The 72,089-nt window shown below is 41.3% G+C and overlaps 1 long non-coding RNA gene across 1 annotated transcript; it reads left to right on the forward strand.

Moving 5' to 3' along the window:
• The first annotated feature begins 3,783 nt into the window (after window positions 1-3,783).
• On the forward strand, window positions 3,784-43,217 carry LOC121033833 (uncharacterized). Its single transcript, XR_005792142.1, has 3 exons — window positions 3,784-3,949; window positions 5,413-5,586; window positions 42,813-43,217. It is a non-coding gene; the product is annotated as an uncharacterized LOC121033833 (long non-coding RNA).
• Window positions 43,218-72,089: the final 28,872 nt, after the last annotated feature.

A 72,089-nucleotide genomic window follows, 5' to 3' on the forward strand; every position in this document is an offset into this window, starting at 1 on the left:
CACAGGCTGAAAACTTTAAGAAACAACCGAGGGTTTACTTTGGACCTTGAAGGATGCGTGGGATGTAGGGTTTAGCTAAGAGAAATGCGGAGAAGCAGGGCCTGGATTTGGAGAACATTGGAAGAGGTGACGGATGCTGCCAGTGACCGAAACTGAGCCATTTGAGTGGTCTGGGAGAGCCGGAGAAGGTGGACCATTAACATGGCTAGGCAAGTCAGGGTCCTATCATGAAAAAACAGGCATTGTGCCTGCCCTCAAGGAATTCTCTATTAATTGGAAATTCCAGAAGGAAAAAATAATTCTCCTTAATAACTCCTCGTGCCCAGGCACAATTTGGGGCACAGCATAGTTTCCAAAGTTCAATACCAGACTGACTGGCTGAAATTCTTTTGAACTCAGTTGAGAACCGACTCCAAACCTTTCCATCTGCTGACTCCTCCTTTGTACACGAAGACCACATTTTCCATTTGCCTTAAAACAGCTGAACATTTTTGCTGCATTACTGAGGCCACTTTAATTTATCACTTTGTTTTAAAGAACCACACCATCCAAAAATAGCACAAAATTACTCCTGTTTGAGGGTGGACGGTACTGCAGCTTTACATGAGACCTGTAATCTTCCATTGATGGGGCCAGCGTGAATATAGTCGCGATTTTCTGCACGTTCTAACGGTTACAATTGGGAGCAGCTCAGTTTTTGTGCAGCAAGTTATATGTTGGTTTTTGTTTTGTTTTTTGTTTTTTGTTTTGTTTCGTGTTTTGGGGTTTTTTGTTTGTTTGTTTGTTTTTGTTTTGTTTGTTTTGCCACCAGAGCCACCAAAGGATGTCTGAGCAGCCACAGGGAGAAGCTGGGCAGCTGGGGTCCAAATTCCTCCCTTGTCCAGGCCCAGGCAGGCTCGGATATTTTAAAGAGTCGACTTACCAAACCTTCTTTCTCCCAGCTTTCCACAATGTCATTTTGCGTCTCTACTTCTAAAACATTTGGTTTTACATTGGATTTCGTATTTTAAGTATATGAGAACATAGTTTAGGATTTCACTGAAACCTGGCAGATAAGTTAAAGGGGCAGTGTTTTGAGAAATAGAAGTCAGTGCTGGTCTCTCCAGAAATTTGGTTGGGATTAATTGTGATTTTTCTTATTTTTATGATTATAGTTTCTCCTCCCTCACCCCTTGCCTTGCACCACCCCTCCGCCCCCTGCCATGTACATAAGAGGGACTCATTTTAGTGTCTGTCTTGAAAATCACCATAATGGAATATATATGAGGATTAGGCATAGAAATGTCAGGCCTTATTAAGTCTCAGTAGTCAAACTCGCTCTTGTGTTTCCCATTACCGCTCCAGTCTTTGAGACTTTCCAGAGAGGAAGAATTCTGTGAGTCCCATAGGAAATGCAGCCCCTCCCCCAGATTTAGCAGAACCTCGCCTGGGGTCAGTCATTATTGGAAGACTGTAATGTTTTCCACTTTTGTTGACTTTTAGAAAATTCTATTTCAGAGGAGACCTTTGGGAGATTCATGTAATCAAATTCTGCCAAGGAGGGGAAAGTCTAGCTGTTAGTGTATTATTAAATGCCCTGTATAACCACGGAATCTGGGCATTCGTAATCCCTCTCCCCAAGGAGCTCAGAGAGCTTTGGATACATTACTTTCTTTTATTCATCCTCACAAGGGACACGAAGAAAATGAGGGGGCCAGACTCTAAACAGTCTTCCCGACATGCTCAGCTATCATAGTACCATGTTTATTTTCCATTCTGGACTTCTCTTAGGAGATGTGTGGAGACTTGACAAAGCTTAGAAGCAACCTAAAATAACCATTAAAGGTAGAGCCACCAGAATGTGAGCACTTGCCAGGGTTTAGAGAGACCCCTTTGGAGCAAAGCAATGACCTTGTAAGTCCACCTATGAGGAAGGAAAGGGGGCTCCTTACTTCATGGGAACAAGCACATGACTTCAGGAGCCCGAAACGAGCTCTTGGCCCAGGATGCACCTTGCTCGAAAGGGAGGCTCTCCCACCTTCTGCTGCCAAAGACAGTGGCTGACACATCTCCCTGGCTGTCTTCCACTTTAAAGAACGAATCAGCTGATCAGCATAGACTCACCTTCCTGTGCACTGCCAAGAAGTATGTGGGTCAGTGGGAGGTTCTAGTCATAGGAGAGCTAGCCCAGGATGTGAACTATGGTGACTCCATATTGCACTTTGTGGCCAGAGTGACCATGCACACACTGTCTCCGGGGAAGAGTCAGATACTCTCTAGGCAAGAAGTAAACCTTGAAACCTCTCTTTCCTTTGGGCATCTGTATTCCCTCAGAGTGTTGGAAACCTTAACACACACACACACACACACACACACACACACACAGCTTCCCCAGGCCTTTATTAGTCTACACCTTAGCTTTGCTCAAATCTGCTTTACAGAAAAGATTTATTTATAATTTTTTAATATTTCTTTATTTTTTACAGAGAGCAGGGGAGGTACAGAGGGAGAGAGGGAGACAGAATCCGAAGCAGGCTCCAGGCTCTGAGCTGTCAGCACAGAGTTCAATGCAGAGCTCAAACCTGCAGACCGCAGGATCGTGACTTGAGCCGAAGTTGGACACTTAACCGACTGAGCCACCCAGGTGCCCCTGTACAGAAAAGATTTAATGAAATGATTCCTGATGAGATTGTGTTGCTTCTCCCCAGGGTGTCTGCATTTGTAAAAGAACCAAACGTGAGATCAGAGAGTAAAACTCTCTGATATATGAGACTCTATATATGAGGAATTGCAAAACTCTGTATATGAGGAATTGCAAGGCTGGCGGAAGAGGCATTTTAGCCATACTACACCCCTCCCCGAGACCTAGATTATCCCAGAAGTGTGGCTGATGCCTGTTCTACCTTCTCAGAAATGTGGGACACGGAAAAGAGCAGAGACCAGTGTGGAGGTTTATCACGGGTTTAGCATCCGAGTGACTTGGGCGGGTGTTCACCTTTCTAGGTGTCAGTTCGAGTCTGCAGAATGAAGGCTAGGAGGAAGCCCCAGTCCACACCATTTCTTCCACCGTCTCCTCTCTTCCTCCTCCTCCTCCACCCTCCTCTCCCTCCTCCCTCACTGTTGGGGCCACTGTATAGATAAGAGTTTCCTCCTGGCCAGCTGTGTAAGCCAGAGTGGGAAATTGTGGCCTACTCCCAAGTCACCCCAGAATTTCTACGCAGGTTGAATTAGGAAGCAACAGTCTGGTGGAAGGGGTGGAGTTGGAATGCGTTGTGCTTTACGTAGGACAGTGTCCTCCCTGCCCGCACCCAAGCTGTGCGTTGGCTCCAATACTTACCAGCTGATCCCCAGGATACCTTATAGTCTGGAGTTTCAGGATTCAAAATGTCAGCCTCAACTCTGGGGTCTGACCCACCAGCTGCTTCAGGTTGCCTCTCTCTCCAGCCCTTCTGTGCTCTCTGCCTTCCCTCCTCTCCTGCTCTGCTTTCCCAGGTCAAGCAGGCTACAGAAATGCAGTCCCCTTCGGGCCCCAGCCGTTTGCCTGCCGGCCGTCTCTGTGTCACAGAGTTGGGAGCGGGAAGCCCTTCACATCCCAGCAGCCCTGACAGAGGCGTGAGGATGGGCAGGGCTGCTGCTGGGAAGGGAATAACTGAACCGGTTGTGTGGGAGCAACGTGCCTGAGAGATAGCAGGCAGGGCATGGGTGAAAATGCTAATAAAAATTTAAAATAGAACCTGCAGAACAGGTACTGCTCTTCTTGAGTCTGTTGGAGCCTATTGCCGAGATCAGAATGATCCCCATGGATGTCATGAGAGTGAGGAAGGCCACAGAGGGGACTGACCGATGCTGGCAACCGTGTGTGTTATCATAACCTTTTTGCAATGTTATTCTTCGTCTGGACACCTGGTTCCATCTCAGATGCTATCCAGATGATTCGTAATCTAATGTCGGCTTCAACACACATTTAAAGGTAACTAGACCAAGCGTACATTATGTCAGGAGCTGCTCACCTGGAGGCCCTGCAGTTCAGGTCACCTGTACTGTCTCTGGGCAACATGCTCATCATGCTACTAGAAGCTGAAGACACACGGTGACCACAGTGAGTTCCTTCCCTCCCCTCAGGGGCTGGGTGTACAGGCAGGCGATTTTAAAATGATCTGGGATGGAGCCGGAGCCAAGAGAGCGGGGAGGAGGGGCCCACTTACCAGAGCGGTGGGGCCTGGCCTTGGAAGATGAAATTCGAGGCCGGGCTTGCAGGATGAAAGGAGTTACCCAGGTGAGAGGGAGGCAGCGAAGGGCATTCCCAGCAGGGGGAGCTCTCCTTTTGTGCATTGGACCGAACTCAGGTGGGAGATGGAAAGGGGAAAGGAAGCGATCAGCGAGCGGGAAGAAAAGGGATTGATTGCATCCTCTGACTTCTCTATTCATCTCACTCAGCCCTGATTCCTGCAGAGGGCAAGAGCACACCGAAGGAGGGTTTTTAGCAGCTTAAAAGAGGTAGAATAATATTGGAATACAGTTTCTAAATAGCAACTAAACCAACAAAAATGCAACCTGCAAACAACATGAATGTCCATGCATGGAAAACTAGTTACACAAATACGGTATACCCAGCTACCTTATGGACCGCATGTAGTCATTAAAAAGAATAAGATCTAAGGGCGCCTGGGTGACTCAGTCACTTAAGTGTCTGACTTTGACTCACGTCATGACCTCATGGTTCATGGATTCGAGCCCTGTGTTGGGCTCTGTGCTGACAGCTCAGAGCCTGGAGCCTGCTTCAGATTCTGTGTCTCCCTCTCTCTCTGCCCCTCCCCCATTCACGCTCTGTCTTTCTCTCTCTCTCTCTCTCAAAAATGAATACAAACGTTAAAAAATCTAAAAGAAGGGGCGCCTGGGTGGCGCAGTCCGTTAAGCGTCCGACTTCAGCCAGGTCACGATCTCGCGGTCCGGGAGTTCGAGCCCCGCGTCAGGCTCTGGGCTGATGGCTCAGAGCCTGGAGCCTGTTTCCGATTCTGTGTCTCCCTCTCTCTCTGCCCCTCCCTCGTTCATGCTCTGTCTCTCTCTGTCCCAAAAATAAATAAAAAACGTTGGAAAAAAAATTAAAAAAAAAAATCTAAAAGAATAAGATAGCTCTCTGTGTGCAAACACAGAGATCTAAGAAACACTGTTAATAAAAAAGGAACATAAAAATATGCATAATTCTGACAGGTTCCCATTTATGTAAAGAGATATGTGTTTTATTTACATTTATGTGTTTTCTGTGTACTTACCTATATATAGAAAAAGGTTCTAGAAATATACTCGACTTCTGGGGAGGGGAGTGGGGTTGGAAGATGGCAAAAGAAAAAGGACTTTAACTTTTTATTTAATTCACTTCTGTATTATTTATATTTTTACATGAGCATGTATTGGGTAACTTTTTCTTTCCAGTGGGAGAAAAAGCAACTGAATCAAAAGCCCAAGTTCTTCCAAGAAGTCCCAGAGAGTGGTCTTTACTCCTTCCCATCACTCCCCAACATCACCTAAATCCAGGAGAAACTGAGATGCCCCAGAAGCTCACCTCGGCAAGTGCCATCATGAATAATGCCAACACCAAGAATCTGAGTAAGCAGTGTCCTAGGAGTACTGGACTTGTTTGCAGGCATCCTTATTGCTGAAGGGAGAGGGTTTATTTGATTTACTCTCAGGAGTTATTTTCCTAGTATTAAGTCACTCTAGGGAGACTTTTTGTGATTACCTATGAGTAAATAAAAAAGTGAAATTGCAATGAAAATAAATCATTAATCAACTTTAATGCTGACCTAAAAAATATAACCTAAATTCTAACATGAATGTAAATTATGTGTCAGAGGCTACTGGACCCAAGGATAATATTTTCTTAAATGTCTCCTCTTAAAAAGAAGAAAAAAAAAAGCACCTGGGTGGCTCAGTTTGTTAAGCATCTGACTTTGGCTAAGGTCACGATCTCATGATTCGTGGGTTTGAGCCCCGCTTTGGGCTCTGTGCTGTCAGCTCAGAGCCTGGAGCCTGCTTCGGGTTCTGTGTCTCTCCCTCTTTTCTCTCTGCCACTCCCCTTCTCACATTCTGTCCCTCTCTCTCTCAAAAATAAACATTAAAAAAAAAAATTTTTTTTAATGTCTCCTCTTACCCAGTTCCCACCCCTACCCATATACCCCATGATTTCATTTGACCTAGTATAAAACCAACCACAAAACAGAAGTATCTACCACTGACAATGCTTCAATAATATACTGTTAGAGTACTTCCACCAACACCTGGTGGGTGTAGGGGGTCATTTACCTCTTTGAAATCTCCCTGCAGAAGCCTGTAGAAAATTTCAAGGGTAGGTGCTGTGTCAAATAAACCCAACCAGACTGTGAGGAGTCCCTGATTATCTGCGAGATTCTTTTCCTGGACCTCTGGTTCAAGTCAGATCTAGAAAGAGCCTCTGGCCTTCTTAACCCTCAATTTGCCAGGGATAGAAAATGGCCGTCAGTAACAGAACTTCCTCCTGACTCTAGAAACAGGAGGCTGCAGGGTATGATGGCTTTGCCATTGTTTAGTTCTGTAGGTCAGGTCACTTAACCTGCTTAAGCCCCCACTTCCGCACATCCACACAGTTTCTATGCCAGAGAATGTGTTTAAGCTGTGTGTGACCCTCGAGGGAAACACTCTGAAAGTAGAAGAGATTCTCTACTGGCGGCAGAGAGCCTGGCAGTCACACACCAGAGCAAAGCAATCTGTGTAGAACTGTTTTCTTTTGCATAAAGTGTTCTCTAAATGAAGCACTAGGGGTAAGAATGTTGCCCCTCCTAAGCCTGGAGATCCCTAAGTCCAAAGTTGTTGAAGTCGGAGGTTTGTAACTGGGATCCGAGGACGTAATTCAGAGGGCTCTTCAATTAGTTGGATGCGGGGCACAAAAATCCGTCTTCATTTTTACTAACCTCTTTCTGAAACTTTGTAACTCTTTTTGTATGTGCTCACAAACCACAGCAGTGTTAGCGGTCGGTACCTGTGACTTAGCCACCAATAGAAATTACAGATAATTTTAGGGCGCCTGGCTGGCTCAGTCGGTTGAGCTTCCGACTTCGGCTCAGGTCATGATCTCATGGTCCGTGAGTTCGAGCCGCGTCAGGCTCTGCTGACAGCTCAGAGCCTGGAGCCTGCTTCACATTCTGTGTCTCCCCCTCTCTCTGACCCTCCCCCATTCATGCTCTCTCTCTGTCTCAAAAAAAAACATTAAAAAAAATTAAAGAAATTACAGATAATTTTATAGAACATGACAATTGTCCCAAACCTCTCAGAATATTTGCTCTCTTCTCTAGTCCAGAATTATGGTAGTTATTCAACCTGCAGTTAGGTCTTGTTGACTGCTTAATAAAGCACAAATGGGGCACCTGGGTGGCTCAGTCGGTTAAGTGTCCAACTCTTGATTTCAGCTCAGGTCATGATCTCCTGATTTGTGGGTTCGAGCCCTGCATTGGGCTCTGTGCTGATGGCACAGAGCCTGCTTGGGATTCTGTCTCCCTCTCGCTCTGCCCCTACCCTGTTCGTGCTCGCTCTTGCTGTCTCTCAAAAAATAAACATTAAGAAAATTTTCTAAAACGCACATATGTTATTATATCACCGATTTTAAAAAATATTCCAATAATGATTTCAGTGCAACCAGATTCCTGTATGACCCATGTGTTTTCTTTTACTGTTTTATTTAAAGACCATACTCTGAGAGGGCTCTCCATTAACTTCACCAGACTGCCAAAGTGGTCCATGCCCAATAAAGATTAAGAACCTCTGCTCTAAGTGGGGTTAGAATGGGGCTTGTAAATGTTCCTAAAGGTCTGTGTCAATGTCACTTTATTTACACATTCCTGAGATTCAGCCTCGAGCTCATTGAGCTCTTCCTAACCAAATATGCTGAGGAAGAAGCTGCATCTGTATAAACATCATCCAACTAAAGTGTCAGGTTTCCTCCTCTTCTTCGCAGTTGTTTGAAGCCAACAGCTAATGGCATCAGAAGGATCAAATATCCTGGATAGCTGCATGAAGAGAGAGGAACGTCTATGGAATTACAACCCAGGCATTTCGTTTTGACTCTGCTAACTTGTTTGCTTCGCCTAGAATTAAGCACAACCAATAAGTGTTCGGAAAATGAAAGAATAAGTCACAAACTCATAAGTTGCTGGTTTAATTTCCTCCACGGGGAATTAAGGCATAACCTAATACCTGCTTAACACTTTGATTATGAAGAGTCACGCTTCGGCTCTAGACCAGGCATGACAAATGGATTTTACCCTGACCTGATCGAGTTACCGTTGAGTTAGGAAGGGTTCTGAGGCCATCTCCAGGCTTAAGGAGGGAAAAGGTGCTGTGGTTGATTGCCGATGTCTGCTATGGTAAGAGGATGTAGCTACGTGCGTGTCATGTGGTTATCCTGAGTCGGGTTTTGACTGCTACCAATGTCCACCTCTACTTTAGACCCAGATAGAAATACATTCTTGAACATTCCTTTGGTGTCCCCTCTCTGAAGAGAGCGGGGAACCTCCATTCCTACAACTATTTTGCCAACTGATTTAAGTTGATGAACAAAAACGGGGCTCCTGGGTGGCTCAGTCGATTGGCTGTCTGATTTCAGCTCAGGCTATGATCTCACATTGCGTGGGTTCCAGCCCTGCATCAGGCTCTGTGCTGACAGCTCAGAGCCTGGAGCCTGCTTCGGATTCTGTGTCTCTCTCTCTCTCTCTGGTCCTACCCCACTCGTGCTCTGTCTCTCTCTCTCTCTCTCCCAAAAATGAATAAATGTTAAAAAAATTTTTTAATTAAAAAATAATAAAAACGATGAACAAAAGAGCATTAAATACAACATGACATTGCATAAAACCGTCTGGGATGCCCCAAAGCAATAGACCACAATTGATAAAGGGAATTTATTTAAAATAATTAATTTGAAAGCAAATGTGATTTCTGTGCTTCCCTCCTACTTATGGCTATCGTAAAGTTTGATCCTCTCACTTTTGTTCAGAAACACTTCCCCAAATCTAATGCATACTGACTCCATTTCCTTGCCTTTGTTTCTTCTGTAGGCCATGATGGGTAAGGTTAAAGCCACCTTGCATTTACAGAGGCCTCTGGTTTTTGCAAAGCTGTTTTAAAACACTCTCTCCTGAGGCATCTCTCAGCAGGTAGGAAAGCTCGGTTGTCATCATTATTCCCATTTTACAGATAAAGAAACTGGGGCTCCAAGAATTCAGGTGACTTTCCCAGAATCTTTTTATCAGCTCGGTGCTCTCTGAACAAGCTGTTACCTTCCAGTGTCTGTTTGCTTCTATCAGGATCTCCTAAAGAAAGGGAATCTTTTAAAAGGAGAAAGAAAACAAACCAACATTCCTATCTGATGAAAATCTACTGTCCTCTACTTATCAACTCTTCCCATGTTGGCCAGGCTAGAGGTGACAGTTCTGGTTTTCTTTATCTTTCCTCCTATTTTAACAGATTTAAGGAATCTGTTTAACAATTTCCACTTCCTGCTGCCACCAGTCCAATTTCAACTAATGGGCTCCCAAGCCAGGATTTTAGTACAGCTCATCAGGCATCCTAGTTTGTGATTTTTGTTACTTTTTTGGTTTGTTTGGCTTTGTTTTTTATTAGAAATGATGAGATCGGCAATTTGTCCGCCATGGAAGTATTGACTGGCTGGGAAGGGCTGTTAGTTTCTGCCAGTTAAAATACTCAAGGAAAGAAGATGGGTTGGGTTTGCCGGATTGCCTTAAATGAAACTGATTGGGGTGGTAGTTCGCCAAGTAATTCATGGTTCCTAGTAATCTTATTAGACCAGTGGTTGGGACCCCTGGCCCACATTTTGTCCCAGCAGCTAGCACAGCCCTCTGGTCTCCTTTTACCCTCTCCATAGCCTTGGGCTCCAGCTGCAGGAGAGAAGCGTTCCATGTTTCTTCTGATCTCATACCTGCACTTGTGCACCAAACATGAGCCAGTCACCCTCAAGGAACTTACAAGAGACAGACGAGTTAAAGGGTTCTCCTAATTTAAAACGAAGAACTCTACGGATGCGTTCAATGCCCCAGTCTTTGGGGCTCAGGGAAAAATCTCCTGGAGGAAGGGTCATTAAGCTAAAACCTTTAAAGAAGTGAGGAAAGTTGCATAAAAGGTGAGAAAGGCAAAAGAGTGAGTTCAGCGAAGAGGGTGAGGCTCTGGAACAGAGAATGTAAGCTATGGGGTGGAGGTGGGGAAGTGGGAGCAAGACTGGGGAAGTAAAAGTAAGCAAGGACCAAGATTAAAAATGTATCAAAATCATGCTAAGAATTTCAGGCCATATCCTGAGAGCAATGGGAAGCTGCTTTAATATTACTTTATAATGTCTGCTTCGGTTGCTCTATGGAGTTGAGGGGAAGCAGACTGCAAGCAGGGAGAGCAGCCTTAATCCAGATGAAGTGTTCTAATAGCCTGAAACACAGTCGAGAGCGTGGAGATGAAGAAAAAAGAACTCAGGACTCATCAGGTCAATATCCCAATGTTGTAGGCAGTTCTCTCAGCTCCCCTTCATTAGGTTACCATTTTGATGTTGTTGACTTTGAGCTGTTTTCCCTCATCAGGGACTGAGCCTAGAGAAGTTCCCTAGTTCGTAAGAACAGTGGTTGGTTAAGCCCTGTGAGTCTGCAGAAGGGTTCTTTTAAGGGTCTCAAGTGAGATGACCAAGTCCAGGGTTTGTAACTGTTTTTCATTACAGCCACGAGTTCTGATGGTAGAGGCTGAGACAGGTGTTGGAAGTTGACTTGAGGACATGCCAGGAAGTAAGGAAGCAGAGGAAACCATCTTGACAGACAAAGGCGAGCTTCATGGAACACTAAATGTTCCTCTAGACCCCACAGTAACCCAAGAGGCTCAAAGCAGTCTGGTAGCTGGCATTTCTCTGCCTCTGCTTTTATGCCATAACCAACTACCAGATCCCTGAGTACCTCACAGCTTCTGCTTATGGCTTCTGCTTACCGCCTATTATGTGTTGACCTTAATCTCCACAACTTGGCGATCCTAAACCTATATCTTTCCAGGATCTCCAAAGATAAGAGATCAACTTCCCTGATAGTTCAAACAGAAAACTTCTAGAGAGAATTATTATTGGTTCTTTTAGGTCACATGCCTATCCCTGCACCAATCATTGAGGTTAGGGGGATAGGATACACATGTTGCCAGAGATTTAGAGCCCTATCTCAGCCACATGTTGGGGGGGGGGGGGTAGTCTCCAAGAAAGTGGCAACCCATTAGCAACCTGAAGTAATATTTCCAAAAAGAAAAAAAGTACCCTTGGCAGGTACTTTGGGCTTCATACCCTGTCCTGAAGATGATATTTTCCTAAATATAAGTAAATGCTTTCACAATTTCAAGTTTTAATTTCTTCTGCTAGAAGATAAGAATGTGTCCGATTGAATGTTAGCTGGTTTTTAGTCTCAAATCTGTAGAACCTTCATAGGACTTTGGGGTGTGTGCAGAAAGGAACAGAAAAGAAAACCTATTATACACTTTCTCCATCAAGTGTCTTTTAGTAACAAACAGTACCGGTTGTGTTTCTTTGGTTGCAAGCAACAGAAATCAATACCAGCAAATCTAAGCAAAGTAAAATTATTGGGAGAATACTGAAAGGGAACAGGTTATCTTTGGGGGCTTTGAAACCGGAATCGTGGGACTGGCAAGCCTTTACAGAAGGAGCAGTATGTCAGAGCATGCCACTGGGATGAAAGAGTTCTAGATGCTCAGGTAGATGGTGAAATTATAAAGCAAAGCAAGAAAATCATTTTCATGAAAGTTGGGATAATAGTTACCTCGAGAAGTAAAAATAGGATTAGCCTATTTAGAAGTAAAAATAGGATAGGGCCCAGTGCAAAATGCAGAATCATTTCTTCAAAGATTATAGAGTTTCAAGATGGCAACCGCAGAGCATTAAACGAAGCCCCGGACGATTCTGAGCATGAAGTCCTGTGTGGCTGCACAGGTTGCCACACCCATGGAGCCATCCCTGAGCAAGGAAGAGGGTTTCAATTGGTGAGGGGCGCATAGAAGGCTTCAGGAGGCAAAAAATCCTGACAGTGGTGCTACATGACACTTGCTTTCAATTATTTGTAAACCTTTCATATGGTTTTATGCACTCTTCCCGGAGTGTTGTTAATCTTTCACAATTAAAAAAAAAAATAAGACCCTACCTCCTGTCCTGTGTCAATCCTACAACATTCAATACACTAGGGGAAAGAGTCTGAGTGGCCAAGTTCGGACTGCTGGCTGCCATAGAGGAATAGTCATCAAATAATAGGAACAAAAAGAGAAGGCAAGCAAGATCAAGATGAAGAAGAATGACAAGTATTTAGCAGTTACTCCATGTTTTAGATGCTATTCTGAATTCTCTCCTTACACATTTGTTATTACCCTAGGAGACAGGGACCTCCCCTTTCAGCTTCCAGAGTGGACAGTGGCTGCTTGAACTTACAGACTGCTAAAGTCTCATGCTGTGTGAGAGAGAGAATTCCCTAAAAGGGAAGTTGGGATACAGCATTGTCATGGGTAGCTGAGAAATGCCAAAATCCACCACGCACATCAAATAAGAAAAGAGGGCTTTACTACGGGCTGTTCTTTTTTGCGTGTAACAACCATTTGTTGGTTTCCAAAGTTGAATGCCCTCTGCTAGCTAACAGAGAAAAAAGTTGAACAAGACCGTGACCTTCAAGTGACTATAATATATCACTAAGAAAAGAGGAGGGTGGGGGGAGGGAAAAACACCTCTAAGGAAAATTCACTTACACAGAAAGAATGTATGAGTGTTAGGCGTGTCCGGGGCCATCAGTATCACACACGTTGCATTCCCAAGGTAGCTTCAGCCCTGCAGAGATGGACCAGAGACCTAACCCCTGTAAGATGCCAGCTCTTCCACAATGCATCTGCCCTCAGAGTTAACCTGGCCACAGACATCACTGCTTTCTTGCCAAGACTGGAACAGCTGAGGAGCACGACTATACATGTTAGATTCACGGACATGCAAGGCTGCCAAGCGGGGGGCTCACGAAGAGGGAGAAATCTGGAAATGCCATTAGCAACAGATGCAGCCCAGCATGCATGTCTGGGGAGGCTGGCTACGGCCCTTGGGACCAAGGCAGATTCATCTTGGATCATGACAGCCACTCCAGACCAACCTGAAAATAGCGTGAGGGGGAGACGTGTCACACAGAAGGAGCCGGCAAAGCCGGGCAGCCAGCAGCCATCCACGTGCCCCAGAGCAGAGCAAAGAGGCCAGTTGTTGGACACAAGGGTTCAAGGCCTTGGAGGCTCTCTGACCTAATGTTTGAATTAGGAACCTGAGATCCTCCCTCTACCATTTCGCCTTGGGCAAGTTACTTCACCTCTCTCTGCCTTGTTTCCCTTCTGCAAAATGGGGATGACCCATTCTAGGGTGGTTAGGACCAAATGAGGGGATACATATACGATGGCCATGGTGACTATTGTTAATTTTGTCCTACATAAAATGGGGGAATGAATGAAAAGATCTCTAAGTTCCTTTCTAATTGTAATATTCTGTGACAATCTTAAAGCAAAAGTACTCATGACTTTGAATTTCTATTAACAGAAATAATGTTCGATTGAAGGCACTGTCTCTGTGTGTATTTTCACTTCTGTTTTCCTGCCTATTAAAAATCTCTGATGATATTCACGTCCTGGCTCATGCAAAAGACAACTATTTTAACCTAACCGCTGTGACATTTATAATTGGTGCAGCCAAATGTTGAATAGGAAGGAAAACTTGGAAACTTAATCTGTCTATTTTTAATCAGTCCTACCTTTGACAGAGAGTTCATTCAAGAAGGGCTGAATTGAGGCTGAAAGGGGCGCACATAAATGTGAAGATGGTCACATGACAGGAGAATTCTAGATTTAGAAGTTCAACGTGGAGGATTATACTTGCTGAAAATATTCTTAATGTATATTTTAGTGGTACATTGCTAACATTCTTTCCATATTTCCTAACCTCAGCTATTCCCTTTCCTCCACTGTGGTTAAGGGTAAAATTCAGGAACGGATAACTTTGAGAGAACTGAGGAGACAGGACTTTGCCTGTGGTCAGAAAAAAAAAAAATCAAAAAGGGAAATTTCAGTTGCTTCGAAGCTGGTTTGTGAGAAGTCGGCGCAGGGGAAGGCAGAGGGAGGAGGCCTCTCTGGGGGCCCAGCTGAGGCTCCAGCTCCCCATTTGTCTTAATTTGGCTTGTGGTTCTACAGGCCCAGGGAAAACACAGACTTGCACTAATGTAGCCCAGGCAAAATATTGGAAGGGAAAAAGCTTAGACATTTTGTACAAACTACAGAAAATAAAAGCATTAAAGCACAAAAGCAAATGAGGCTTTCCTGATGGAGGTGCTGTGATTCCTCAAAGCCAATAAAAGAGTGCTCAAATATCCTCAAAGAAACTTGACTGTTTATTGTGGTGTCACATTTATGACCCACATAAGTAGCAGTCAACTAATATTATAAAACTCTGATTTATAGGCACTTATATTGGATTTTTCCTCCTACTGGGACCTCAAATTTGACAGGACCACGTCCCTATTTGCATGAGGAATTCCTGTTGTGACTGGGGACTGTGGATATCCAGTGGCCAAGATGGTTACTGTTGATGACAGTTTTACATATCCCATTTTTTTCAGGGGGCAAAAGTCACATGCATATGGTCGGATTCTTGGTAGGGGGTTCTTTCAATTTCCATTATGTTGATACAAAGAATTTCCCTGGAAAAGGATCTCTAATAAAATTATGAATAAATCACTTGGGCTGATCCCAGATGCAGAAACCGATGGGATGAATTTTTAGAAGTTGAAACCTCTAGATTTTTCAGCAAGATTTTGGTCAATTCGTTTCTTAAAAAGAGCAAACCGCAAATTGGTCTTGGGAATCGTGTAGATCGGGATCTGTGAGGCAGGGGACTAGGAAAAGATGACGACAACAATCCAGCAAATGGTTGAGTTCTACCCCCTACCCCACCCCCACCCCCACCCCCACCCGCCAAAGGAACAACCACTCTTTCAGAGCCAACTCCTGACTTCAGGGCTCCCACAGTCCCGCTCTCTGAAAGCCCTGTAAAAAAGCTAGGGGGGCGGAAGGCAATCATTTTAAAGAGATCACATTCAGTTTTATTAAAAAACCAAAACAGCTGGGGCATTGATTTGCAAGCTCTGTAATGCCATTGGTATGCCTGACCTGGCCAAGATATTAAAAAGATATTTAAGGAAATGTCAGTAAGTGTCTCAGGCACAAGCCTTGGCATATTCAAACAGCATTATGGTGCTTGGGGTAATTCATCTTCCTTTATGTTTCGCTATGCAGAGAGAAGGGAGGGAACATTTTACAAAATGATTTACTGTGACACATCCATCCTAATGAAAGCATGTGCCGCTCGCCAGCACTCCTGGCTAATCTGCCCCCTCCCAGATGCTCGGCCATATGTCCCGTGCTTGGCGTGAGCAACAATTGTGTCGGTGGGGAACGATTCCTGGGATCTGGGTGTTTTTAACAGAAATCCCAGAAAGCTCTGAGGTTGCTGGCTCAGGTAGAAAAGCAGCAGGAAAGGGCTCATCAGCTTGGGGCTAAGTATTTTTAAAGATGCTCCAGTGGCATAACCACAGGATGGAGTGAGATTTACTGTCTCCTCAGACCCGGGAGGACTGCTGAGAGAGGAGTCGGGGCTTCATTTGAGCAACTTCCCACTGTGGCCGAGCTCCCTGCTCAGGTTCTTTCTTGCCGAGCCCCTCGCTGGCCGCTCTCTGACTTCCGGCAGCAGCCGCCTTTCTCAATTGCCAGAATCTCCCATCCTAGCCCTTCCTGGCTGCACACGGTACCGCTCACTTCGTGCAGACAGCTGCTGCTTTGCCCAAGTGTGTTTCTAGCCCCCTGCCTATTGCGACACTAGCCTAATTGCCTCTGCCTCTTGGAATGAAATCAACATTTATTGAACACTGACTATATTTTATGTAGGACATCACGCTAGACCTTGTGAAAGGGAGAAAGAAATTTGTATAAAATAGATCTTTGCTTCAAAAAATTTACCATCTAGTTGTGAATCAATGCTCCCATCTTATGCCCTTGGTATACTTTGGACAAGTTTCCTAACCTCTTGGTACCTCAGTTTTTCCATCTGGAAAGTAGGGAGTATAATTGTACATGTAATGTATGAAATGCTTTGAATAGTACATGACACATAATAAATACGCACTCAATGAATTTTAGCTAGTTTTGAGCACTATTTGGAAGAAAAAGGAAAAAAGTAAAATATTTACCTGCCGTACTGTGTAATAAGAATTATATATATATGTATATATATACATATATACATATAAACATATATACATATATAACACATACATTGTATTATATATTATATATAATATATACATATATAGAGATTATATGTTTATATATGTATATATACATACATAATATATATATCTATATATATATAGATAGATAGATAAACGTCCTCACAATATAGTATAAGGCAGATATTACTATAACTCTTTCATTTTGAGTGAGGAAGACTGTGCCAGGTTAATAACTTGTACGAGTTTCCAATGTTGACAGAACTTATAGTTAAGGCGGAAATGCCTTAGCACCAAAGCCCATGATTTTGAAAAGACAAATAATTTTAAAATTAATGTTTCCAAAGACACCAGAAGATCTATAGCAAAGTGATAGCTGAACAATTTCCCAACACATCGCATGGGAAGGCATTGCTGAGAGTTCACTTCCAAATGAAACATCAGGGAAAGAAGTCTGACTGGAAGAGGTGGGGTTAGAAGACGACCCTGAGGGATGAGTGTAATTTTGGAAGGGTAGAAAAGGCCCATTGACTGTGTGAGCAATCATGTGGAAGGAGAAAATTGCATCATCTCTCTGAGAAATAGAGCACGAACTGGTTGACCAAAGCCAAGAGCTCAGGAAAGTCTGAAGATGGCAGATTTGAATACTTTCCTCCGGGGACTGGGGGTTGATTGAGGGCCTTAGCAGTGCCTTTGAAAGGTTTGCTCTGCAAGAGTATATTTCCTAAGCTGGAAAGTAAGAGTCAATTAGGAGGCCGGTGCAGTCCTCTTAACCGGAACCATCACTGGTCTCCCTGAGGGTGGTGGCAGGGAAAGCAGACAAGTGGAAAGCCAATGACCTACACAAAATGGCTGGCTGAAAAGTGTTAACAGAGAGACTCTTCCCAGAGGTCTTGCTAGGGCCGGACTCTGCCGTCAGGGGTAGAGTCAACCTCTGCAGCTAGCAACAGCCGGCAGCTCTTCCCACCGAGAGCTCTGAAGGGCCAGAGGGTGAGGTCCAATTCCTGGACTCAGGGAGGGAAAGGCTGCCTGGCAGGAGCTGTGGCTCTGGGTGGAGGGACACAGCCAACCTGCTGTAACGAGCAGGGAAGGAGCCAGGAAAATCAATACCCCATCTTCCCTCCTCCCTCCTCTCTCCTGCCAGTGCCCTGGGCAAGGGCCCCTCTGTTCAGTCCGTATAGGTCATCGTTCCTGGGCAGAGAGCAGGATGGAGAAGAGTAGGGAGTGACCCAGGGGTGCGAGTGGAAGACACCCCACATGGAAGGTTTGTTACGGGATCAGATCATTGACATGGCCCAGAGCCTGGCACACAGACGACACTGAAGACTTGACGGTAACTATTATTTCTTAGTGTTTTTCCTGCTTCGGTCGGCTTGGTATCCCTGTATCCAGCTCAGCCCTCTGGCCTCACCACAATCAAAAACGTTTTCAAATCCCTTCAGTAGCATGAGAAGTGAAGTGACTCACTAAAAAGCCAATTGAGTTTTTTTGCCTGCAATCTTTGGCCTCTATTTTTTAAAGCTTCCTTTAAAAAAAAAAAGGCTTGGAAATCATCTTTTTAAAACACAACCTTTGTGATTTGTTTTATTGGAAGTTCTCAACAGAGGAAAGGGGCTTGTTTGTTTAGATTGCTATGCAACCGGAGGCATTGAGTAAATGGTTTTCTCGGTTTTTATTATTTTAAACTTCACCCAGGAGAAGATCGATCCAAGTTTAAGAAAGAGAGAAGGAATGGAATAGGCTCTAGTGGTTTCAAAATTCTAAGTGGCACCGCAAGATAGTAGAACCTTAAACGTGTGCATATGGAAAACTACCTTCATAATTCGCACTTTCAAGGTAAAACCAGGAGAAAACATGTCTTCATCTCTCCAGATTTTTTTTTCCAGCTGATTTATATACTACATGCTAAATAATCACTGGAAGTCAAAACTGTACCCCTTTCAACCAAATATCAGCGAAAGGTGAAGTGATTCCGCAAGATGTTTTCTCATCTCCCTTCCTGGTCCTGGACAAGCGCAAAGTGCGGCTACGCAGGCGCAGTCCAGGGTGAAGAGAGCAGAGGGGCAGATGCCTCCCCAGATTCGCACCCTATTTTAACCTCAATCCTCTGTTGTGTTTACAAAAGCTTCAAATTCCCAATTGGACTATTTTTCATTATGCCAAGAGGTTTCTGATTGACATTCATGTGGGTGCTGACTATCAGATTGGCAGCCGGGGTGTCGTTTCTGAAGTTTCTGTCCAAACGAGAGGAAAGAATGACATGAGTTGAGTGCCCCGAATTTGGTTCAATCAGACATCTGGAAGCCAATGGTGGAGAAAGAGAGCAAAGGTTAGGAGAAAAATAACACTCAGTAGCAACCAGCAAAACAAACTTTTGTCTGGAGCAACAAGAAGGCACTGCAAACACAGATCAGCTCGTGCGGCACCCGCTCATCTTCTTCAAAACGTCCTTGTAAAAACAATGTCTTACAGCTTTAGCTAATGTTACATTATACAAAAAAGTATAAAAAGAAAATAAAAATAATTAAAATATCGCTATTCAAAGACTGCCAACACTAACACTTAGACACAGTCCCTGCTAGCTTTTCTAAACACCTATATATTCTACAGGCATATGTACATAAGTAAGATTGCAAAGAAATCCGACGAATGTTTTTCCAACTAAAAAACAGGATTATCTTACACCTGCAGTTTTATGCCTTGCATTTTAAGCCGAACATTATATTTACACATTTTTCCATATCGTTACATATTCTTGGAATGGCTATTTTTGTTTTTTTTAAAAGATGTTTGGTTATTTATCTTGAAAGGGAGAACGGGGGAGGGGCGGAGAGAGCGAGGGAGGGAGAGAATCCCAAGCCTGCTTGGGATTCTTGTGCTGTCAGCACAGAGCCCAATGCTGGGCCCGATTGCATGAACTGTGAGATCGTGACCTGAGCTAAATCAGAATCGGCCACTTAACCAACTGAACCACCCAGGCGCCCCGGAACGGCTATTTTGTTTTTCTTTTTTTAAGTTAGCTACATTAAGTTGTCATAAGTTGTCATGTAGATGTAGCATAATTTACTTCACCAACCTCCCATTGTTGGCATTCCTGTTTCCGATTTTTTACTGTCTCACGGATATTCATAAAAATATATGTAAGAAAATCTTTATGTTCTTTTCATAGGATAAATTCCTAGAAGTGAAATTACTGGGTGAAAATACTTAAAACACAGGGCTTAAACTACCATGTAGAAAAGTTACGCCAACTCTTGGTCTTGTGGGAAATTTACGAAAACGAAAATACCCATCTCGTTACACTCTGCCAGTCCTGAGAATTATCATCTTAAAAATTCTTTGCATATTTGAGAGATGGAAAATGGTTCCTTGATATTCTCTTGAGGTATTTATTTATCATGCCAAACCAGCTTACCCATCTTTGAAAAAACTAGTTTCCTTTTGAGTAGAACTTGGAGTGCCAATTCCCTGAGAAAAGTCAACTTCTGTGGGACGTGTGAACACAACCCTCTTAAAATCAATGTCACAAAATCCCTATCAGCCTTAATTTTAATAATAATGCCAACAATGGAGTCTCTCCTGTCACATTTTGTAATGTAGTCATACCAGCTTTCAAAGGCTGGTGTGCCCTGAAATTACAAACGCGGGCTGTGGCAGGAGGCACTGGCAGTTCTCCAACCCAGAATGACACGTGAGCATCCCTGTCACTCTGAGCCCACAGGGCGATGGAGCAGGGATGTGGGACCAAGTGTCATGGGTATCCAACAGCAATCTGACACTTGTTTAGCCCTCACATGTCAGGGGTTGCTAATCTTTATGCCAATTACCCCTTTGACAGCCAGGTGAAATCTACAGATGCCTTCTCAGAATAATACCTTTAACTGAATAAAATAAAACACATAATTATAAAGGAATCTGATGTTGAAATTTTGTTATCAAAATATTTATAAAAATCTGTGGCATAGTAATATACGTGCTCACTTATTAAACACTAAATAACAAGATCTAGTGGGAGATCTACCATAATTGCAGAGTGGTAATGAGGGTAAAGATATTTCAAGATCTCCACCACAATTAATATAATATGAGAATACTTAGTACTTCTGTGAGTGACAAAGACAAGTAGTGCAAATACTGTTGTGGTTTGTTGCCTACATTTGTAATGAAGGAAATGCTTCCTTCAGTGGGAGGTTAATAAAAGATGTAACCTTTTTTTCCCCACCGTGGAATGCTTGAGTTCTTTCCATGGACCCACGGTCACATGAAGTGCTCTGAAAGTTGGAAATGATGTAAATGTATTATCTCCACCTCCTCCCACTTCTAGAAATGTGACATTTTCTCTGGGCTCTATCCATTATTTTTTTTTTTTTTAATTTTTTTTTTTTTTTTTTTTTTGCTATAATTACTATTCTGGGAAGCTGTTGGAACAGGGTGGTAGGGTTGGCCACAGTGGAAGTTCTTAGTCAAAGGGTTGAAGCCACTGCGTTAGAAATACTGCACCTGATGTAGTTGTAGACCTATGTACTCTGATCACATGCCATGCCAAGCATTGCTCTCTCTTACAAGCCTGAGAGTCAGGATCTCTGACTATAGCTTTGCAACTAACCAGCTATGTGACTGTGAAAAAGCCCCTTGACATCCCTGAGTTTCAGAGTTTCTTAACCCAAAGAAATCATTTGGAAAAGACCATCTCCAAGTTCCCCTTCCAGCTCTCATAATATGTGACTTTACAGTGTTTTAAAACTTCCATTGTATTTTGATACTTAATGTCTCTTTCCAAAAGCGTTCTTCAGCCCCCAGAACAGAAGGCCTTAACTGTTTTCTAAAATTAAAAGTTTTTATCCCTTTCTCTGTCGCTATCAGTCCCTTATTCAATTTTTCCCTCATCCTTCTTTTAAAACAAAGACCTTTTCTTTTCCTTAAAGTAACAGGACCCGAATTCTTATGTTGATGTTAAAGTAGAAAGTTTGTCTGGATCTTTAGTTCACTACTTCTCACCAGGTCTAAATGCCTACAACTGGCCAGTCTCCATTTCCAACCTTGGTTCCAGCGTTCCCAACCTCTGCTCCTAAAGCATCCTTGCTTCGTCAGTAGGTAAGCTTTCCTTCTGGTGCTCTTTTCCCTAAGGCCTCAGGCAGGAACTGTTTGATTTTCTATGTGTTGTTGCACCAAAGAAGTTAAGTATTCTGTTCTCCTACTCAAATGGAGCTCACAGAGTAAATATTTCTCATGAGTTTTCTTTCCTAATCGCTCAACGTTGTTAAACACTTGGCATTCTGCTCTGTCAAGTGGTCGAGGCCAAATTCAGGGAGAGCCTGGGCTTCAGGTGTCGGAGGGAAGAGGAGTGATGGGTAAATGAGGGGGCCTGCCAGGAGCACCAGGGGCCCCTTGGGCCCTAAGAATACTAACAAGGCTAAGGGGAGAGGCTCAGAAGCAGCCCTGCTCTTGGCAAGCCCAGGCAGGGTTCCCTTTGATGTGAAGTCTTGCTTGATACAGCTTTGTGTGTCTGCATTTGTCCTTGGCAGGCAGAAGGCAGTTCCTTTCCAACAACGAGGTGCCCTTGTGTATTGCTGCCATCCACTGAAACAGTGATGCATGCAAGCAGCTCTCAGGGTGGCAGGGGAGGCTGGGGTTGGCGGTGGGGGTCGGGGGGATGCTCAAGGAGAGCCCAAGTGCCAAGGATGTTAGCGAGGAAGCGGAGACAGTCCTGGGACTTTGCGCCAGGGTTCTCAAAACATTTTACCTCGAAGTAGGAACGATTTGAGAGGGATACAGGGTAATTAGGAGCAAAATGTTGAAAGTTCTTTCCTCTGACTGAAACACAAGGTTTAGAAATCCGGATTGCAATGGCCTCAAGTTAGTCTGGGCCAAACAGTAGCCTAGGAAGGTTAGTTATCACAATCGGCTCAACTTTTCTTAGGTTCTGTAGATACGATTAGTGCTGTTCTCTAAATATTTCCAGTTCTCTGCCCTTTCAAGCACAAGGTGGATTGCACTTCCTGGTCTCCTTGTGGTTGGATAGGGCCATGTGGTTCCAGCTAATGAGTAGAAGTGATAAGGGTCTCTTCCAGGCTGGAGTATTGAATTACTGATGCAAAATGCTCCAGAGCTTTCTTTCCTCTTCGGAATGGGGACCACCAGTATTTGCGATGGTAGCTTCTCCACCAGCCCCCCTCCTCCTGCCACAAGAGGTAAGTAGCATGAACAAGAAATCAACCTCTTTGGTTTAAAGCCACTAAGAGTTGAGGGTTTCCAGCAACATAACCTAGATTATTGTAATTGCTGGAGGCCCAGAAGAGTCTCCTTTCCTTGCCCTGTTGCACTCACAGAATTACACTGAGGTAGAATCCTCAACTTCCTTGGAAAAGCATCTTCACCTTGTTTAGGCAGCGGGAGCTTGCACAGCCAGAGCATTTCTCTAGGGAGTTGCATGGAAGTTGATTGACTACAGTTGCATCTTAAAGCCTTAAGTTTGGAGAACCAAAGTGTTGCAGATAAGAGCCGTGACAGTCCCAGAAGATGCAGAAAGATGTTTGCTGAGTCTTGCTCAGGCTAAAGGGAGCCAAGAGAGAAACTTCATCAACAGAATGCATGAATAAAGTATCTGTTTTCGTATATTTCTGAGGTCAGAGGGCCCACTCCCTGAGCAGTTTTTAATGTGAAAGAGAGAAAAAATGCAAAGAGAAAAAGATGGTTGGGGAAAACTCACAGACTAAAGGGCTCCGAAAGAATACTGGCTGCAAATCAGAAGAGATGCAGTTTATACTACAGAAAATAATGCGTAGCCCTGGAAAGGCACAGAAGGGACATTGGTTGGAGCTTTGTGCAAAGTGTCAAAGGGCTGTGGTTCGTCGAAAGAAGTTTCAAGGAAGATGTTGTCAGGAACTTTTAGAGGGGCTTTTAGAGGGCAAAATAAAATGATGGGTCAAGAGAAGGGCAATACAGTCTGAAGCCCTTCCTGGAAAAGGATCTAGAAACCGGGTCAAGGTGACTTTACAAGAGGGTTTATAGAAGTTTGGCCTGAGGCACAGATTGTGTATTACGTTTGCAGGAGTCCTAAAAGATGAGAGGGGGAGGGTCAGATGGTCAGGGTTAAGCTGATGGAGAAAAAAAATTTTATTTTGTTTTGTTTTTTTAAAAGCTTATTTATTTAATTTGAGAGACTGAGAGAGGGCTTGGGTAGGGGAGGGACAGAGAGAGAGAATCCCAAGCAGGCTCTGCACTGTGCAGAGCCGGATACAAGACTCAGTCTCACAAACTGTGAGATCATGACCTGAGCTGAAATCAAGAGTTGGATGACACTTAATCGCCTGAGCCACCCAGGTGCCCCAGAAAGAATTTTAAAAGTAAAGTTACTAATGCTAAGGGAAGTACTCTAAGCAAAATAATCCAGGGAGGGGGAGTGGGCAAAGTGACAAAAAAATGACATCAGCAGTAGCACCAAGATTGTCACCAGGGATGGGGGTGATGTTGGGACCTGAGAAGTCAGGAAGAGGAAAACCGTGAGCTTGTAGGAGGGAGAAGGGATAGTTAGGGTTATGTGACTGAGAGTGCTAACTGTCCTCCCATGTCCTTTCTTGCCTCCTTCCTTAGGCTCAAACAACCCCCACTCCCATCATTTTTAGCTGAGTACATAGCTGTACAGAATACAGACTACATTTCACACCTTGATCTTCAAATGGGCGTGGCGATTGGGAACAAAGGAACGTGAGCCAAATGTCACATATGGTCTCCTTAAAGAGCAGGCTCTTCAACTTCTTCCTCCCTGCTGCCTGAAATGCAGATATGATAGGGTGAGCGAGAGCAGTCCTCTTGGACAATTAAGTGGGAATGCATTTTAACGAGTGTAAGTACAAGGGAAAAGAAGCTTGGGTTCCCGGTGGTCATGGAGCCACCATACCATCTCTGGATTGCTTGCCCTAGTTGATTTGTTTCTGTGAGAAAGACGTATATGTCTACTTTACTTAAGCTACGGCTATAGGGTCACAGCTGAACCTCATCCCTATAGAGTCGAGAAATAACTCTAGTGTAATTACAGGTGGTTTTTAGTTCTTTCTTTATAAGTTTCCATATTTCCCAAGTTTTTTTTTTTTTTACAACGAACATACATTATTTTTGTAATTGGGGAAAAGTGCGTGTTTTTGAGACATTTGTAAGAGAGGACTGAGAACAAAGACCTGCCCTCAGAGACTGGAAGGCACATCGATGCCCTCTGTAGTGCAAGAGGATCTCTGACTTGAATTTTTTTTTTAAGATTTTTTTTTTAATTTTTTTTTCAACGTTTATTTATTTTTGGGACAGAGACAGACAGAGCATGAACGGGCGAGGGGCAGAGAGAGAGGGAGACACAGAATCGGAAACAGGCTCCAGGCTCTGAGCCATCAGCCCAGAGCCTGACGCGGGGCTCGAACTCACGGACCGCGAGATCGTGACCTGGCTGAAGCCGGACGCTTAACCGACTGCGCCACCCAGGCGCCCCTTTAAGATTTATTTTAATGTTTTTAATTTATTTTGAGAGGGCGAGAAAGAGCATGAGTGGGGAAGGGGCAGAAAGGGAGAGAGAGAATCCTGAGCGGGCTCCATGCCGTCAGCGCAGAGCCCAATGCAGGGCTTGATCTCATGAACTGTGAGATCATTCCCTGAGCTAAAATCAGGAGTCAGACGCTTAACCGACTGAGCCACCCAGGTGCCCCTGACTTGAGTTTCTTTTCTTCCATCCCACAATGAGTTGTCCTTGAATGGCTATTTTCCTCTACTATGCAAGTTTCCTTGCATCTTGCTCCTGTCCGTTTCGTTGCAGGAAACAGGACCCATTTTAGGTCCATTTTAGGTCCATTCAAAAGGACTTTGACACATGGAATTGGCTGCTACAAAATCATTGGAAGAGCCGCAGAAATGCAAGGGAGGAGGCCCCGGTAGGTGGAAGGATCACGCTGCTGCTAGGTTTGGAGGTTCTAACCAGGTAGCTGTGAACCAGAGGTTAGGAGGTCACTGTCAACACCCTGAGATCAAGGAACTGTTGCCGATTTCACAGTTGCCCCGTGTTCATGAAGCTGGTCACTAGACAGTGGGATGGGAAGTCTGTCCACGGCAAAAACTCATTTCTGCCAGAACCCACGACTGCTGTAAAAATAAAAATGGCCTCCACTTGCGTTTCGCCTTCAACATCTCACACGAGGCAGCATCTCAAACCCTAGCAGAAGGAAGCCTGAGAAGTGCACTTGTTAGCCGTCCAGCCCTGTGATGCAGGAGTGTGCACAACAGGGGTGGATGGGAATACTGAGTGCCAACAGGACCGCATATGGTCCAGCCCTCGTTGGCTCCCTCTAAGACGCTGGACATTCTCAATAACTTTCTTAGACGGCTTCCCTTATAGACGATTTTAAAATATTGTACATTTGTTACATGCGAACACTATGTTAGGCACTTCAGAGTGTGCAGAGTTCCCATCATCTGATACCTGTTCCACTTGAAAAACATATGTTCGGCTTCTATCAAGTACCCAAAAATACCATCGATAGCTCCTCATTATCTGCCAAATAAAGTTCAACTGCCTTCATTCAAAACTGACAGACTCTCTAGAATCTGACCTCAATTCATGTTTTCAACCTTTTTTTTTTCTACTAAATGAGCTCTTATAGACCAGAAAAACTGGATTGTTTTGTATTCTCTATACATACACCTCTCTTTTCTGCCACCAACATTTTAGCTACACTGTTTCTGCTTCCTAGGATGTTGGTCTTTCCATCTCCCTATATTGAAGTGCTACTGATCTGTTAGTGTTCAGCTCACAAGTCACCTCCTCTATGAAGCCTTTCTTGATGCCTTACAGCTGGAGATAATCCTTCATATCAGAATCCCTGGAACTTGATCTACTTTTCTGCCATGGGATTTAAAACCGTCTACCTTCTATTACAGCTTTTTATATAAACATCACTTCTTCTCTAGTAGACCATGAGTCATGGAGGAGCAAGGATTATTTCTTATTTATTTTTGATCCCCCATAGTGCCATAATGTTTAAGTGAATAGATGTAAACCTTGAAGACAGTTATTATCAAAAAATTTTATAACCAACAATGAAAAAAAATTTTAAAGCACCATCACTTTGTTTCTTAGCATAGGAAATCTGAACTTTGCCTAAAATTTCATGCTCCCCAGCTGACATCCCACCTCTTAATTCTTTAACTTTCTGTGACAATAAATAAGCATTTTGTTCTCCCCACATGTCTGGTTCATCTTCCTTTTCCTGTTGTTCTTGCAACTAAGTATGTAATTTGTATGATGCTATTTTCCATTTGTTGCTAAACCCCAAATAAAATGGGCATACCTCCTTAGGGTCTATAGCAGAAAGAAACAATTAGCAAATCGTGTTTCTGTGTTTCGACTCTAAACCAACAAAGCAAAAGATGTAGCTTGATTATAAATGATATAGAAGAGGGGCACCTGGATGGCTCAGTCAGTTAAGCATCCTACTCTTGATTTCAGCTCAAGTCATAATCTTACAGTTTGCAAGATTGAACTCTGCATCAGACTCTGGGCTGACAGTGCAAAGCCTGCTTGGGATCCTCTCTCTCCCTCTCTCTTTGCCCCTCCCCTGCCTGTTCTTTTGTTCTCTCTCTCTCTCTCTCTCTCTCTCAATAAATAAATAAACTTTAAAAAAATGATGAAGAATATATTTCACAGGTACATCTTAAGATTTCACATCAGGTATCTCATTTGCCAATTCTTTTTATTTATTAACCCCTCCAATTATAAAATAAGTCATAGACCTTAATCCTTTTATCAAACATGGATTAGATACAAAAGATTATAATTAAATTTTATCTTTGTCTACTCAATGTAGAATTCAACACAGCCCCCTCCCCCTTTTTTTTTTTTTTTTTAAGTGTTTGTAAATGTTCTGCTTTCCTTTCTGAGATATGTTTTCCTCCCCCAGCCCTCCTCCCTGACCGAGTCGCAGGCTCCTCCAGGGAAACTACCTCCTCCCTCCCGGGAGCTTTCCTCCTCTAGTGCCCAGAGCATTGCATCTACTACTCCAGTCTTCAATCAGTAAGACTTTAAATAATGCTTATTTCGAGTAATTACTCCTGGGGAAAAAAAAAAAAAGATGAAGTAAGCTCTTTTCTTTGTGAAAAGCTGTCCTTCCAATTATAACCTAAGCAACCACCACCCATTGTTCAATGGAATGTTTTTTCCTAGCTATTTCTAAAAACATACATAAGTCTGTTATATGAAAATAACATGGTCTGGGGCTACAAAATAAGAAGGCTCATAGCCAGCAATAGAGCTACATACATCTGGGTTGCACATACAAAATTTGAGATAGACCAAGTGTTAAGGGAATATAGTAGAAAGAATGATTACCTCTTCTTGGGGCTCATCTCCGCGAGTCAATGAATGTTTATCCATTGGGCATATGTCTTTGTTATGCCTCTGAATTTGTATAAGGAGCACTTAACCCTCCTTTGTTACTAGTACCTGCCCTTATCAGCAATGCAGACTTTGGTGCTCCAGGTAGGTTTGTGCTGGAGATTACAGGCTTTAACTCCCTGTGGATTTATTCTTATTCAAAGGCCAGTTGTGAGAAATAATATTTACAAAGCAGTGGTTCAAGGGCATTGCTGCCCATACAGTATTCTAGATAGGCTAAATGTTACCCTTGGATTAAACCAGGTCATAACATGGCTGTGAACTTGATGTATTGTTTTGATTCCTTGTAGAGCTCCCTTTTCCAGATCTGTGCCTTAGCCTAAGCCATCAGCCTACAAAGAGAAACATTAAGTTCCATGGAACATGATGGAAATTGTTGGTGCATTTACTCCAGGGGTTTATGTTTAGTGCACCATCTGAGGTATCACACAGTGTCCTCCAGTTGAAGAACATCCAAGAGTGCGGTTGCTCAACAGTAAGAAAAACCGTTCTTTTTGTGTATAGAAGACACTGACCCAAAGCCATTCGCTAAGACTTGACTTGCTCTCCTTTTTCTATAAAAGCCAGAAAGGTAGATGCTCAATTTCCTAGCCTCTCCAAGGGCAAGGAGTATTCACATGATCCAGTTCTGGCCATAAAACATAAAAAGAAGTCTGCAAGGAAGATTCTCGGTTGGCAATTGCCTTCCTGATTAAAAAAAAAAAAAAAATGTAGTCTTCATTTTATTTGAGGCCATGAGACTACTTGAGTGAAGAAAATCTCAGGTGCCTGGGTTTCTCAGTTGGTCAGGTGTCCAACTCTTGATTTAGGCTCAGGTCATGAACCTTGGGTCATGGGATCACCCCCTGTTGGGGCCCCACTTTGGGCTCCACGCTAAGCATGGAGCCTGCTTAAGGATTCTCTCTCTCTCTCTCTCTCTCTCCGCCCCCCTCCCCAAATAAAAAAAATTTAAGAAGAATTGAAGAATGAAGAAAATCGACACCCTAAGGGTAGTCGAAAAGACGACAGGAAAAGCCCGGATCGTTGATTGCATGACTAAACCACTACCCTCCTCTGAACTTGTTATGTGAGAAAAATAACCACCAATTCATATGGACCATTATTAGTTGGGTTTTCTGTTACTTGCAGCCTAACATGCTCTAACCAATAATCCAACAACCAGATTAACTTCCATTTTATGGCTTATTATAAATCTCGTAATTAAGCAAGTCTCTTGTCTCAGCTTTGGCCACTGGGGAAATTACAAAACTGTAACTATGTCTACCATTAGACTATATGCTCTGTTAATTGTTGTCTCCGGATTATGTTGGTTTTTTTAAAAAATCTTTTTAAGTAATCTCTACACCCATTATGAGGCTCGAACATGCAACCCTGAGATCAAGAGTCATATATGCTCTACTGACTGAGCCAGCCAGGTGCCCCTGGATTACATCCCCCCCCCTTTTTTTCTTACCTGTTTTCCTTTTACCCTGACGCCTCCAAGTATTGATTTTGTAATTTTGTGTATACATTTTGAAAACCAATTTTTTTGAAACTCATATTCTGCTGAAAGATTGAGGAAGAAGTTTTTTAAATAAAGATTTCACCGAGACAACATCTGTGCCTCACTCTTTAGTTAAATTCCGTGGTTCCAATTATTCCTAAGATCGTAACTGAACTGAATCAGCAAGTAGTTTAGTGGCATATTAAAAATTGTATCTCTATTAAATTCAGAACTCTAAGATCCTCAAGTAGGGGGAACATAGACTTCAGAAGACGTTTAAACCTTGTGATATAAGCAAAATGTTGTTAGTACACACAAATGTATATTTTCCTGGGTCAAAATCTGAGGCTTTCAGCAAATATGCAAAGTCTATTATTCCGAAAAAAGGTCAAGAACTTCTGGGCTGAGTTACATTAACCCTTCTCAGTCCCCCTCCCCCAGAGTCACAAGGCTGGTTTTTGCTTTTTCTGTCAGGATCCTAAACTTCTGTCAGAATGTTGATGTGTGCTTTGTTCTGGGAGCGCACACTCAGTAAATGTTAGTTGACTTGCATTGATATTTAATTATTTACACTGCATTTGGTGTCTGGAATGGCAGTCTCTGGTTGATCATTCTGGAACTCTGAATCCATCGGCTGCATCCCCATGGGCTTGGCGTGTTGTAGACACACAAATCAAAGTAGTGTGAGGGAGGAGAAAAATCATGCCCTTCTAGGATAATGCATTTTTCATGAGAAACAGGTCATTACAGAACCATTGCCTCCTGCTTGCTCTCATTCTACCTCTCCATCCTTTTCTCTCTTGTCAAATTATTCCGCCTCTTTGGTCGTCTCTCAGTGTCTCCCCTCTGCTTTATTACTCTGTATTTGATTATCTTACCGTCTCCTTCTTTCTGATATATTTAGATGATTTCAACATAATATGCACCTTTGAACTCCTTTCTTGTGTATCTAACTTTTGTTCCTTTTCATCATGGGGCATCTGTCTCTTTGTTAGCTGTCCAGTAGATGCATTGCACAGATTTTCTCAAACTTATCATTTCAATTCCCAACACATAAAAAGACAATGCTCATATCCTGTTTTTCCATGATACTTTCATTCTCCCTGAAGATTTAATTTTATTGCCCATTGTAGTATTTTCCCATTTCCTTTTAAGTCTGTGAATACAGACTCAATAATTGACTTGTACCAGTTTTCTATCTGTTATGCAAATTCTGGGGCAATTTCCTCCCAAATGATGGACTTGAGGTGATCAATCTATCACATGTCTTCGAGCAATGCTCTCTTCTCTGGTTACAATCAGGAGTGGGCTGAGGGAACCCAGAGATTTTTGAAGAAGGAGATTTATGTCATGAGAGAAGACTCTGGTAGGGAAAATATGTCCCAGTGAAAACTTCTTTCATGTTTCTGTTGAGAGGTTTTTTGTTGTTGCTGTTGTTGTTGTAAAGCAGCTAAGTTATAATTTTTACCAAAATTTAATTACATTCAGAGAGTAAACATCTGGAAATCATCCTGAGTAATCAGCGTGAACTCATATGGTGAATCAGAGGCTTATATTATATGCCAGGGTTTAGAGATTACAATCTTAATGATCTGTACATTATTCATAAGTCTTTGTTTTAAAGCTGTCTGTAAGAAATAATTAGAATTCAAGCCATTCATGAAACAGGAAACTTGCCACTTTATTTCTTACTTGATTTCTTACACATAAGCACATCTCCCTCTGGGCGGTGGGGTTGTTAGAAGAAAGAGTTAAGTATTGGTTTGTTTTTGGTGTGTGTGCTTTTTTCTTTACTTCATTCAATTTGTGAAATTTAAGAAGCAGTAGGGATCCTAAGTCAGGCAAGTAAGCTGGAAAACAATAAAACTTGAAAACTACCCAGGCGTGAAATCCCCTTGAACTAAGGAATGCTTCCAACATTGTGTTCTTCATAAGCATGAACAATGAATGATAACATTTCAAAATTAGTTTTTGAAGGGAGGTGCATAATAGGAAACTTGATCATCTAAAATCAGCCAAACCCACCTTCTTACGAACCTCCGAGAATAGCCTATCCCCCTACCCAGTATGACCTAAAAATAACAGATTACATCTCATCCCCAAAGTAACTTGGCTTGAGCTCAAGAATTAATACATACATGACACTCAGAATGGCATCCAAAAAAAGAAGTGGCATTCTCTTTCTTGTGAGCTGTCACAGTGCGGTAAGCCTCCCTGGCTCTGTAATCCTAATTAATGTTCGTTGTCTTCACTGCGTTTGGTGTGAAAAATGTGGAGCGGGAACACTCTTGAGTGGGAATCAGGCTCTCAAGAGGCTGCCGTTTGAGAAGGTATGTCTCAAACTCTGTTCTGAGTCTCCCATTCTTAAAGGGATTCTGTGTCTTCACTCCGAAAGATGATAACCTGAGGAAATCAGCAGCTGAGACAGGAAAGAAAAACTGACACACGGAGAATGCTTGTCTTTATTTTTTAGTTTTTTATTTTATGGGAGAGACTCATAGGGACGGGGGCCAGAAAATGCGAGAGGTGGGAGAATAACGAGAAGTAAAACGGTGGAGAGTAGAGAGAGGCGAGGAAAAGACGAAGGGGGGAAAGATCATGGAAATAGAGAAAAGGCAACACAAAGGGGAGAAGCGGACAGCACGGCTGTCTTCTGACTTCCGTGTGCCCTGGGAACGTTCGCCTCTGTGGGCCTCTTCCTCTATGAGAAAGTATTAAAAATTAGATTTCACTATAGCATTGGATTAAAGATAGCTATGCTTATGTTATGTATCAAATTTTTCTTTAAGAATGAAAGCTCGGGGCGCCTGGGTGGCACAGTCGGTTAAGCGTCCGACTTCAGCCAGGTCACGATCTCACGGTCCGTGAGTTCGAGCCCCGCGTCAGGCTCTGGGCTGGTGGCTCAGAGCCTGTTTCCGATTCTGGGTCTCCCTCTCTCTCTGCCCCTCCCCCGTTCATGCTCTGTCTGTCTCTGTCCCAAAAATAAATAAACGTTGGAAAAAAAAAAAAAAAAAGAATGAAAGCCCATTTTTTTTTTGCTTATTTAAAAAAATTTTTTTTCAATATTTATTATCGAGAGACAGAGAGAGACAGAGCATGAGCAGGGGAGGGGCAGAGAGAGGGGGAGACACAGAATCAGAAGCAGGCTCCAGGCTCTGAGCTGTCACCACAGAGCCCGACACAGGGCTCGAACTCAGACTACATGACCATGACCTGAGCCGAAGTTGGATGCTTAACCGACTGAGCCACCCAGGCACCCCTTTTCCTTCTGACTTTAAAACAAATAAAAATATTTTTGTGTGCTTCTAAACGCACTGTAAGCCCAAGGCACTGTGCCCACTGTGCCTCATGGTTAAGTTGGTCCCACAGGTAGAGTGAGGGGGAAGGAGATAGGAAGAACACTTTGCTCAGAAGTGAGAACAGATTTAAAACCAGCAATACAAAAATTCAAAAAGTTACATATATGTGTGTATTTCCACAATCTAAATCTAAATTATGTATTAAATTATTCCTAATCATGCCAGCTAACCTTTCTTGAACAGTTACCATGCTCTAAGCATGATACCTGCCTTACCTCACTCATTCCACAAAATAACTCGGAAGCTAAGTAGAGGAAGATGTACCTTGAAGCCTATAAAGACCCCTCACTTACACTTGGAATCCTTCCAAGATTCTGTGCCCAGTTTTTAAGAGGGTCTCTCAAAATTCTGTACATTTCAAACCATACAAAACCTGAATCTGCCCATATCGACAGACTAAATACATACCCTCAATTCACATTTCAGCTCACTGAAACACAGAACGACTAAGTGATTTGTAAAATGTTCAAGGTCACAGAGCTACTTGTTGGACAGACTCAGAGAGATTGAGTTTGATTTAAAAGGAATCTTGGGGCACCTGGATGGCTTAGTCGGTTAAGGGTCCAACTTCCGGCTCAGGTCATGATTTCATAGTTCATGAGTTTGAGCCCCGCGTGGGGCTCTGTGCTGACAGCTCAGAGTCTGGAGCCTGCTTCACATTTTGTGCCTCCCTCTCTCTCTGCCCCTTCCCCCAAAATAAATAAGTATTAAAAATATTTTAAAAAAACGAATCTTGAATCAGAGGCTGGAATTCAGAACTGTATTCAGTCGTTAAGAGTAAGCTGCCCAGAATTCCATTGTCAGCCACTTTTCCCAGGTAATTGCTTTAATGTCCTGGATTTAACTGTCACCCATTTGCTGGTGACCACCTGATTTATATCTTCAGCTGCTTCAGTTAAGATGCTTTCAATTGTCAGGGCACCTGGGTGACTCAGTCGGTTGAGCGTCCGACTTCGGCTCAGGTCAGGATCTTGTGGTCTGTGAGTCCAAGCCCCGTGTCGGGCTCTGTACTGACAGCTCAGAGCCTGGAACCTGCTTCAGATTCTGTGTCTCCCTCTCTCTCTGCCCTTCCCCCGCTCACACTCTGTCTCTCAAAAATAAATCAATGTTAAAAAAAATGAAAAATAAAAAGATGAGATCAATTTCCAAAATTACATTGAGAGAAGAGTGGAATAGGTATCGAGGCATCCACACCAATTGCTGCAAAGTCAGCTCCAAACCTCTTCTAATGACTGACCAGTGGCTGTCTCCGTATTTCACTGTCCATAGTCAACTTCAATGCAACATGTCCAAAGTTAGACTCCTATTCTCCCCCTGGAAACTGCTCTTCCTCCCACGTGCCTTGATTTGATCAGAAATCTAAAACCAGAACTCTGAAAGTCATCTTCCACTTCTCTCACTCCTCCATCCCCACCCCCAGTCGTTGAGGCTTCCCCCAGTATCCTTGGCACCACCCTATTTCACCCCCCTATCAGTCCTTACTTGAATTATTGCAATACCCTCTTTCACGGCTACCTTAGTTCAAGTCTTCTTTGATCCATATCCCCACTGCTAGCAGAATTGTTTCCAGATAGGATAATAAGGAAAGGGAAGATCATGTCTCTACTTTATAGAACTTCCTTTAGTAGCTCTCCCCGCCACCCCCATTAGCTTCTGGATAAGGTTCATTTATTTATTTATTCAGCAAATATCTATTGCGGGTTTCCATATGTCAGGCTTTGGGCTTGGTGATATGGAAGAAAAGGCTGAACAAAACAGCTGAATCCCTATTTGATAGGAGGTCATAGTCTAAGGGAGAGTGGATGGAAGGTACCCGGAGAAAAGTCCTAATCCAGAGGGCGTAGTCATTGGTCAATTTTTTGTAGGAAATAAGCACCTTGAGGTTGGGTGGAAGGGAGTTGCTAAAAGAACAAATGGCAGTGTTCTCAGAGTGCCTAGAATTGCTTGTGAACTTTATTAAACTCATTGTACTGCTTCATAACTGTGTATGTCCTAGTCTCTCCCTTTAGACTATTTCATCCAACTTTATATCCCCAAAGCCTAAAATTTCCTAGTGCCTTATTTTTTCATTGCATTTATCTGTTTGTTTATACCTTACCTTGGTTCCCCCTCCCCCAAAACTGGGATTGCCTGACCCATAGTAGGAATGCAAAAAAAGTCTTGAACACCTTTACGAGTGAAAAAAACTGAGACCTGAAAGGTTAAAACTATTGAGCAAGGTCAACCAGCTAAATCTCCTCTGAAAGTTGCCTAAAGTTCAAAGAGTTATCATGAAAGGTGAGTTCCCCATCACAGGAAGTGTCTGAGGACAAGCTGATATTATGAGTCATAGATTATCCTTAAGTCCGAGTGGTCTTGTCCATGCTGTGATTCTACAAAGCACAGTACACATCAGTGATTTATAATCCCGTTAAAGAACTTCTTAAATATGGTTACAGTAAGTTGATTTTTTAAGTTCAAGATTTTAAGAAATTTTTTAATTTTTTTAATGTTTATTTTTTTGAGAGACAGACCCACACACAGTGCAAGTGGGGGAGGGGCAGAGAGAGAGGGAGACACATTATCCAAAGCAGGCTCCAGGCTCTGAGTTGTCAGCACAGAGCCCCATGCGGCTCGAACTCACAAATAGTGAGATCGTGACCTGAGCTGAAGTCTGACGTTTAACCAACTGAGCCACCCAGGCGCCCCAAGATTTTAGGAGATTTTTATTTAATATCTATAAATATTTACCTAAAGAAATTTGATGGCTCTAGACAAATACATACTGTAATGGAAATCCAAAATTACACTTATCTATATAACTTAAATTTGCTTTTTAGAATCAGAATGGGGTGTAATCAAAACAACACTTTTTTAATTTAAATTTTTGTTTTTAATGTTTATTTTTGAGAGACAGAGTGAGAGCAGAGGAGGGACAGAGAGCAAGGGAGACACAGAATCCAAAGCAGGCTCCAGGTTCTGGGCTGTCAGCACAGAGCCCAACATGGGGCTTGAACCCACGAACTGTGAGATCATGACCTGAGCCAAAGTCAGATGCTTAACAGACTGAGCCACCCAGGCACCCCTAAAAACAACACATTTTAAATTTTGTCCAGGAAAGCAGTTTCAGGTGAGTGAGTTGTGCTGAATGCCCTGAAAGAATAATACACCTTGTGGTAACCCCACGGAGCCAGCTAAAATTGCCCATGAAACCAGAATTAACCTTGAGGAATATTTTAATATACGGTTGCTTCTAAGGGCTATGCTAAAATCACGTGAAATATCTCTTATCAGCATTAACGAATGTTTGTTAGGCTTATCCTGTGGATGGAATAATGAGGATGTGAAAGCATTAAATGTCCAAAAGCCAAACAATGCCTCAGAATGCTTGTTGGATTCTTAAAAGCAATTTTTGTTGAATTGGAGTCTATAACGTTTTATTGAACATTCTACCTCCAAATTTATAACAAACATAATTGTGAAAAACTGTTTTTATTTTGTACAACCAAAATTTCTGGGATATATTTTATATAGGGCAGAGTGAAATTATACTTAAACAAACAAAAAAACCTTGAAGACATTTTGATACAATTTTACCTCTCCTGAAATTTGGTCTATTCCATGACATCTGGCTGAATAGTATTGCACATATACAACTTTATGATTTAAAAAAATTTTTTTAAGTTTATTTATTTTTGAGAGAGAAAGAGAGAGACAGAGTGTGAATGGGGGAGAGGGAGAGAGAGGTGGAGACACAGAATTCGAAGCAGGCTCCAGGCTCTGAGCTGTCAGTACAGAGCCCAACGTGGGGCTCAAACTCACAAACTGTGAGATCATGACCTGAGCCGAAGTCAGCTGCTCAACCGACTGAGCCACCCAGGCACCCCAACTTTATCTATGATTTAAACAGCATTTCATGGATTCTACGACGAGTATTTTCCTATCTCTCTAGAAATGAGAAATATCTAACCTACTCCAAGATCACAAGATATGTTAATATTTTTCTAAAACCATCTAGTCAAATGCTTCCTTCCCACACATTCTCTGCTTTGTCAAAGTGAGCTGCAAAGACCTGCAATTCAACTCTCAATTATAAACAAAGCTTACTTTTCTTATAATTCTGCCTTGACAGATTTTTGTCTGTAGATTTCTTTTTAAATTGTGTCTAGTAGTTTGCCTTGTGTTTGTAGAAGGACACAGCTTGTTAACAATAAAGCCTGAATACTAAACTTAGATAGTCCAAGAGGAAGGATCCAATGCAAACAGATTATTTCCAAAAGCTGTAAGTAACAAAGGGCACACAGTTGATTTGTATTTCATTGAGTTGCCACATGAGAGGCTCATAGTAAATGAGTCCAGCGTGGCTCAAGATCCATGCATAAAGTTTCTCCTATTACCTAACGCAACGTGGACACGCACATAACACTCAGATCCCTGACCTCACCAAGAAAAGTAATCAGTGTTATGACCTCATTCACAGCCAATCAAAGCATAGTCACAAAGGCAAAGGAACCCTTGGGAGAATTGTTTTGCAACTGAAAGGGGAGTATGCAATATGTCTGATAAGCTATCCTAACACATGCCTGAAGGTTCTGAGCTGTATTTATAAAATAGCTTTTGTTGGCGGCTCAAAAACTGCTGAGGGAGGCGAGCTATACGTCACATTCCACGAGAGGAGCAATTGTGGGGATGGACCCAAGGTGACCAGGGACAACCTTTGTTCACTGTTCCATCACATGGCTCTATAATAAATATTAGTCACCCAGTGTACACATAGAATGTGGTGAGGTTTTCTGAGAGGGCAAAACCCTTTCCCAGAGGTCAGAGTACACTCTCTGTTCCAGGCCGATCCCTAATCAGATTTGCAATCTACCTTGGAGAACCACAGCTTTCCATTAAATAGAAGCCATCACAGGGCAGCAACATTGGGCTCATTTACTATAGCCACTTTCAAGTTCTCTGTTTTTCCGTCTGAGTCCCAAACAGTTCATGGGCCCCTGATGTTGATTAAACCAGATTGTATTTTAAAGTTTTGCTTCTCTCCCTTATCTTGCCTCCCCTAAGTTAATATAAAATGTTCCGAATGATCTCACCTTGTGGCTTCATTGACTAGAGATACTGCAAAATCAGAAGGCACCACTATTATGCTTGGAGGCACAGGCTCATTTTATCAGACTCTCAGACTCTGTCTCTTCTGTTCTCCATTAGAACACAGCCTTCTCTCAACACAGGGTTGTAGATTCTTTACCAAGCCTTAGCAGAAGTAAATAACAAAAAAAAAGCCCTATGATATGCAGTACACAGCATCATCAACTTAACACAAAATATTGTATTATTTCTTAGGCTGTGTTTTATTTAAAGATATAAATACGCTGTGTTTTTTCATTTTTCCCCCCATAATGAACAACCTATCTTTTTAGACATTTTCAATATTATTGGAAACCTCATACTCTATCGTTTTCTATTCCAAAAAGGAACAGGTGAGAGTTAGAATTGATAGAAAGAATTGGTACTGGACACCTACCTTGGATTTGTTGAGAAAAAAATAACACAATACAATCCATAGAGCAAATCCTCTGAGGCTCTTTACTAACTAGAAACACAGTCATTTTATAGATACTGACTTGTGGAGGACCACGCCTGACTTAAACTAGACCCCTTCACTATGAATGTAGTCTTTCCAAGAAGAATTATTGAGATTAATGAACGGCCAGCACCTTGTCTCGGCAGCCTGGTGACTCTGCAACAAGACTTTTTCTAGTTCCCAACTAATCCATTACTCCAACCAAGTTCTTCATGTTTGTTCTGATCCTCCTAGTTGGAACAAAATATTTATAATTAGAACTCAGGGCACCTGGGTAGCTCAGTTGGTTAAGCATCAGACTCTTGACCTCAGCTCAGGTCTTGGTCTCAGAGTTGTGAGTTCAAGCCCCACGTTGGGCTCTGTATTGGGTGTGGAGCCTACTAAAAAAAGAAAAAAAAAATCACTAGGCATCTGACTTCTTCTGATATATTTTAAATTCCTCCACCTTGAATAAAAAGTTCTCTCAGTGACACCAGTATTTATCAAGATCTACAGCTGGTTCTTGAAAGTCACCTCTCTGTCCTAGCAAGGAAGAAGTTGAAGACTGAAAAATCAGCTCTTGGATCCATAGGAGAAGGGAGAACACAGGGCAAACATCTGCCCCCGAGATTTGAGAGGAGAATACAGGGAGCCTTGGCTTGTTGGAATAGAGACTCAGCAGTGGAAATCACCCACAGGAACCAGTGTCAGCATAGGAAAACCTGAACTAGATATATATAATTGATGAATTGCTGGCAGCTCAGTGGGGACAAGCTTGAGAGTTAAGAACTCCGGGGGGACTCACACAGGGGCCCCCACAATATTGTAAGATCTACCTCCAGGAGCTCAACCAGGTTCTCACAGTAAATATCAGAGAGAAACCCCTTGTGCTTCCTGGAAGAGGAAAGGAAAAAGAATCCTTTAAATATAATGCCAGAGTATCCTATCCTACTTAACAAGGCCCGCTCTCAAGGGAAACTAGTTAACAGAAGCGGCAACTGCTGGAGTATTATCAAAGCCTGACTGACCTGGGAAAGGAAGCTCTGGCCTTTCTGTCCCACCTGAAGGAGGAGAAAAATGCTGAGAAACGCTTGTGAAGTTTACATTCCAGAGGGATAGGCTCACTAAAAGACTGAGACCTAATCATAGGGCTATGGAATGATTTCCCTTTCCTTCCAGCACATTACTGAAGGCCTATTTTATAGCAGTTCCTTATTTATACATTATGTCTCGCTATCAACAAAAAATTACCAAGCATACTAAAAGGAAAAAACACAATTTGAAGAGACAGAGCAAGCATCAGAACCAGAAACAGAAGAGATGTTGAGTTATCAGACCAGGAATTTAAGACAACTATGATTAACATGCTAAGGGCTCTGATGGACAGAGTAGACAGTATGCAAGAACAGATGGGCGATGTGAGCAGGGAGCTGGAAATCCTAAGAAAGAACCAAAAAGAAATGTTACAGATCAAGAAACACAGTGACAGAAAGGAAGAAGGCCTTTAATAGGCTTACTAGTAGACTGGACATGGCTGAGCAAAGAGTCTCTGAGTTTGAAGCAATCTCAACAGAAGTCTCCAAAACTGAAAAGCAAAGAGAACGAAGACTGAGAAAAAACAGACTATCCAAGGCCTGTTGGACAACTACAAAAAGTGTAACATCTGCATAACAGGAACATCAGGAGGAGGAAGAAGAGGGAAAGAAACAGATGAAATATTTGAAATAATTATTTACATATTATGTTTTATATAATTAATATAAATTATATATTAGATAATTATTTCAATTTATTGAACTTCATTAATGGTATTCAAAAACATTAATGGTAATTCAAAAACATTCAAAAATGGTATTCAAAAACAAAAACAATGGTATTCAAAAATTTCCCCCAAATTAATGCCAGACATAAACCACAGATTCACCGAGCAAAATAAATGTCCCAGAATCTGTACCTAAAGGATATCATTTTGAAGCTACAGAAAATCAAAGTTAATGAAAAACTCTTAAAAGAAGCCAGAAGGGGAAAAAAAAAACTTGCTTATAGAGGAAAAAAGATAAGAACTCTGCATTCAACCTCCTCAGAAACCTGGCAAACAAGAAGAGAGTGCAGTGAAATATTTAAAGTGCTGAGATAAAACAAACAAACAAAAAATGACCATCCTAGAATGTTGTGTCCTGCAAAATTATTTTTTAAAAAAGAATGAGGGGTCCCTGGGTGGCTCAGTTGGTTAAGCATCCAACTTGATTTGGGCTCAGGTCATGCATTTTCTCATGGTTCATGAGTTAGAGCCCCGCATCAGGCGTCACGCTGTCAGTGCAGAGCCTGCTTGGGATTCTCTTTCTCTGCCTCTCCCTCTCTCCCTCTCTCTCTGTCCCCCTCCTTCTTGCACGTGTGTGCCCTCTCTTTCTCCCTTTCTCTCAAAATAAATAAACATTTAAAATAAAAAATTTATTTTTCGTAATTGATCTAACAAATAACAATTTGTTCAAAGTAATAGTAGCAACAATGTATTCAGTTTCGTATGCTAAAGTATATTAAACAAATTTTTTAATGTTTACTTATTTTTGAGAGAGAGACAGAGTGCAAGTGGGGGAGGGGCAGAGAGCGAAGGAGACACAGAATCTGAAGCAGGTTCCGGGCTCGAGGCTCCAAGCTGTTAGCACAGAGCCTAATGAGGGGCTGGAACTCACAAACTGTGAGATCATGAGCTGAGCCGAAGTGTGATGCTTAACTGACTGAACCACCCAGGCTCCCCTTCTTATAGATAGATAGATCAATCGATCTTATGTGTATCCGTGCTTATTTATGTTTATATATAAGTGAAATGAATGACAGCAATAATAGAAGGGACTGGAGGGCGGAATTATTTTGTTACTATTTTTTTTATTATAAGGTACTCACACTACCTGGGAAGTGGTATAGTGATATCTGAAAGTAGATCTGGATTAGTTGTAAATGTTTATTGCAAACTCTAGGGCAACCATTAAAAAATGGAAAAAAAAGAATAACTGATAAACTAGAAAAGGAGAGAAAATGAAATCATGTAAAATGCTCAATTAAAACCACAAAAGGCAGGAACAAAGGAACAAAGGCTACAAATCGAAAACATCAACAGATGACAGCTATTAACCCAGCCTTACCAATAATCACTTGGAATGTCAATGATCTGAATGTGTCAATTAAAAGATTATCATAGTGGATCAGGAAGCAAAACCCAGCTATATATTGTCTACAAGAAATCCACTCTAAGTATAAAGACACATACAGATTAAAGGTTAAGACATGGAGAAAAATTTGCCATGCTAACATTAATCAAAAGAAGGCAAGAGTAACTATATTCATTTCAGACGGAGCAGACATCAAATCAAGGAAAGTTATCACAGATTAACAGAGGTGTTACATAATGATAGGGTCGGTTCTCCAAGAAGATACAACCATCCTTAATGTATATGCACCTAGTACAGAGCGTCAAACTTCATGAGGCAAAAACTGTTGGAACTGTAAGGAGAAATAGGTGAATCTACTATCACAGTTGGAGAATATTCTTGTATCAGAAATGGACACAGGCAGAAAATCAGGACATGTTGAATTCAACAACACTATCAATCAACTGTGTATAATTGAAATCTATAGACTGCTTCATCCAGCAACAGCAGAACACACATTCTCAAACTCACATGGAATATTCACCGAGACAGGCCACGTTCTGGGCCATAAAACACACCTTAACCAATTTAAATGAATGGAAGTCATATCATCTGCTCTCAGATCACAGTAGAATTAAACTAGAACAGTTAACGGTAGACAACTAGAAAATCCCCAGATACAAGGAGATTAAACAACACACTTGTCAATAATGCATGGGTCAGAGAAGAAATCTCAAGAGACGTTAAAAGCAAAATTTACATTAAGGCATTCAGGTGGCTCAGTCGGGTAAGAGTCTGACTTCAGCTCAGGTCATGATTTCACGGTTCATGAGTTTGAGCCCCGAGACCGGCTCTGGGCTGACAGCTCAGAGCCTGGAGCCTGCTTTGGATTCTGTATCTCCCTCTCTCTCTACCCCTCCCCTGTGCTCTCTGTCTCTCTCTCTCTCTCTGTCTCTCTCTTAAAAATAACATTAAAAATTTTTTATTTATTTATTTATTATTTTTTTTTTTTGTTAATTTTTTTTTTCAACGTTTATTTATTTTTGGGACAGAGAGAGACAGAGCATGAACGGGGGAGGGGCAGAGAGAGAGGGAGACACAGAATCGGAAACAGGCTCCAGGCTCTGAGCCATCAGCCCAGAGCCCGACGCGGGGCTCGAACTCACGGACCGCGAGATCGTGACCTGGCTGAAGTCGGACGCTTAACCGACTGTGCCACCCAGGCGCCCCCAAAAAAATTTTTTTTAAACAAACAAAACAATTTACATCTACCACCAGCCTAAAATCCAGGTTTGTGCTTGGCCAGAAGTCACTCACTAGGCTGAATGGTTCAAAGGTCACTGAGGCACCTCTTGGACAGTTTCATTTTACCTTGGACAGTTTCATTTTACAGTTTCATTAGTCATCAAGCTAGCCCCTCACGGGTTTTCTCACCTTTGCTTGCCGCAGTCCCTCTAATCTCTGGGAAACTCTTCCTGCTTTACTGATGTCTCCCTGTTTTCTCTAAGGTGGACGTCATGTTTCAGACCTCCAACCATCTATGCTGTCACAGTCATGACGAACAGAAGGCACTGAGACTCCCAGAACCAACTATCAACCATCATCTTCGTTGCGTTTGTGACAGCTGCTCTGAGGTCCTTGTAAATTTGCCCCTTTGACTTCATTCTGATTCTGTGTCCAGAGTTTAATGGGGGGTGGGGGGGAATTTCTCTCAAGCCTCAAACCCTATGTTCATCAGTGAAAGGGATTCCAGGGGCAAACTATCTGAGATAGCTTCCAATATTTTCCATTCTTACTCTTAATCCAAGAAGAGGTTTTATCTGAGCATGATAGAAAGGATTTGGGGCACCTGGGTGGCTTAGTCGGTTAGGTGTCCGGCTTCAGCTCAGGTCATGATCTTGCGGTCCGTGAGTTCGAGCCCCGCGATGGGCTCTGTGCTGACAGCTCAGAGCCTGGAGCCTGCTTCAGATTCTCTGTCTCCCTCTCTCTCTGCCCCTCCCCTGCTCACGCTGTGTGTGTCTCTCTCTCTCAAAAATAAATAAACATTAAAAATATATATATATTAATAGACTTTCTGTTTTGGTTAGTTCAAATCAGTTATTTAATGATTTTGCACTTCCTAATATTTTAAGAAACTGTCCTTTAATATTTGAATGAGTGTCCTAAAGTGTCTTTTTAATTAAAGATTTTATTTTTAAGTAGTCTCCACGCTCATCGTGGGGCTAGAATTTACAATCCTGAGATCAAGAGTTGCACGCTGTACAGACTGAGCCAGTCAGGTGCCCCCTAAAATTTCTTTTGACATTGTTAAAAGTTGTTTTGAAACAACTCCAGAAGAGATTCCAAGTTGGGGGTGGGAGAAAAGACCTAAAGGCAGAATATGTTTTATATTTAGAGTTTCTCTATATCAGATAAGATTATTTTACAGAAAATTCCTTTTTCTTATGCTTACTTTTAAAACTACATGTTACTTGCTGAAATGGGGCCAGTGGAATTAATGAGCTCAAACTTCTTTCTTAAAGGGGGAAGAAAGTGCACTTCCTAGAGAGAGATGACCTTTGCAAAGTGGAGCTATTTGTAAAGACTTCTGTTTCTCCGGGGGATTTTTTTTCTCACTCAGAAGGATCAACCACAAAGTAGGTGGTCCATGCTCTACTGAGCCCTGGGGCTGGCCTTTGCCAAAACTGAATAACTGGCAAAATCAGACTTTGCTGCAACCTCCCACATACCCACACTTGGCCCAGGCAGATACTAAACACCTTGAACCCTAGTCTGACCAATGTCTAGAAACCCGCCTGGCGAATGTCCTGTGCCCTAGACTTTGCTTCCTTCTCCCTCCTCTGTGAATATGTCCTCTCAGGAGGCTATCCCATTGTAAACAGAAAAAATAGGGTCAAATTACAGAATATTGAAAGTCTTGGAAGTTCCAGTTTTAAAAATCCTAAAAGTCATCTAGTAGGGTTATTTTCAAAATTGTTAATTCCCTATATTTTAGCTGTAAAACTCTTTCTTCAAAAAAAAATTTTTTTTAAGTCCAGTATATAAATAACATAATCGAGAACTGCTCTGATCAGAGCCCTTTCCCTTTTCAGAGGGGGAACTTGAAATCTGCAGAGCCTTAGAAAAATATCAATCTAATTCAATTCCTTCAATTCACAAATGACAAACTTGAGCCCAAAATTGAATCAACTTGTCTAACATTATCTAATGAAATGATGACATGGGTCCAGTGCCCCTCAGGGGCATGTCTTTACTGTCACTGAGCCTGACACAGGCCCTCAGAGGCCCATCAATAAATGTTAATTGCATGAACACAACAATTTATGCTATGGTGTTAATGACTGATACCATCTTTATACATTACCCTTCTTAAGGGTGTTTACTTTCATTTAAACAAGATTCAGTTCCTTAGATCAAAGAGAGTAATCTCTTTAGAGCAAATATGAGATCTTATCAATAAGCTTGTTGGTACAGGAGAAAATTGAAGGTAGTACAACAGAACCTCCAGGGAGGGCTATGCTCTCATTTGAAAACCATGAACAGTTTTATAATATGATCGTGAGTATGTTCTGTTGGGAGCAGGGGGGAGAATCAAAAGCAAACCTGTTGATTTTATAAAAGTACATACAATGAGAAAACCTAAGGCACACCTGGGTGGCTCAGTCGGTTGAGTGTCCACCTCTTGATTTCAGCTCAGGTCATGATTCCAGGGTCATGAGATCTAGCCCCTTCACTCTCAGCACAGAGCCTGTTTAAGATTCTCTCTCTCTCTCTCTCTCTCTCTCTCTCTCTCTCTGCCCCTTTTCCCTGTTCTGTCTCTCTGTCTCTCTCTCTCAAATTAAAAAAGAAAAAAAAAAAGGCCTAAACCAAACTACATTGACTGATCTGGTGGGCTGATATGAAAATGAGAAGTATTCAGAGTTGGTCCTACAATTCAGGGAAGGATGTATTTATTAGCTACTTGTGATGCCTCACCCATCAATATAGACTTCTTTGTGGTGCAATATATACTTCTTCTCTGTCATAATGTAAGCAGAATGCTTTCTGTCTTAAGATGAGTATAAATTTTGTTTAAAGTTTGCCTCAATACAGTCCCAGGAAAGGACTTTCAGGCCCTCAAAATGTATTTCTGTTTCTAGTTCTATTTCTTCCAACCCATCAATTGAGAAAGTTGCAAGAAATAAGTGGGAATTATCTAAGTGAATTTGTTTAGATTTCATAATGGGCACCATCAAATGGTGGCAGGTATTATACTATGAGCAAATGTGTCAACGGAAAGTAAATAAAAATTCCATTTATTAGAAATCCTGAAAAACTCAGTCCCTGGATAAAACAACTCTACCACCCATCACCCGTTCCCTTTAACACTCATCAGTTTTACATTATTATGATTATTTGGAGGTAGGGTGATTGGTGATAGCAGGAAGAATAAAAGAAACAAATGTTAATCATGGTTTCTCATTTATTGCAAAAGAAGAGATTCACATTCCCAATGTGTTACAAATCCCCAAACACTCAACAATAACACTATGTGACTGTCATCTTCAGGGGACATATGAGTCAAAATCATTCAAATCTAATTTAAAATGCTACAGACTTGTTTTTTTTTCTGCATGTCACAAGTGTGGGCAACACATGAAACTGAAAAGTATTAAAACATCAAGAATTCACAGGGTGGTGAAAGTTTTCTATCTTGAAGTTAGGAGTAAAAACAAAACAAAACGGAAAACCCCACCACTTTATATTCTGCACTCTTCTAAAATTACACTTGGGGAGAAAATTAAGAAAAAAATTCCAAAATATTTCCTCATCCATTTCCTGCCATCAAATGGCAAACATCACTGTTGCCATCAATCAAGTCATTGCCCTTTCAGCCATTTTGGTGGCTCCACCAAAATGATGTTCCGGTCAACTGTTTGCTCATGTGATCAATGATGTTGTGGAGGGAGAAATTCTATTTTGTTAAATATTGGAGACTATTGGTAAGGCTTATAGTTTCTTTGAATTAGTTCAAATGAGTAAAAATGATTACAGTGCTCTTGGAAGGTGGTCCAAGTCAGAATTCTTGTTGAAAATCAAGGTAACCTGTTGTTACCAAGTATTAACATCCACATTTGACCTAGACAGTTGTAGGCAGACCACAGTCTTGCTCTTAAAACACCAGATTGTCTGCCTTGCTTTGTGAAGATCTGTATGCTTACCACATAGTTCGAGCCGTTTTTGAGTTCTAGATTCATTGAGAAAGATGATTGCCTACATTCAAGACTCGAAAGATTCAGCTGCCCTGGTTTTGAAATACAGAGAAAGGACTAAGAATAAATCTTCAAAATATGTTAGAGTCGGTATGGCATGGGCAAGGACAAGACTGATCCTGGCCACAAATTATAGGCATGGCTGCACTGGAGTGTCCCTACTGAACACCAATCTCCACCCCCTCCAGAAATAATGAGATTACAACATAGGTATCAACATGGAAAGTTGTCCAAGTCATCGCTCAGTGAGAAAAAGAAAAATGTTTAACACTATGGATAGCATGATTCCGTTTATAAATGTTTAAAGGAGACTAAAGAGACTTAGAAAATGCCATGACAGATTCTGATAAACATGTGCAGATCCTTGGGCCGAGAGATCTCATGAAGAGTCTGTTTCCTAAATTCTAGTCTCGACTCTACCATATTACTTAACTCTTTCATAGTTTTGTAAAATCAAGGAGGGAGACTAGAAAATCATTACACCTCTTCCAGTTCTAATCGGTAGGTAAAAGTATCCTTCCTTCATTTCCTTGTGTGAAATAAGGAAGTAAAGCACCTTCTTCCAAGATTATTGTGCGGCTTTAAATGAGTAGGTTTGTGAACCTACTTTGTAAATTTGTGGATATAGTATATTAATAATGATCCGTACCTTAAAAAAGTCTGCACTACAATTTATTAGTTGTTTCTACTAATTCTTTCTAACTTTAGCTCAGTTTGGGATACTACCTGACACACGTTCTTCACCATAAAAGCAAGGAACTTTATGTCTAAGGTAATTTTAGGGGCTGAACCATATCAAATGTCAGCCTTAGGGAATAAAAAAAAAAATTGTTGCAGCAAAGTGGACTGAGTTAAACTTCTGAAAAGTGAATTCTATTTTCCCACTGATGGCCTTAATGAAATCCGAATCCTGTTTCCTAGAAAATATTCCAGTGGATTCATTCGCAGACTTATTTTCCTATTTGAAGAATTATAAAAGCTGGCTGGCTGGCCATTGCAGGGTCTCTGTCAACTAAAATAGTCAATGTTTCTGATTCTATTTTAGGATTCAGTCCAGGAGGTGCCCTCCCACAAACTGCCATGCCAGTGAATGGGCCCCATTCTGTGGTGTCTGAGGAATGTGTATCCTTTCTTGATGTCAATCCAGTAAATCAGAGTTTACTCCAAATTCGTTTTTTGTTTTTTTTTTTTTTTTTTTTTTAATTAAACTAAGTGTCTACTGAGGACAGAAATAGGATTGGTGATAAATGTCACTGAGAAAACAATTCAATGCGAAGAACTTCCTAACAATCAGAGCTGTTCAAGTTAAAAAAAAAAAAAATAGCCTGCCATTTGGAGGAATTGAGGTCCCTGTGAAGAGAGACAGTCAAGAGAAGGCTCTCACAGCTTATTGGGGTGACTAATATGACTAATTATGTCAACTTTTATCTCCTTCAATGCACTGTAGTAATGCTGAGGCCAGGTTTTTTGTTTTGCTTTACTTTGTCTTGTTTTTGGATTTCTGGACACACTGAAGATATTCAATAAATACATTTTTATGAATGAAAGAATAACACAGGGGGACCCTGCATTCATTGAGTGGGACATTAGACAGAGAAAATTTAAGATATCTTAATTGTGAAATTCTTGGAAAAGTTCATTGTCCTGTGGAAAAGCAAATTCAGTGGTAAAGGTGCGATGTCATAGTGAATGTTTTGCAATTTTTTACAACTCTTGACTACCTCTAGATTGTTGTCAATTCCTTCCTGCAATTCTCTCCTTAGACTACTTTCTTCCTAATTTCAGGCACCAACTTCATACTTGGATGTCCTGGAAGTAAGAAATCATTCTTTTTATTGCACAATGTGTAATATTTCAAAGAGCCATACTGCCAAATCATCTCGTACCAGAATGAGCCACATACTGATTGCAAAAAAGACTTGATTACAAAAACTTTGAAGTTTCACATTATAGCAAATAACGACAACTTTGTTAACTTCTGGATTCTACAATACTTGTTTGCTTCATATAGAATATACTTGAATCTCCTATCATTCTAGAGTCCGACCAGTACCCTGATTTGTTCAGCTCTGTGTTTCACACTTTGAGTCTCAATTCTTCAGATGGTGATAAAATCAATTTAATGGGTTGCAAACCAAAATTTAAAAGAAAAATGACTAGTGTGAAACAGAAAATATCGGAATACATCATACTTAGGAAAAATATTTTTCTCATGAAGCTCTTATTTCAGCAACTTCGATTAATGTGTGTCTGTTGTGATATAAAATGTATTTCTTACAGTGGATAATGTATAAAAAAAAAGTTTTGAAAATATTGGTTTACAGGATGCTCCAGGGCCCTTATAATAATGACCATAGTTTGTCACTAGTTTAATTTTCTTAGAAGATTGATAGTCAGGCTTATGCCTAGTGAAATTTTTCAGTTCGAAATTTCTTATCAGCAGTAAGAAGAACAGATGATCCAGTTCTCAAAGTTTGTGCCCTTGAGCCAACTGGAATTCAAATAAGAAATATAGGATGTTAATTTATTTTACACCATCCTCAGATGAACTGAAGGTCAGGTGTTTCACAAGCTCCAAGGGTCCCCACACTTATGACCTGCTTCCTTGTCCCGGGTCTATGTGCAGCCATCATTTTTCTCCTGGATTTAGCTTCATCGCCGTTCTCCTTTCCATCTTGAGAGCCCACTGTTAGAGTTTCCTTTGCTCTTTTTCTTAGCACGAGGCAAACATGTGAGGCAAAGTTTATAAGAATTAAGTATTTCTAAGAATCTCAGTTTTGAGAGGTTGTTAGAAAGGAGCTCTTTCCTCTACCTTATTTTCCCTCCTTTTTCTCCCACTCACCCCCAAACCACAAGGTAAGTGTTTAAAGCCACTCTTGTTGTTCAAAGTGGTCTCTGTCTCCTTTAAAGTAGTGGTCTCCTTTAAAGTGGTGACAGTGGTTGGAATAAGTTAAAATAAAAAAAAAATAAGTGAATGTGAACAGTTTTGAATTGCCTTTTTCTATTTTCCTTCAGTAACTATAAATAATAATACACTTCATAAGAAGAATATAGTTGATGCTTACAAATATTCTTTCAACAGAACTAAAATGTTGAATGCATTTCACTTGATAATATATTTTCCATTTCCATTTACTGGTTCTTTTCAAAAAAAACCTCCCCTACCCCATTTCTACCTTATCAGAATGGTGCATACAGAATATTTGACTTGAGGCTAAGTCTATTTTCTCAATTTTTTTGAGTGACTATTCTCTAAAGAAAGTATTATTAAAAGCAGACTTCTACAAAAATGGACTTTAACACTAATTATCTTCTTTGAATATGAGAAGGATATTTTGATTTCCCAAATGCACATTAACTGAATTCTTGAAATGGATCCCTTCATGGCTGACTCTTCTTTATTTTTTTCTGTAATAGAAACATGACGTTGTCTCCCAGAGACCTCTAAAGACTCCATTGCATGTGTCTTGCATGAGCTAAACCAAGGATAGTATCAACTTCATTTTTTTACTTTGCTGTAGCTCCTATAGGGCACTAACTCTATGTATATATGTATGTATGTATGTATGTATTTTAAGTTTATCCATTTATTCTGAGAGAGAGAATGTTACACAGGAGGGGCAGAGAGAGAGGGAGAGAGAGAGAACTCCAAGCAGGCTCTGCACTGTCAGTGTGAGGAACCCAACACAGGGCTCGAACTCATGAACCCATGAGATCATGACCTGAGCTGAGACCAAGAGTCAGGATCCCTACACGACTAAGCAATCGAGGTGTCCCGGGGCACTAACTTTTGAACATGGATGTGCTCAGTGCATCTCTTGTCCAGCCCCGTGAAAGAAACTGCTCTTGAGAAAGCAAAAGCAACTTGAGTTCTCTTGGAAGGGACTGTGATGGTGAACAAGTTCCTTTGCTTTTGGGGGGCCTCAGTAACTATTGTATAAAGTAGGACAGTTCAGCTAGAATAATCTCCAGGGGCTTTTTTTTTTTCCTTTTTAAATCTTTCTAGCTCTAGGGGCGCCTGGGTGGTGCAGTCGGTTAAGCGTCCGACTTCAGCCAGGTCATGATCTCGCGGTCCGTGAGTTCGAGCCCCGCGTCAGGCTCTGGGCTGATGGCTCAGAGCCTGGAGCCTGTTTCCGATTCTGTGTCTCCCTCTCTCTCTGCCCCTCCCCCGTTCATGCTCTGTCTCTCTCTGTCCCAAAAATAAATAAACGTTGAAAAAAAAATTAAAATAAATAAATAAATAAATCTTTCTAGCTCTAAAAATTCTTTGATTCTGTTAACCAATATTTCATCATTTCAAGTTGAACAAAACCAACTTTTACGTTATTGTAATGTTACAAGTGTGTTAGTTTCCTTTTACACTGTCTAGAGTGGACTTCTTAGAAATACATTGGATTTCATTGTATTATATGTAAATTTGAGCATTTGTGAATGGGAGAAAAAGATTAAAGCTAACACTGGTTCAATTATACAAGTCAAGTGAACAGGTTGGAGGGGTGTGAGATCTCACAAGGCAACAGCAAAGACAGCCTTTGAATTTCTTCTCTCTTTTGTTGAAATATATTACCAATAAAGTGCATAATAGGATCCAAAAAGACTCACAAATTAGATGGTCAAGACAGTGGCAGCCCGCACCGACAGGACACAATACAATCTGGTCAAGGTATACCAGTTCAGTTACTGAGACTGTTACCTTTCTCCCAGTAGCTATATTAACAGTTAGATGTGTTTGCTTTTTCCAAAGGCTGAGAAAAGACAAGTGGCCAACTTGGGCTACCAAAATAATGAAAACTGCAGCCCAGTCAGTAGGAGCTGACTTGAGTCGTTTAGAGTGTACCTTGAGGCAATAGGAAAACATCCTTGCAGCCCCTTCCTCAGAAAGGAGAGGAACCATTATCTTATTCCCAATGGAGAACCACCTCCTCTGCCAACACCCCATGTGGAACCTAAAGGTCATTTCCCTCCAGTCCAGGAAAGAAGGTGAAGGGAACTAAAAAGTAGGCTTCTCAGTCATAAATCTTGGGAACATTCCAGAAGGCTTCCTTTCTGTTCAGAAACTCCTCAAAAGGAGGCCTAGGGCCAGGAACATAAACAATGCTATCAAATAGTTGGATCCTAGAGATGCCCCTCCCATCCCCATTTCTCTTTGAAGGGAGGTACCCAGAAGGGGAAAAAACACTTGGGAAAGACATAGGAACTGTATTACAGAGGTCCTTATCTTCGTCTTCCCAGTCTTGATTTTAAAACATTCTATATTGAGGGGCGCCTGGGTGGCGCAGTCGGTTAAGCGTCCGACTTCAGCCAGGTCACGATCTCGCGGTCCGGGAGTTCGAGCCCCGCGTCAGGCTCTGGGCTGATGGCTCGGAGCCTGGAGCCTGTTTCCGATTCTGTGTCTCCCTCTCTCTCTGCCCCTCCCCCGTTCATGCTCTGTCTCTCTCTGTCCCAAAAATAAATAAAAACGTTGAAAAAAAAATTAAAAAAAATAAATAAATAAAACATTCTATATTGAAAGGTTTTCATATGCATTCAAAAGTAGAAAGAATAGTGTCACTCAACTTCAATTGTCAACTCGTGGCCAATCTCATTCACCTCCATCCTTCCCCCTCCCTGCCTTCTTCCAGCGTGTTTTGAAGCAAATCCCATGCAGCACCATATTCTAAAGGTTTTAGAGGTAACTTTTTCGGATGACTTTTACAATTATCTTTCATTTTTCAGAGGTCAGAAAATCTAAATGAAGAAAAATGAAAACTTTAGGTAAAACTGCTATTCAGATGAATTATATAAATTTGTTGTAACTCAAGTGGAATTTTTATTCTATCCCCCAAATTGATATCTGTTAACTGTCAGTCAGTCAATAAATATTTGTTGAATGTCTCGTGGGTGCCAGGCTCTGTTAGATCACAAAGCCTTTAAAAACAACTAATGGCTCTGCTATATAAATATACAGCTATTTTCCCAGGAACAGACTGGAAAAAAAAAAAAAGTAAATACATACGTTACTAAAGAAATAGATCTTTGTTATCAGAAAGTTAATAAACTTTTATTTATTAGAGCTCCAACACAATATGAATTCAATTTATTAGAAATTTCCAAGGATAAATAGATCTGAGATCATTCCTTGTATCATCCTTAGATATTTGGTAAGGGTGTTTGGTTTTTTTTTCCTACATTTTTTACCTAGCAAAAATAAAATACTCTCAGAAGATAAGACCCTCATGATTTTAATGGTGTTACCCTTTCCCAGCTCGCCTGCCAGAAGCAAATGTAATCTTGTCCACACGGATTTACATGTACCCACATTTTCCTGGAAAGACTGCAGTAAAGGGAAATACAGGCCTTATGATGGTGCCAATTTACATTTCAAACTGCAGTTCTTTATAACTTAACAGCCTACCTTTACAAGCTAGCAGTGAGGCTTCTCCTAATACCAAACAAAGCAAACCCTTGCTTAACAACAAAGATCCGCTTATCTAAAAAAAAGTATTTTTTCTTCCCTTTACTCAAAATCCTATGTTGTGACTAATCGGAGAGTCCTCCTGTCCTAAATTAGTTCATCAGAACTACCCATTTCTATCCAAAGGCCTCCAAACTTAGTTTAGCTTGAAAAGATTTTTTTTTTTACCTCCATTCTGAAAAGACTGGCTCTCCCAAAGATTCTCTCTTCTGAAGACTTCCTGGGTTCAGGAGAACACAAATTCCAGGACTCTCAGAGCACATCACTTAGTCTGCCACAGACAGACCTAGATTCTCACAGAATCAAAACAGAGATGAATAAGACCATGAATTGTCATTTGGTCTCACTGTCAAACTGGTTTTATACCCTTTCTCGTGTCTTCTCGATCTTGGACAGTTTGGATAGTTTTCTTTTATGGCAGAGTCTGTATAAACTGTTAATGTGCTTAGATTCACAATCGTACACTTCTTTCACTGTTCATTCATTGTGCCAATGCAGAAATTTAAAACTTGGTGGAGGAACCTTAGTCATCTTTTCTTCACATTTTGATTATTCTCTAATGTCTTGAACATAAACTGAATATTTACTAAATAATGCCTTGTGGTCCTTGAGTTAAATGTTGTTAAAACTTGATATGTTGAGAAAATTGACTAAAGAGAGCTCCAAAGTGGGGCACCTGGGTGGGTCAGTCAGTTAAGCGTCTGACCTCGGCTCAGGTCATGATCTCACGGTTTGTGAGTTCCAGCCCCGCGTCAGGCTCTGTGCTGACAGCTCAGAGCCTGCAGCCTGCTTCGGATTCTATGTCTCCCTCTCTCTCTGCCCCTCCCCAGATTGCTCTCCCTCTTTCTCTCAAAAAAAAAAAATAATAATAATAATAAAATAAACCATTAAAAAGTTTTTTTAAAAAAATAGAGCTCCAAATCAAGGGGAAGAAATACTTCTAGAACTTTCCATGAGTTGATATGTCTTCAAATGGAAAAATGTGTAAATATGATCTTCTTTGGTTTTTCATGAAATAGATGTGTTTTCTTGAAAAAGAATTATTTGTGTATACTTATACCATAAAGAAACCTCTTCAGTTCCATCTTTGCTAATAATTACAGGGCTATTTTCCATCTCTAATATTAACATACCTTGACATACAGCATACAATCCTATATAGCCTAAAAGGTATTCAGAAGCTCCCACAGAGAAGAACCTGAGAGTCAAAAGGGGACCAATTCTTACAGAATATTATGATGTTAAAATAATGCCAGACTCACAGACCCCTTAGGGACTTAAAGTTCAAAGTTCCTAAATTTATAAATTATATAATACCTCAGGTCTAGACTTCTCATTTGCCTAAAGCTTTCAGTGGCAAGAACCACTTGTTGAGTCCAACAAACGTTTATTGAACAACTATTTCATTGCTGGTGCTAAAGGTGTTTTGGGATGAAGGGATGCAGGAGACAGTTCCTGTGCCCTCACCCCTACCTCAAAGTGTTCACAGTCTTGGGGATGACTCCTTAGTAAGCAGACATACAGAGTGATAGGTATCCTAATAGAGGAAGCCACAGCATGAAGACCAAAACCCAGGCAGAAAAAAAAAAAATCCTCTTTCTGGATGGACCCAGTGCTGGTTATTGAGGAGGGCAAAGGAGCTGGTCAGGAAAGGAAAAGATCAGAAGAAAAGGGACTGGTTCCTTAGCTCTTCCTGTGTTCACATTAGACTAAGTCTACTGTTAAAATATTTGAGTTTTAATCAAATATTTAGTTTTGTGTTTTGTTTTTATCAGTGAATGATTGTGTCTCTAAGTCAGAGGGTGTGGTCCTAAAGGTGTGAAAGCCACAAAGGGAAAGAAACCCAAAGCAGCCACCTTAAAAATGTCTCACACTAACCACAAGGGGGAGCAGGTTAGAGACGGCTGAATTTGGGCAAATCACTGCCCACTATCACTAAAAACCACCAGCAAGAAACCTGGTGTTGCGGGGCAGGGGCAAAACCCGCCCTTAAAGATGGCTTCATCTGCTGGCTGATTTCATCAGTCTGTGTTCTTTGCAATAATCACTTTAACATGCAGGTAGAAAATAGAAAATCTTCAAAAAAAGAATAAGTAAAACACAAATTCATTCGTTTGAGCATTTCTTGAGTTCTTGTTGTTTGTCATGTAGATTTTTAAATGACATTTTAATCCTAATTTTAAATGTTTTAAAAGTGGTTTTGGTCTTTAGTTTCTTCTCATTTATTTATCACCCTCCTTTGAAGGTGTTCGGTGTAGAAAGACAATTACATAAAGAAAAACTCCAGTGTGATACTGTGAAAATTACAACTTTATAGACAAGGCTTATAGACAAGGCTTATAGACAAGGCTTAATCAGTATATACAAGATGGAGCCCACTGAATGAAGGGGACCAATAAACCAAATGCCTGTTGAAGGAAGATAAAAAGAGTGGATGGGGCGCCTGGGTGGCGCAGTCGGTTAAGCATCTGACTTCAGCCAGGTCACGATCTCGCGTTCCGTGAGTTCGAGCCCCGCGTCGGGCTCTGGGCTGATGGCTCAGAGCCTGGAGCCTGTTTCCGATTCTGTGTCTCCCTCTCTCTCTGCCCCTCGCCCGTTCATGCTCTGTCTCTCTCTGTCCCAAAAATAAATAAACGTTGAAAAAAAATTTAAAAAAAAAAAAAAAGAGTGGTTGGAGGGGTGTCTGGTTGGCTCAGTTGGGTGAGTGCCCAACTTCAGCTCAGGTCATGATCTTGTGGTCTGTGGGTTTGAACACCACATCGGGCTCTGTGCTAACAGCTCAGAGCCTGGAGTCTACTTTGGATTCTGTGTCTCCCTCTCTCCCTGCCTCTCCCCTGCTTGCACTCTGTCTCTCTCTCAAAAATAAATATTTAAAAAAAAAAAAAAAGAGTGGTTGGAAAACACTCTCCCAACAGGCTGTATAAATGACTCAAAGCTATCAAAGTGGAATTTCTGGATATATTAAATTTATATGTAGTGCCACAATGTGTAGACTTGGAGGGTGATGTCAGAAGGTCATTCATTCTTTCATGGAGGCTGTGGGATCTTCCCTGCTTTCCAGGCTCTAAACAACTGGCAATCTTATGGACCTCTGGAAGAGAGACCACGTTTCTGACCCAGATTTAGGACCCATGGTCCGATAAATGTAAATGTCATTCTGGGGAAAATGAGGTGAACGTTTAAAATCAGTATTGCCACAGAAAATTCAGGGTATATTGTTGCCATCACCAGCAAAATTCTGTGGGCTTCCTGGGGTGGGGGGGGGGGCCCGGGAAAATCATCTCTCATGGATAAGGAAGTCCTTTGACCTGAAGATTAATGGGATAAGCAGCAAATAGTGAATCAATCACTTCTAGCCTAGTTCAAACTCCTTCTCTGTCAGCTATATTCATTAGCTTCATCTGAGTCCCGAAAACTTCTACTGTCCATGGGTCCCATATTAAGAATATAGTATGAAGATCTACCAAAGAGCTCTGGTTGCTAGAAAATCTAGAAGGTGTTTTTTTGCTTTTCTCTACCCGAAGTCTACAAACATTTATATGTTACCAGCTTTTCCAAAAGAACTCTTCACTGGTATTTCTAATTCTCCCCAATCTAACACATGGTCAGATTACATTTTCCCAGCCCTTTTTGGTTGACTCAGGCCATGTGAATATTTCTGACAAACAAGTTGAAGAAAATGAAATAAATCAGAGCATTTAATTGCTGTCTTGAGAGTCTTCAAAGCGCTCTGTTCTCTCTGGCACAGAGGTCAGCTATGTTCAAGATGGCAGCTGCTCTGTCAGCCAAGGTCCTTGAGTGATGACAAAAAATGTAACCTTTCTCTCAGGGTCTGCAGCCAGGCCTGATTTCCTTCCAGGCACATTCCCACAGCCTGGTGTTCTCAACAACTGCCATCGGTTTTCTCACAGCACCCCAAAACCGTAACAGTCTTTCCTACCCCTCCTCTCTTGCTTAACATCACAGGCCATCATCTTCAAAGGCCAGATTCAGTGATGTCCCTGACTGATTTCTTGGAAGTGTCTTTACCTATACAGGAAATATTTTTCCTTGTCTCAGTCCATAGTAGCTCAAAGTCAGGAGCTAGTACAGGAACTGTACTAGAGAGAAAAATGACAGACTAGGTGACCCCAGGGATGGAACACCAGAAGCCTCTAAGAATTTCTTTGACTCTGAATTCTCATGACAGAAACAAAAGAGTGAAGAAAATAATAATTGCTAAAACTTATTGAAGCCTTACTGTGTATGCGGCATAGTTCAAAGTACCTCTCATTTAATCGTTGCAACTCTTGGGGTAGGGATGTTATTACTCATTAACAGCTGAGGTGATCAAGGCACAGAGAATTTGGGCAACTAGCTCGGGCTCACCCAGACAGCAGGCTAGAGCGTCGGGATTTAATTCAAGGCAGTTTTACTCCAGAGTTCATGCTTTTGCCCGTTACTCTACTTTTGCTGCCTCCCCACATCAGGTATTGGATGGGGGACAGAGAGTATGTTTTGTATATTTTTGGCGTAGCATTATTAGTCTTGAGATGTTATTGAGCTTGAGAAGACAGTGTTTTAATTCTTTTGTAAATGATTTTCATTTAATGCCATTTACTTAACTCCTAGTTTGGGATGTTACTCTTTTCTTTTCACTTAACTTTTTATACGTTTTTGTCTTACCTTTGCAACAAGCTTTTAAGCTCTGAAGACAACTTTGTTTTATGAAAAAAAATTTTTTAATGTTTATTTTTGAGATAGAGCGTGAGTGGGGGAGGGGCTGAGAGAGAGGGAGACACAGAATCCAAAGCAGGCCCCAGGCTCTGAATTGTCAGCACAGAACCACATGTAGGGCCCGAACTCACAAGCCATGAAATCATGACCTCAACTGCAGTCAGATGCTTAACTAACTGAGCCACCCAGGTGCCCCTCTAGAACCTATAGAACCTACAATAGTATCCTTCATATAGTAAGTGTTCAGGGCTTCATTGCTGAGATTCTGAGAGCAGAATTCTGTTGCAACCTTCTATGTCTCTCCTGTCCTGCCTGGGGCATTTTTAAAAAGTATTTTTAAAAATCATCTTTTGGGGCGCCTGGGTGGCTCAGTCGGTTAAGCGGCCAACTTCGGCTCAGGTCATGATGTCGCGGTCTGTGAGTTCGAGCCCCGCGTCGGGTTCTGTGCTGACAGCTCAGAGCCTGGAGACTGTTTCAGATTCTGTGTCTCCCTCTGCCCCTCCCCCGTTCATGCTCTGTCTCTCTCTGTCTCAAAAATAAATAAACGTTAAAAAAAATCATTTTTTAAGGACAACTTTTTTTTTTTTAGAGCACTGATACATTTAGAAGAAAATTGAGAAGGAGGCACAGAGATTTTCCACATACTCGCACACAAGCCTATATCCCCCATTATATATTATCAAAACGTACCACACCACTCATCAGAATGGTACGTTTTTTACCAAAGATGAACTACATGGACACAACATAATCACCCAGAGTTCATGGTTTCACTCTTGGTGTTATATATTCTATGGGTTTGCACAAATGTATGACATATGTCTATCCTTATGATTTCATGCGTGCATTTTCACTGCCCTAATTGTCCTCTGTACTTTGCCTGTTCATCTCCCCATCTCAATCCACCACCCCTTTCAGCAACCACTGATCTTTTTATTGCCTCTGTGGTTTTACCTTTTCTAAAATATCATAGAGTTGGAATCTTAAGGTACATAGCCTTTTCAGATTGGCTTCTTTTGCTTAGTAACATGCATTTAAGATTTCTTCATGTCTTTTCATGGCTTAATACCTCTTTTTTTTTTTTAACATTTTATTTATTTTTGAGAGAGAGAGAGAGAGAGCTTGTAAGCAAGGGAGGGGCAGAGAGAGAGAGAGGGAGACACAGAATCCGAAGCAGGCTCCAGGCGCTGAACTGTCAGCGCAGAGCCCGACGCAGAGCTCCAACTCCCGGAAGGCGAGATGATGACCTGAGCCGAAGTTGGACACTTAACTGACTGAGTCAACCAGGCGCCGTGCTCATTTCTTTTTATTGCTGAGTAATACTCCATTGTTTGAAACTACCACAGTTCATTTATCCACTCACTTATTGAAGGACATCTTGATTGCTTCCAAGTTTTGGCAATTATCAAGAAAGCTGCTGTAAACATCTTTATGTAGGTTTTCATATAAATGTAAGCTTTCAGCTCCTTTGGGTAACTACTAAGGGGTGTGTTTGCTGGATTATATGGAAAGAGCATGTTTGGTATTGTAAGAGACCTCCAGACTGTCTTCCAGGGTGGCTGTACCATTTTGCATTCTTACCAGCAATGTGTAAGTTACGGTTGCTTCACATCTTTGCCAGCATTTAGGTTATTCTAATAGATTATTTCAATAGTCTCACTGTTGCTTTAATTTACATTTCCCTGGTGACACGTGATATGCTGTGTCCTTTCAGAGGCTTCTTGCCATCTGCATATACTCTTTGATGAGGTATCTGTTAAGGTCTTTGGCCCTTTTTTAAACCAGGTTGTCTGTTTTCTTATTGTTGCATTTTAAGAGTTATTTGTATATTTCGGATACTAGTGCTTTTCAGATGTGTCTTCTGCAATTTTTTTCTCCTAGTTTATGGCTCGCCTTTCCATTCTCTTAACGATGTCTCTCACAGAGCAGAGGTTTTTAATTGAATGAAGTCCAGCTTATCAGTTATTTCTTTCATCGACTGTGTCTTTGGTGTTGTACCTAAAAACTCACTGTCAAACCCAAAGCCATCTAGGTCCTCTGCTATGCTATCACCTAGGAGTTTTATAGTTTTCCATTTTCCATTTACATCTGTGCTCCATTTTACATTCTTGTGAAGGGTGTAAGGTTTGTGTCTATATTCTTTTTCGTTTTTTGCATGTGGATGTCTAGCTGTTCCAGCACCATTTGTTGAAAAGATTGTCTTTGCCTCATTGCATTGTCTTTGCTCCTTTGTCAAAGGTCAGCTGACTATACTGATATGGGCCTAATTCTAGGCTGTCAATTCTGTGCCACTGATTTACTTAATTCTTTTGCAAACACCACACTGTCTTGATTACTGTTGCTTTACAGTAAGTCTTGAAGTAGGTAGTATCAGTCCTCCAGCTGTGTTCTTCTCCCTCAGTATGATGTTGGCCACTCTGGGTCTCTTACCCCTCCATACAAACTTTAGAATCAATTTGCCAATACCCAGAAAACAACTTGCTAGGATTTTGATTGGGATCTGGGACTTTTTTAACTCATTCTTTTTTTTTTTTCAATTTTTTTAAATGTTTATTTATTTTTGAGAGAGAGAGAAACAGAGCATGAGCAGGGGAGGGGCAGAGAGAGAGGGAGACACAGAATCCAAAGCAGGCTCCAGGCTCTGAGCTGTCAGCACAGAGCCCAACGTGGGGCTCGACCCACGAACCGTGAGATCATGACCTGAGCTGAAGTCAGACACTTAACCAATTGAGGCACCCAGGCACCCCTTTAACTCATCCTTTAACCTCTTGCCTAGAAGGGCTTTGGGATAAGCAAACAGATTTTAGAGAAGACCTCTCTCCTCCCCTGTTCTCCCTTTCTTCTCCTCCTTCTTCTGCTTCTTCCTCTTTTCCTTCTTTGCTCCTCCTCCTCTTCTCTTCCTCTATTTCTCAAGCTTGGCCCAACACCAAGAAGAGGGTAGAATAAAAAAATAGCAAAGACAGTTTATGCCTGCGAGACTTAAAATTTTAGCTGCAATGTTGGGGATGGGATTGGATCTGGAGGCAATTGCAATAGAGTGAAAAAAAAAAAATGATCCAGGAGTTAAGACACAGGCTGGAATTCTGGCTTTGCTGCTAAATATCTGGATATGTTGCACAAGTCACTTGGCCAACATAGGACTCAATCTGTCCATCTGTAGGAAATAATAATGGCTCATATTCGTGGAGCATCTATTATGAATTCAGCCACTGTTCCAATGGGTTTACATTGGAAGAGAATGGCCAGATCAATGTTTTTCACACTTTACTTTTATGCGAGGGAACCATTCAATAAGCTAGCCTCACATGACTCCCCAGTACAAACAGCAGATAAAGGGGTATACCTAATTTATGCATAAATTGAAATGTACAGCATTTCTTTTAAATTTCATTTATTTATTTTGAGAGAGAGTGAGTGGGGAAGGGACAGAGAGAGAGAGAGGGAGAGAGAGAGAATCCCAAACAGGCTCCACAACACCAGTGCAGAGCTCAACGCGGGGCTCAAACTCATGAAACCATGAAGTTATGACCTGGGCCAAAACCAAGAGCTGGACACTTAACCGACTGAGCCACCACCCAGGCACCCCTGTATAGCATTTCTTCATGAGACAATTGAAGAGATCACAGTCTGAGATCTCTATTGCTTCAAACTTTGATCTAGAACACATCTGAGAGGATAATTTTCTAACTTAGTTTTTAGAATAACTAAAAATAAATTCAGCCAAATGTCTGTGGCACTAAAGCGCTTTTGTGGGATCCTTGGTTTCCACAGGGCACAGTTTAAAATCCACTGGATAAGTTTATCTCTGAGGTCTCTTTTGAATTCCATACTCTCTCTGCATCTGAGCTTGGGTCAGGTGGCTAAAACTGCTTCCAAGGACATATACAGACCAGTCACTTTTCTCTTCCATGAAGAAATATGCTTCTTTTTCTACTTTCTAGCAGACTGACGTCTAATACTAAAAAACTATCACTACAAATAATCCTGACTTAGGTATTGCTTTATCTATGACAGTCATAGCTTCTTTGGGTTTCAGCTTGGACTCCCAGTATGTATATCTAGATGTTTCCAGAAGCATCAAGTCAAGCTCAATAAAATTTGGAAGCTGGGAGATCTGAAATGCAGTGAATAGGAAGTCTGAAATAATATCACATAATGAATTTCAACAATGCTACTTACATGGAAAGAGGGGTCCCCATCCTACTCTATACCTGTGTGACCCCTGGCCAGTCACTTTACATTTTGGGGGCCTAGTTTTTTAAACCAGATATAAGCGTTATGTCCCTTCCAGCTGAAGCCTTCTTTATTCTCTAATTAGTTAACCTCTCTCTATGACCAGCTGCTCTGCCTTCTATCCCCACTGCTTCTTAGTTAGCAGCAGAGCTGGATCCATAGACCTATACCCCGTGCATATACTCGGCCCCACTTTCAGAAGGCCCTGTAATTGGTTTAATGCTGTGCTGTCACCGCATTAAAATTCTTAATAATTTCATATTTGAATTTTTATTTTGTAAATGAAGTCCAATGGGTGCACATCAGTAGAAGAGCTACATGGAATATGCATGTCCACTGCTGTCCCTTGTCACCTTATTTCCATTGCATTCAAGATGCCCACTGGTACAGAATCCCAGGGAACCCACAATACACAGGAGTACAGCAAGACCCATGTGAGTACAAAGCAAGTACATTATGTGTATGACTGAGTAAGCAGGAGTGCCGACAGCTCTGAAAGGCCAAGCTTTCTATTCAAACTAGAACTTGATTCAAACTCAGAAAGAAGACAGTGACACTCTAAGATACATGAACCATCAAGGGATGCTAATGTGGTCTTTGTTACTCATATCATTTCTCTGCTAGCCAACGACATATGTTGAAAATGATGACAGAAAAGGAAAGGGAAAGATAGGGCAACCTATAAGTCTTTTCTTTGCAGTCCTTCCTTGCTGAAGGCAGAAAGTGTTAGTAGAAGGTGTGAGTATCAAGAAGTGAAATTAGGAACGCCTGGGTGGCTGAGTTGGTTAAATGTCAGATTCTTGATTTTGGCTCAGGTCCTGATCTCCTAGTTCATGAGTTTGAGCCCCACGTTGGTCTCTGTGCTGACAGCACAGGGTCTGCTTGGGATTTTCTCACTCCCTCTCTCTAGGCCTCTTTCCCATTCTAGCGCAGTCTCTCTCTCTCTCTCTCTCTCTCTCTCTCTCTCTCTCTCTCTCTCTCTCTCAAAAGAAATAGAAAACATTAAAAAAACAAAAGTGAAATTAAATCAGTTGAACTAATTTTGTACAACTTTTCCATTGTTCTGGCAAGAACAAAATACATAGGCAGGTGCAAGATATGAAATACAAGTTGTATAATTTTGGTGATTCTCCATATGAGTTAAATGTTCTTTATATTTGCCCTTTAAACTGTCATTGCATGATATTAAATGTTAAAACTCATAATAAAATTTTAATTTTTCTTAGAACAACATTAAATAGCAAATAAAAACCACCATGACATGAAATGCTTAGGTATAAATCTAACAAAATATATAGAAGGAACAAGAGGAACTATAAAACTCTAATGAAAGAAATCAAAGTCGCTCTAAGTAAAGAGAGGATATTCCATGTTCATGGATGGGCAGCTCACTGTTGTTAACAGGTCAGTTTTTCCTAACTTGATCTATAGATTCAATGCACTCCCCGTAAAAGTCCTAGCAAGTTATTTAGTGGGGATCGACAAACTGATTCTTAAGTTTATACAGAGAGGCAAAAGACCTAGAGTAACCAACATAACACCGAAGAAGAACAAAGTCAGAGGACTGGCACTCTACTTCAAGAGTTGCTAGAAAGGTACATTGTCAAGACAGTAAGGTATTGGCAAAAGAACAGACAAACAGAAAAATGGAACAGAGTAAGGAGAGCATAAATAATCCCCCACAAATATGGTGAACTGATCCTTGACGAAACTAAAGCAATTCACTGGATAAAAGATAGTCTTTTCAATAAATGTTACTAGAACAACTGGACATCCATATGCAAAAAAAAAAAAAAGAATCTAGACTTTGACCTTATACCTTTCACAAAAATTAACTCAAAGTGCTTCATAGACCTAAATGCAAAATACAAAACTGCAAAACTTCTAGAAGATAATGTAGTAGAAAATCTAGGTGTATGGAAAATCTCCCTTAGTTTCTCCTTTACCCTTATGCTCCTACTGCAAAGCACTTCACACCTGATCCCAGGTGTGAGTTTTCCACACCTCAAGCAGTTCTCAGACAGCAGCTGGGTGCCCTACATGTTAACTCAGTTTTGACACTATTTACCTGAAGACAGCAGTCCCACTAAATTGCCTTCCCCCGCCAACTTCAGATGCTAATCGGAAGTCCCATCTTGTCCCCTGTGTTTCTGATTGACCAGCCATAAATTGGGGTTCCTATAATCCTATCCTGGATTCAATAATTTGCTAGAATGGCTCACAGAACTCAGGGAACTACTTACATTCGCTCATTTATTATAAAAGGATACAATACAGGATAGAAGTGTATGCCCAGATGGAAGAGAAGCACAAGGCAAGTTATGTGAAAGGGCCCTGAGCACAGAGCTTCTGTCCTCATGGAGGTAGGGTGCAGTACCCTCCCAACACATGGATGTATTCACCAACCCAGAAGTCCTCCGAACCCCACACTTTGAGGATTATTCTAGAGGCTTTAGTATGTAGGTATGATTAATTGTTAACTCTATCTCTAGCCCCTCTCTGCTTCCTGGATGAGGTGTGGGCCTGACAGTCCCAAACTTCTAATGATGGGTTGGTCTTTCTGGTGACTGGCCTCCATCCTGAAGCTATGCAGAAGGCAACCAAGAATTGCATCATTAGAACAGAAGACACTCCTATTATCCAGGAAATTCCAAGGGATACAGGAGCTCTAATGAAAGACCAAATATTAGGACAAAAGACGCTTCTAGTGTTCTTTCTTGTAACTTACACGGGTGTTAGGAGCTCTGTGCCAGGAATGGGGACAGATACCAATACATGGATATTCTATTTTTTCACACTAGGTGACCTTGGGTTTTGCAATGAGTTTTTAAGAAACAACACCAGAAGCATGATCCATTAAAAAAAAATGGATAAGTTAGATTTCATTAAAATTAGAAACTTCCACTTTGCAAAAGACACCATTAAGAGAATGAAAAGATAAGCCAGAGACTAGGAGGTAATATTTGTAAAAGACATAGCTGAGAAAGGACTTGTGTCCAAAATATACAAAGAGCTTTTAAAACTCAACAATAAGAAAACAGCCTAATTAAGAAGCAGGTATAGGATCTGAACAGACACCTCACCAAAGACCTACAAATGGCAAATAGGCATGTAAAAAAAATGCTCAATATCCTGTCTCATTAGTGAATTGCAAATTAAAGCGGTGAGATACTACCACATACCTGTTGGTCTGTAGGTATCCAAAACACTAACAACATGAAATGCTGGCAAGTGTGTAAGAGCGACAGGAACCATTCACCGCTGATGGAAATACAAAATGGTTCAGCCACTTGCAAAGACAGTTTGACAGTTTCTTACAAAGGTAAACGTAGTCTTACAAAATGATCCAGCAGTTGCACTCCTACATAATTATCCAAATGAGCGGATGTAATTTATGTAAATTATAGGCGTAAAATGTAATATAAATTACGGACTTAGAATTATGTATCAGTATTGGTTTGCCAATTGAAATAAATGTATCACACTAATGGAAGACGTTAATAAAAGGGGAAGCAAAGGATTGGGACAAGGGGTATATAGAAACTCTGTACTTTCTGCTTGATTTTTCTGTAAGCCTAATGTCTATAAAAAATAACATCTTTATTAAACATGACAACAACAACATGACAAGTTGAGAGAGAGGGCATGAAATAAAAGAGAAAGCTATATACTTTAATGCCTTTAATGGCATTTTCCCCTGCTTTTTGAGTAAGGGGCCCAACATTTTCACTTTGCCTTGGTGCCTGACAATTATGTACCTATGTATCACTGTATGAATAATAATAGCTAACGTTTATTGAGCACATTCTACACACTGTGCTAAGTACTTTTCATATATTATTTAATTTTCACAACAACCCTGTGAGATAGGTAATATTTTCTTGCCCACTTAGAAATCAGGAAATCAACGTTTGAAAAGTCGAGTGTCTTGAACAATGTCGTTTAGCAAATAGGAGAAAGAATCAGATTTGAACAAACCATCCTGATACCAGAGAGAGTTCCAGTTCCTAACCACCAGCTGTAACCGCTGCCATCTTAGATTTCAATCTTTCGGAGGTACTTCTTTCGCTATGCTACTGACCTCCAAATATAAACTTCACTGATTGCAATGCTCAGGCATCTGCCAGAGGACAGTCTTGCAATTTTAATCATCTTGGATGAAATGTGGAATATTCCCAACCAGCAGACACTTTTAACAAAACCCCTCAAATTCCTTGGATGATGCAAGCCACATAAATGCACCAGAGTCTTATGAACATTATGGACAGTACTTTCTTTAGAGACCCATAAATCATCAAGGAATTAACTTTCTCTCAGAAAACAAGCACTGTATATATGCTTCTATGAAGCAGACCTCAACAATCTTGATTTTTAACTGAGAAGGCATATGCTAGGTTGAAACATCAATAACAAAAAATTGAAATTAATCCTCACAGCTTCTTTGAGTAAGTTCTTTTCCATACTTGCTCCTGCCTTTTTTTTTTTTTTTTTTTAACTCGCTCAGCACATAACTATGGGTTTAAGCAAAGGAGACCTTTTCATCTGTGCAGGTTTTGAGGCACAGTTGTCCATACAAAGTTCAGGGCTCTCTGCCAATCTCAAAGATTTCAGCTCTGCAGCACAGATGTATGCCTCAACTTACCGGGTCAACTCAGCTCTGGAGAAACCAATCTTTCTCAGAGTAACTGCTGATCTTAAAAGGAATCCGATATGAATGAGTCTGCTGAAGTGAGCTCTGTACTTCTGATGGAAAACCACATCTAACTGAGTGGCTGAGCCTGTCATAAGAGCCTTTGGAGGTTTGAAGTAGATGTTTTTAATCCTGCTGTGATAGACTGAACTAGCCCATACATCTCTGCTTCTCTGGTGCACGATGGAAGCATAGAGGATATGTTATGATAAAAATCCCAATTATGCCTTCCACCATCTGTTAATAACATGTGCTTGTGGACACGTTGCCAGGAAATATCAAGAACAAAGGAATGAGAGGCTCTCATTCCAGAGAAATGGATCTCAGCTCCCACTGTGGCTCATTGGTTTGGTTACAGATGTGTGCATGTCCTCGACACCCAGCCCCACATAGCACAGAAGGCCATGGCCCTAGGGAAGCTAGACAAATCCAGGGCTGTTTGGAAGAGAGCTCTGTGGAAAGCAACGTTGACATTTTTCTTACAATGTTTCAAAAATACAGTTAAAACAAAGAGAAAGAAGAGAAAGAACCAACTAGCTCCCATTTCATGTATGTACATGAGAGACTTGCTCAGCAATGAAGATTTTTATTTTTATTTGTTTTTTTAAGTGTCATATTACTTTATTATAAATACAAATTATTTTTGCATAATCATACATGCAAAAGAAGGAATAGACATTATAATCAATAAAAAGACCAAAAAATTTTTGAAAAATAGTAAATAGAATTTCTAAAAATGCAAAAAAATAGTTACTTAAATTGAAAACTCAGATTCAAACAAAATCACCAGGCATGTCTACAAACAAGATCAAATGACCAATGACCAAGGGTAATGGCAGACAATAAAAATAAAACCACATGTGAATCAGACATTGGCCTTATCAAATAAAGACTTTATAATAACTATGGTTAACCTCCCGTCAGTGTGGCATGATGGGCATTTTTCAAAAACCACAATGCTCTTTGAGGGGGAAGGCATGCACATGGCATGTCTTAAAGCAAGTTTTACAAAAAGATACAAAGCTACTAAATATGTTGGCTGGAACCATCATGGCTTATCGCATCAGGGGAGTTTTTACTTCAAGAGGAGTGAGAATAACTGTAACAGACATAAAACAATCTGTAGAAATAGGCAGTAACTTTGCATAGATCATTAGAACCCACATATAAAGCAATACATTGAACTATTAGTTTCTATCTCTAACTAAACTAGTATCGCAGTTAACAGCTAGTGAAAATTCTATATTTTTAAGATTTCTCTATTTTATAATATGATCCTAGAGAAGATGGGGACTTTTAAGAGATGCGTCTAAAGTACTATAAGATGAAAACTATTGAGTTCCAGGAAACCAATAGCATATATTGGAAGATCCCCAATTTTCTCATTATAGCATGTAATTAGAGATCTTGCCATGAAGACCACATTCAGAAATGCTTTGTAGAAATTAGAAATATATCTATGAAAGCAAAAGTTTTCTATCTGTGTATAAAATAAACCTGGAATCTTATTTTTGTCCCCAGACATCCCTTTGATAATACCTCGGAGTTTTTTAGTGAGAGACAAAGTTTTCTTCTAGCACCACCACTAAATGACACTCTCCAACAACCATCTTGCCAAAATTCACTTTCTTCCCCTCCAATAAACATTCCTTTTCCGGAGTCTACTGACACTACCTTTCCTTTGTCAGGGTGAGACGCACGCCGCCCCACATCTACCTTGAAAGCTGGCTGCCCTCAAGAGGAAGGTAACACAGAACATTGAGAAACTTGTGAATCATTTTAACATGTAACCTACTTACTTTAGAGGTGAAGAAATTGATACCCAAGAAGTTGAATGACCATCTTGGGACTTCTTTGGGTAGCTGGTAGGAATAGAACTTCTTGCTAGTGTTCCTTCTGAGACATTTGCTGTCTTTCTCTATTCATTTGTCCGGCGTCTCTGTCTGTTCCCATCTCCAATCCTAACAGAACCCCTGGCCCCCGTCACATTGTGATGGTTACTCTTCATTCCTATTCTCACAGGACTCAATGAAGGGAGAAGGGAAAGCCCTCCTCTTCCATTCCTTGTTCCTGTGTTTCTTTCCTCGGTTCCCTCTGTACACAAAATTTTAAAAGTGTATTGGGGCACCTGGGTAGCTCAGTTGGTTGGGCATCCGACTTTGGCTCAAGGTCATGATCTCGAGGTTTGTGAGTTCAAGCCCCCCATTGGGCTTGCTGCTGGCAGCACAGAGCCCACTTTGGATCCTCTGTCCCCTATCTCTGCCCCTCCCCTGCTTGTGCTCTCTCAAAAATAAATAAAACATTTAAAAAAAAGTGTTAATACCTAGCCACATCATTTCTTAATGGAATTTTTAATACTAATTTAAAAAAATTTTTTTAACATTTATTTATTTCTGAGAGACAGAGAGCGTGAGCAGGGGAGGGGCAGAGAGGGAGGGAGACACAGAATCTGAAACAGGCTCCAGGCTCTGAGCTGTCAGCACAGAGCCTGATGTGGGGCTCAAGCTCACAAACCATGAGATCATGACCTGAGCCAAAGTCAGTTGCTTAACCAACTGAGCCACCCAGGCACCCCTTAATGGATTTTTAAAATAAGAAATTAACACCTACTTCTTGTAGAATACTTGGAGGATACAATTATAATGAGTAAGACAAAAATCACCTAAAAATCCACAACCCAAAGATAACAACTGTGAACATATTGATCTATTTTCTAATATTTTTCTAGACATTGCTATATGCTTTAATATTCTTGAGACTATATTAGAGATAGTTTTGATTCCACCTTTTTTTCTCTGGGGACTAAAAATTATTTGCAGTCTTTTAAAGTTTATTTATATATTTTGAGAGAGAGAGAGACAGCAAGCAGCAGAGAGAGAGAGAGGGAGAGAGAGAACCCAAAGCAGGCTCCACACAGTCAGCACAGAGCCCGACACAGGGCTTGATCTCACAAATTGTGAGATCACAACCTGAGCCAAAACCAAAAGTCAGTCACTTAACCGACTGAGACACTTAGGAGCCCCAGCGCCTAAAATTTATTTAAAGCATAATGGTAATGATTGCCTAATATTTTGCCATATTGAAAGGATTGCTGACTACTGGTCAATCATTATAATCGACTCTTAGTGATGTGCTGGTAAACTGATTTTCTGGTAGGGGGGAAAAAAAGACCTGATTTGTAGCATTTGACAATTTCCATGGTATAAATACTCCTCCTCTGGGGCACCTGGGTGGCTCAGTCGGTTAAACGTCTGACTTCGGCTCAGGTCATGATCTCATGGTCCGTGAGTTCCAGCCGCTTCGGGCTCTGCTGACAGCTCAGAGCCTGCAGCCTGTTTCGGATTCTGTGTCTCCCTCTTTCTCTCTGCCCCTGTCCCGCTCACGCTCTGTCTCTGAAAAATGAATAAACCTTAAGAAAAAAAAATATGCCTCTTCTGATTCCAAGCTACCAAAGAATTACCAACTGGCTTCCCCAAATTCCTGAAAATTTAACAATAGCTCTTGTAAACTGGTATAAGCTAGTTCCACATACCATTGACCATGGGTCTTGTTTCTGTCTTGAGGAAGCCAACACTTTGGCAGGGTAGTAAAGAGGCCCTTGATAAACAAGGAAATGGCTTTTACACACACGGCAGGCTCCGTCTTCTCCTTAGTGTGTCTCATCTCGCCGTGCTCCTACCTCATGGTCTTTACTTCAGTGAGTGATGTGCTCTACTAATGATCTCAGGGAAAGACTGGCAACAACTTGGAATGTCCTTTAGTGCTTCTCTTCACATTCCTTACCCTGGTCCCTCAAAATCACTTTCACTAGGCTTCTGCTTCCTGCTTTTCATTGCTTTTCAAACCTAATGTTTTCCAGCTGCATAACTTCTATTCAGGTGCAGTAACATACGTTTTTGAACGTGAAAGAAGACGGGTCATCTAAATTAAAAAAAAAAAAAACACAACTAACACAGCATAACTGTGAGTAGGTGAAATGAGCTTTTGAGTCATCTTTTGACTGACTGCTGACTTGTTCCTTTAAAAAAAAAAAGTCTTAAAACTATGATGCTAAGATCAACTACAGAACTTTTCTGAAAGTTTGATTACCTAGAATGGGATTCTATTGGCCATGAGCTTCAGAGTAAATGTGCTGAGTTTGAATTTGAAATATTTCATATATTATCATACTATAACTCTTGGTCTTCCCAGTCAAGTAAAAAGTGAAATAAAAATTTCAGATTCTCTCTGAATTCATCCGTTTCCCCACAAAGCTTAGTGCAGTGCTTATATGTAGTGACAGTTCTCAAAAAAAGACATTTCTTGAATGAGTGAAGACTGACATGGGGCCTGACATGTACAGGAGAAGAGAAAAGGTTGAATATTATAGGGTTAGTTGTGTCATAAATAAAGCTTAGGAAGCACAATGACCTGGCTTGAAATCTCAGTTCCCTATTTACCAGCTGTGTGACCTTGAATGAGTTCTTCATGCTTTCTGAGCCTGTTTCCTCATCTAAATATTTGGATAATATCTATTTTAGTAGGGTTAGATTGTGAGGGGTTTCAGCTATCTACTGCTAAGCAACAAACCACCCAAAACTTAGTGCCTTAAAACAGCCATTTATTCTGCTTTCAATATGGTAGTTCAGGAGTTTGCGGAGGGTTCAGTTGGTCAGTTTGTCTCTTCCACATGACATCACTTGAGTTGGCTTGGGCTGGAGGTCTTAGTGCGTGCCTGGCATTAAGTACACACTCATTTGCATCGGTGCCTTAGTACTTCCTGGCCTTTCCCTCTCTTCCTTTAGGCTGGGAAGTAGGCAAACTTTTCCTGTAAAGGGCCAGATAGTGAATACTTTAGGCTTTGAGGGCCATAGGATCTCTGCCAAAACTATTCAACTCTGCCGCAATAGCGTGAAACCAGCTGCAGATGATAATGTAAACAAATGGGCATGGCTGTGTTTCAATACGACTTTATGACATTGGAACTTAAACTTCATATACATTTTACATATCACAAAATATTCTTTTGATTTTTTCCCCCAACCATTAGAAAATGCAAAAGCCATTCTTAGTTCAAACGCCATACAAAAGAGGAGGTGGGCTAGATTTGGCCATCAGGCTATAGTTTGCTGACCCCTACTCCATGGCCTTTGCGTATAGCCTGGGCTTCTCACAGCATGGTGGCCCCAAGGCAGTCATACTTCTTAAATAGTGACTGACTTCCAACTGCAAGTATTCTAAGAGACAGGAAGCAGCTAGGCTCTTAAGGCTTGGGTCCTGAAACTGGGAGTGTCACTTCTGCCATGTTCTCTTGGTCAAAGTAGTCACAGGGCCCACCAAGGTTGAAGGCGGTAGAGAAATCAGGTTCTCTTAATGGGGGAATGGCAAAGCCACAATGCAGAAGAGCATGTGGAAGGAAGGGAGAGGTTATTGTGGCTACAGATACAATCTACCACATGAA

Source organism: Herpailurus yagouaroundi, unplaced genomic scaffold (genome assembly GCF_014898765.1).
Source record: "Herpailurus yagouaroundi ecotype Mexico unplaced genomic scaffold, PumYag 159, whole genome shotgun sequence".
Classification (NCBI taxonomy): domain Eukaryota; kingdom Metazoa; phylum Chordata; class Mammalia; order Carnivora; family Felidae; genus Herpailurus; species Herpailurus yagouaroundi.